The 71,290-nt window shown below is 39.8% G+C and overlaps 5 protein-coding genes and 1 long non-coding RNA gene across 8 annotated transcripts; 1 reads left to right on the top strand and 5 right to left on the bottom strand.

The window, feature by feature from the left end:
• Positions 1-23,782: 23,782 nt before the first annotated feature.
• Positions 23,783-28,189, bottom strand: LOC144082940 (transmembrane protein 182-like). Its single transcript, XM_077610446.1, has 5 exons — positions 28,019-28,189; positions 25,194-25,317; positions 24,907-25,005; positions 24,698-24,835; positions 23,783-24,370 (listed from the first exon to the last, which is right to left on the bottom strand). Exons 1-5 carry the CDS (start codon positions 28,187-28,189, stop codon positions 24,150-24,152), a joined length of 753 nt encoding a protein of 250 aa, XP_077466572.1. The 3' UTR covers positions 23,783-24,149.
• Positions 28,190-29,284: 1,095 nt separating this feature from the next.
• Positions 29,285-30,264, bottom strand: LOC144082653 (uncharacterized). The gene is made up of 2 exons (XM_077609937.1): positions 30,010-30,264; positions 29,285-29,934 (listed from the first exon to the last, which is right to left on the bottom strand). Exons 1-2 carry the CDS (start codon positions 30,131-30,133, stop codon positions 29,285-29,287), a joined length of 774 nt encoding a protein of 257 aa, XP_077466063.1. The 5' UTR covers positions 30,134-30,264.
• A 449-nt stretch (positions 30,265-30,713) lies between these two features.
• On the bottom strand, positions 30,714-38,609 carry LOC144082314 (adapter SH3BGRL-like). Its single transcript, XM_077609374.1, has 4 exons — positions 38,202-38,609; positions 32,982-33,167; positions 32,181-32,261; positions 30,714-31,867 (listed from the first exon to the last, which is right to left on the bottom strand). Exons 1-4 carry the CDS (start codon positions 38,244-38,246, stop codon positions 31,832-31,834), a joined length of 348 nt encoding a protein of 115 aa, XP_077465500.1. The 5' UTR covers positions 38,247-38,609; the 3' UTR covers positions 30,714-31,831.
• A 632-nt stretch (positions 38,610-39,241) lies between these two features.
• On the top strand, positions 39,242-42,603 carry LOC144082939 (uncharacterized). Of its 2 annotated transcripts, none has more exons than XR_013303403.1 (6): positions 39,242-39,391; positions 40,341-40,367; positions 40,497-40,526; positions 41,421-41,465; positions 41,544-41,663; positions 41,742-42,603. It is a non-coding gene; the product is annotated as an uncharacterized LOC144082939 (long non-coding RNA). The 2 variants fall into 2 exon arrangements; XR_013303402.1 differs by having other exon boundaries at positions 41,418-41,465.
• Positions 42,604-49,351: 6,748 nt separating this feature from the next.
• On the bottom strand, positions 49,352-56,213 carry LOC144082382 (uncharacterized). Of its 2 annotated transcripts, none has more exons than XM_077609512.1 (3): positions 55,983-56,213; positions 53,834-54,147; positions 49,352-53,544 (listed from the first exon to the last, which is right to left on the bottom strand). In XM_077609512.1, the coding sequence occupies exons 2-3, from the start codon at positions 54,137-54,139 to the stop codon at positions 50,479-50,481; spliced, it is 3,372 nt and encodes a 1,123-aa protein (XP_077465638.1). In that variant the 5' UTR covers positions 54,140-54,147; positions 55,983-56,213; the 3' UTR covers positions 49,352-50,478. The 2 variants fall into 2 exon arrangements, with proteins under 2 accessions (XP_077465638.1, XP_077465639.1); XM_077609513.1 differs by having other exon boundaries at positions 53,834-54,143; positions 55,983-56,176.
• Positions 56,214-63,573: 7,360 nt separating this feature from the next.
• LOC144082704 (T-box transcription factor TBX22-like) lies at positions 63,574-66,939 on the bottom strand. Its single transcript, XM_077609999.1, has 6 exons — positions 66,842-66,939; positions 66,209-66,383; positions 65,083-65,247; positions 64,607-64,671; positions 64,324-64,409; positions 63,574-64,254 (listed from the first exon to the last, which is right to left on the bottom strand). Exons 1-6 carry the CDS (start codon positions 66,937-66,939, stop codon positions 63,725-63,727), a joined length of 1,119 nt encoding a protein of 372 aa, XP_077466125.1. The 3' UTR covers positions 63,574-63,724.
• Between the last annotated feature and the right edge of the window lie 4,351 nt (positions 66,940-71,290).

Genomic DNA, 71,290 nt, shown 5'->3' with positions numbered 1-71,290 from the left:
AATGGACCATCATCCACTTCTCCTTCGGGCCTCCGAAGGCAGAGTGTACCGTTTCTCTTCCGTCTGTGGTCAAACCGCATACGAAAAAAAACACTACATGTCCTGCTTGCATCAGTACCTCTTGAACCAATCGGATGTGATTCGATGCCAGCAGTGGACCTCCGCTGAGCACACACACTTCCTGATGTTGCAGGGGATGCCGGGTAGCTGTGGGATTTTTTGTAATTGAGGAAGAAACCACTCGTCACCAGCACAGCACTTTCTTTGTTAGATGAAGAGACTGGCCGAAGAATCTGCAGAAATGTTTTTACAACTTTCGAAAGGGAATTCTCGTTCCCTTTTCAGAGCGTTTCCTCCATCCACTCTCCCGTTCAAAGAAATACATACACCATTTTTGGTTTCAAAGCAATTCCACCTGGAGTCTCGAAGGGGAAGAACAACAAATATCGGAAACATTTAATCCAGAAGAATATGTTTATTTTGAGATGTTGATTTAGAATGAATGGACCCCCTCTGATGTCTTCTGCTGGCAATGTGTGTATTTTTGGTGGTCATGAACGGTGTGATGTGTGGGTGGTGATGTGTTTTAGTTGGATGTGTAAGACGGGTGAAGAGACCCTATACCCCCTGTGGACAGGAACTGTAGTTGGGGAAGGAAATAGGTGCAACATTCTCACATTACCTTATTACAAATGGCATTTGTGCTCATCTAAGTCTCCCCAGTGCAGGAAATTGAGGAGGACAATTAAATATTGTGCTGGTTTCATAAACTGAATTTAACATTCTTAACCTCCTTTTTCTATACCTGCAACCGAGTTAAATAGCATGGCTTCCGGGTGTGCAATAACAATGTGCAATATCTTAGAAATCTGTGCAATATTTCAGAATCTGTGCAATATTTTAGAATTCTGTGCAATATTTTAGAATTCTGTGCAATATTTTAGAATTCTGTGCAATATTTTAGAATTCTGTGCAATATTTTAGAATTCTGTGCAATATTTTAGAATTCTGTGCAATATTTTAGAATTGACCTAGCCGGGATGTGACTTTTTATACTTTTATACTACTATTTATGGTTTTTTTTACTGGGTAAACACACTTTGAAAAGTTTGGAGTAGTACCACCAATTTCGTTATACGCAGCTGTGTATGATGACAATACTAAAGGCTTTTGATTTTGATTGATTGATTGATTGATGGCCTGCACTTAGGGGAAATGTGTTTTTTTTTTGCATGGAATTAATGAGGTAAACTTTCATTATAATTTCTTGATTATGGGCCTAATCCTGAACAAGTTATGTTTTGGAATGAATCTGACCGGACATGGGAATAACAACTATGTAGATTTTTATGAAGCTTTAATATGTAAAATTAAAATTAAAGAATAAAATAAAGAGGGTAAGATTATTTACTTCATCCCGATTGCGTCTCAATCTTTTACAGCACACACAACAATCTCAAGCATTACTATTAGTTCAGTATCCCAAATCCTGCTTTCTTCCTCTCGCTCATTCCCCCTGAAAGAAGGTCTTATTTTGGTGATGTCAGCTGTCTCAAGGGCATCTAGAACAAATGTGCTTTTCATTCTTTTGCATCCTCTCCCATCCTTCACTCTCTTCATCCTAACTCGTGTCTCATGCAAACGCTTGTTTGTGCCTAACGTAACTGACTCTTCAGCTTTGACATTCTTTCAGGTTAGAAGTCTCTCCTTTCGGTGTATATAAAGCTTTCTAAAACACTAACATAGACAATAAATAAGAAAGTGTATGGATAAGTCGCTGTATTCATATCAGTACCTGAAATAAGGGCATGAGAGGGATGCACGGAGGCATCAGCGCTTGCTGAAGACAGGGCATCAAGAGAGCAGAGAGGCAGAGAGAGAGAGAGAGAGAGAGAGACAACAGAGGATGCCTCCTTGGCCCACAGTGTGGAAGGGGGACATTGGAGCATAACAAACAGGATCCACCTTTCTGCTTGGCTAATTTTCCCTATTAAAAGAACCCAGCAGGAGCCTCAGCAGTCCACCAGCTGGAACAGAGGTTATTTTAGTGCCTGTCTGTCAGCATGGTGTGTGTGTGTGTGTGGGGTGTGTATGTGTGCGTGCGTGTGCATGTGTGCATCTATTTGGGCGCATTAGCCTGAGGTTTGGGTGAGCATGAAGATCTTCCATAGGAGCGGATTCAATCCACTGATATTAATTTCCTTCTCTCAGTCATGCATTAAACAAAGAAAATCTAGCATGGGTTTTTATTGTATGTATTTTCTTCTGCTGGGTACACCTATAATGTATTTGGTGCTGATATTGATGTATATGCTACCACATTTGCTCCGTCATCTCTTCGTGTGGCAAAAGTCATCAGCCATGCTCTCCTCTGTCTCAGTCAGATCCTAAACTAATCCCCACCTCTGCCACTCTGACAAGAAAATCCTCCATTTTAATGCATACACACACGCTCTGTCTTATAATGGAACACCCCCGCCTCTGGTTTTACCCATATTTCCCTTTCCTACATATTTATCGAGTACCTGTGCAAGGAATCTTCCTTCCCTTTGAAAATCTGTGTAGTGAAAGTTGCATGAACCTACACCAAATACAATGTTTTTATTGTAAATCATTAACTTTATACCCACACCCCCATATTAGATTCACCAATAGCTCCATTTAGCAGGGTAATGTGCCGACTAAATAGTGTCAAGTTCAAACCTTTTTGTAAAGGCTAATTAAAATGTGCACTGCAAACCACTGTGTTTCAGCTCTGGTAGCTCTGTTATACATTTGCTGCAGGGTGTTTATGGGTAATATTTACTGTATACCTACTCTGACATACTCACCAATCAAACCATCAGGTATACCCCACAAAATCGAATGAACATTAATGAGAAACAATACAAAAATAAAGATGATTTATGATTTAAAAATGTATATGAAGTAAAAAAAATACTGTTAACTGACTCTGCACAAGCGTGATTAATCTAACAATAAAATTCTAATTGCGGTAGCATGTTGAACTAGTTGTTACAAGCACGACTCATAGTTGATAAAACCATTTTTATCATGGCTTAAGTTGTCCTATCTGATTTTTTTTGTCCCTTTGTTACTTCAATTCCTTTTATATACCAAAAACATGCACATTTGGTTCTTTGAACCCTTTAGTTGTCGATTGTTGTAGATGTGAATGGTTTGTTTATATGCCCTGTGATTGGCTGGTGACCAGTCCAAGGTCTTTTTTTTTAAATCAGATGGATGGATTATGATTATATATAGTACTGTAGTTCCAGTCTTGAGAGGGTGGCTGAAATCTCCCAAGATGCATTCACAAAGCTGTACCTACTGTTTTGGTCTCAGTCTCACATCAACTTGATTGATATCAGCAGTTATGAGGTTGACCATAGTGTTATCTGACAAGTGTTGTTGTGTTTTTCACACTTTTCCGGAAACCCCCAAAATTGATGATATAAAGTGATGGTAATCTTGAAAAGATTAGACTACTTTTCATCCACAAACTTTGACTGGCCAGATTACGTCTTTTTCCTTTGGCTTGGACTTTCAGAAAACTCTGTGTGCCAAGTTATCATTCGGCTGCTAATAATAAACACGTAATTTACAAGACAGTATCAACTGCTCAAATGACTCTTTTGGAGGGGGAGTTTGCTTGATTATTTTTCTTCATTTGTTCACCAGGACTGAATGAAAAGGATCCATTTCCGATACAAAGATGGACAGCCTCTGCCTACCAGCTAGGAGAGAGAATGGCGCGGGTGACCTTGACATGTGTGTGCAAACACAAGCACACAATCTCAACACACTCTCCCTGCGGGGGGAAACTGACAAATGGCAGTGCAGCAGTTCTGTTAGGTGGCAAATGTGTGTTTAAACAATGCATGGTGACGCTTACACACAGAAAACAGTTAGGCTGCTGATATGAGATTGATTTGGGCCAATCCCTACTCACTCTTTCAAACCAGTGTACGTCCAACCGCACACAACAGACACACGCGCATGCACCCCCACGCACACGCGAACACACACTTAGCGGAATATGAGCGATGTGATTCAGGACACCTCTCGGCAGCCACTCTGCTTTCCATCCGAACGCCTGAGCAGAATACTAATCACTAGATAACATTACAGCCAGGGAGGGAGAGACAAGAGGGCGATGGTCACTGCTCTGCAAAAAGAAGACACATCACAGAATAGCTTATATTCTATTAAATAACAGAACAATTACAGTGGGGTTTTAGGGCACTGTTTCTTTCACCTTTGTGCAAGCAGCACATGGTGAATTCTGCGTGAAGAGTAGCTAAGATGATTAAAATGAAGTCATGACACAGTCAGTCATGAGAAATTAGCAGGATTTGGTCTAGAAAGTACTAATGTAAAGGGATGTATAAGATATTTGGAAGACATTTGACTTAATTAACTTATTAGACCAATTTCGATGGAGAAATATGATTTTATTCTTTGTTGGGATGTTTATTCTAGTTTTGTTCATGCCCAAAGCGAGAGAAGGACACAATTATAGTCCACTTCAAATGTTAGTAATGTAATATAAACTGAGTATAATGCGTGTTTAAAACAAACCTGCAATAATTAACTTCATGTGGTAAATGGAATTATCCTGCGCCAGCAAGCAAAAACAGCAAAATAAAATAAAAAATAAACTAAACTAAACTAACTAAACCAAAACAATGTGGGCACGTCATCTGTTGCTTCATCGGTGTTAATCAATTGAACATGTCATCAGCAACTACTCATGTGAAAAAGAAAATAAATAAAAAACAAAACAACAGGCTCTGCAATTGACATATTTATTCTTACATGAAGATATTTTGGGGCAAAACCACATAAAAAATCCAAACAACTGATGCAATACAATATTTTGTCAACTGTAAACTCTAATGGCTCTTTTTCGATCAGTGATAGATACCCTGCAGACTAGATTTTCTAATTGAAGTGCTTCAAATTTTATGAATCTGTACTCCACTTTTGTGGAGTAGCACCACCAATTTCATTATACGCAGCTGTGTATAATGACAATAAAGGCTTTTTGATTTTTGATTCTACCTTTCCAAACTAACACCCAAGAAATACCTTATTGTATATTTCAGGGTCTTCATTAGAATAATGCATTGGTAACACTCCTGTGGGTGTTTTATGAAAGAATGACAACTGTTTCATAACATCGTGCATTAAATTCACATTGTATTAACTGTAGAGGATGGAGAGGGGTACATATTGAATTTAAGCTATGTTTAACAATTTAAGTATACTGTAGTTTTGAGACTATAAAACATTTCTTTACACCCCTTCTGCTTTTAACTGTGCAGTTTAAAGTCTATTACAAGTTAATTATGGATTTTAAAGACTAATGAGTTACATGTGTTTTAGTGTAGATATCCCATAACTCAATGTCAACAACACCTGTCGTTTAGCCGTAGTTTGGCTTATACATGTGAATAAATACAGTTTTCTTGTAAAATTGTGGTTGTGGTTTAGTTAGGTGCGGTTGAGATTCCAAAAAATACAAGATTTGAAAGTAAAAGTCAATTTTTGTACTTTGTACTAAACATTTGTCTTAAGAGAAAACTACAAAAAAAATATAGCCCAGGAATGAGACTGTGTTGTCCATCCAGGTAAGAAGAATGGCTTTAAAAAGTTGACTGCAATGTAATAAAAATGTCCGCTGAAAATGTGAAATAGGAAAAGAATTGCATCATTTATTTCTATTCTTGCTTAGTTTCTTGATCCCCCAGTTCATCGCATCATCAAAACAAGGAAATCCAAACTCAATCTCACAAACTCCCCCCCTCACTAGCCCCACCATCACCACTACCACCACCCCGTGCCTTCTCCAGGCCCATGCTGAAGCAATTATGTCCAGTGAGTCTTCTACAGGCAGGGTGAGGGTGATTGATGATGCTGTCAGCGCAGGGAACATGTTTTAACGTCAGAATAATCTTCCTGCTAATATATTACATCCACTGGATAAGGTTCAATCATTACTAATAGCGCTGCTAAGTTGGTGAGAGGGTAGATGGTGTTCAGAGCACGTGCCTGGTGTCTGTGTGAGTGTGTTTGTGTGTGTTTATGCACATTAATCAGAGCAGCGGTAGAGGCATCAGCAATCTAATAAGGCCAACCAATAAACGCCTATGCCGGCACAAGGTGCAGTTGCAGCAGCCAGTGAATTGTGAGTGTTTACTTCTTGGATAATTACTTGAGGATATCCCATAGCTAGTGAATCAAGTGAGACGCTCTTATTGTGAAAGTGAGAGTCTTACCACCACTCCATATAATAATGTTTTTATGGAATCAAAGAAGTGGAAAGAATGGTACACAAAGACAAGCGACGCTTCAGAGAGGCGAGCTCGCGACGCCTAAGCCGCACTGTCTAATCTCTCAAATTAGTGTGACGCCGATGAAGAGGATTGAGCTGGTGTGGGGAGAAAAACAGGCCCCAGCAGGCCTAGTGTTTGCATTTTGCTTTTGCCTTGCCTATTTGTACATTGCTGTTGCATCCGTGGCCTTCGCCTCCCCACAAATCTTCTTTAAATTTGAGCTCTGTTGTTTACACCACTTTTCAGTCCTACCTCTGCCTACGTTCCCGCTGTCTTATTTGACACTTGCCTTCTCTCTTATCTGCTTAGTGTGCTGCTGATCACGTACACCATCCCCCACTTTGTGTCTTCAATATGCAATCTAGATGCACATGCGCAAATATACGCCAGTTCATCAGCTATGTATATAAATCTTTCAGGGAAGAAAGAAGGAAAAAAAACGACAGTCAGCCAGTTTAGTTGGATTATACAGGAAAAGTAATGACTATCAAACGTAATATCTAATGAATTTCAATGAAACTTGATTAAAATATCCCATAAGATGTAGTATTTTCAAATATATAACATCAGTTACTCTAATGTATGTGTAGTTGGTCTATCTGATGGATCTGAATTTTTTTATTAACTACAAATGGTGAACTTTTGTCAGATGCAAGTTGGTGTATAATGTATGGTGTAACTTAAATGGTATTCCACTAAATGTTTGAAGGTCATAATTAATGTGTATGAACTTTTTAATAAGTCACGCCTAATTTAAAGTCATGCTATACTAAAAATAGCTGCCATCCCTGTAATGAAATAAAACATTGTACATATAACAAAATGCACTTATTTTTTTGACAAGAAAATAGAAAAAAAATAGACTTTCAACCTTTAATAGACTCTTTTGCATACAAAAAAACAATGAGGAAACCCCTCTTCCCACAATTGTCATGAAATATGAGATAAAAAATATTAACTTGTCCATTAAATCAGGCTGAGATCAGTAATATTTTTTAATTGATTAAAAAATAAGTGACTGTTCTTAGCAAAAGCTTGTTTGTCTTGTTTTGTCGTTAAACTCAAACTAAAAACAATCAAATTTCAAGTTGTAATATTGAGCTTTAAGTGTTTAAAAACCTTCCACTTTTTCCCTCTCCTAATATTGCATTTTAAGTCTAGCTTGAAACTTGGACAAGTACCTTAATGATGAAAGCAATTGCGTTTGAAACAACGTAATGCTTAACTTTTTATTTTCCTTGTGTTTGCATCGTGTATGTTGCAATTTAACACATTTCTATAGAGAACATCACAAGAAATGAAGTCAAAAAAAGAAAGAAATTCAGCTGAAGTGAGCTCTCAGAGATGTTTCCAGTATTCTGCTGGCGTCAGCTGGCTCCGGGCGCAAGCGTGCACGCTCGTGTGTGCGCACACATATGTACATGGTGCAAACAAAAGCGCCCTCACAAACACCCATAAACAGATTAGCTCGTCAGCTGAAAAACAAAGGGTTAAGAGTGAATGCAGATTTCACAGAGAAGGGGAAGAAGCTAAGGTTGTGTTTCCATTTCAAGTGTATGTGTGTGTATATGTATGTGTGTGTTTGTGAGTATGTGAGTGTGTTTGTGTTTGTGTGTGAGGGGGCGAGCAGAGGCCAACCTGACGGTTGAGCAGGGTGATTCCTCTCTCTAATATTGTGTGGAGAATCTCCTTGCTGGGCTCAGCTGCCAATTCTCTCCACTGTAACACTTCCATTCTCCTCCTTGGCTGGTGAAACAATGGCACCATCCTTCCTGTGCTCCTTCACACAAAGACGGCGGCTCTGAGATAGACGCTAAGAGTGAACTGACACACAGCAGCAGGACAATAGACGGAGACTGGTTTTATGTGGCATTGTGTCGGGTGTTTGTAGTGACAAAGAATAAAGAAATTTCTGAAGGATGAGTGACTTACTCCTCTTTGTTGTCTCTTTAAGAAGATTGTCCATGTGCACAAAAAGGAGTTGGCCAGAAGTTGCTTCTAAATGTTCAATGTTCTCACAACTGCGTATCACTTTCTCGTGTGGGGGGGGGGAAAACTTTGAAACATTTGGCCAGATGAAGAATGCAAGGTTTGCAGTAACCTCCCGTTCATTCTGTGGGATGAAAAATAATCAGATGTAGGTCCAATAATATTATCATCCAAGTTACATATACATACATCTACCTTTTCTAATGTTTCCATCTTTTTGTGGTAACTAATGAAGAGCTTCACAGCCCCAGAGGAGCCAACCAATCACCACAGCCGAAACAAGCTCTTTATCTACGGGGGCTTATTAAGATAATTGAATTAGCATGTTGTGGTTTCTGAACCCAAATACGATTAGCCTGTTATTACTGTGTTATCGGGGTCCCTAGTTACAGTAACAGCAGGTTACTTTTGGCTGCCTCATTGGCTCATTTCCCCTCATTAACACTTGCCTGCGTGGCGTGCAAGGACTTCTGAAGACCTGCAGTGATTGTGTCGAAAAGCAATTCGTAGAGTCCATCTGAAACTTTTCTACGCATTCCATTCATTACTTCAGGAATGAATGAATGGAGACATGAGGTTCACTTAGCAACCACATCATTTGCTACATCAGCGAAAATGAAGGTTAAACTGTATCAAAAATGTTATAAAGATTAAAACATTAAGTTTTATGCAACACTGTTAGATAGGGGTACTACATTTGAGTACACCAAGGCATTTTGGAGTCAGATATTCTCCCCTGCTGAAACGAGGCAGAGATGGCCGCCGTGTGCGGTCGATTGGTCGCCGGTCTTTTGGTCGCCGATCTCTTGGTCGCGTTTTTTTGGTCGCCCCGACCGCGACAACGGGCGACCAAAAGACCGGTGACCAAAAGACCGACGACCAAAAGACCGGCGACAAAACAAGGTAAAAAAACACGGTCTACGCATCAATAAAAGCCAACAATGGCCATGCTGACTATGATAAGAAGCAAAGAGCCACATTCATTTAATCATTCATCTGGGAGCCGCGTGCGGCTCGAGAGCCACATGTTCGGCACCCCTGTCCCGTAGTATAATGTGATTTTTGTTTTGATTTTTTATGTGAAGTTTTCTTTCTGATCAGGTATGGCTTATAGTCCAAAAATCAATATGGAGCAATATAGTATATATTATTATTAATTATTATTATTGATATATTTAAAAAATGGTTTCTGTTGTCTGCCGCGTTTTCGGTTTTGCCAGGAGTCACTACTTTTGATCTAAATGTAGCAGAGAAAGTAGCAGAAACACGCATTCTGGAAAATATTAAAGGTGGGAGAAGTAATGACCCAAAACCTGTGAACAGGCACTAAAGTCTCAAGGATACATTCATGCTTAGTTTTAATTGATTCATATAAAATTTACTGCAAGTTTTGTCAGTTTAAAGACATTTTAATCACGTTATTTATTTATTTATTTATTTCAACAAAAGGGTACCAATGAATTTGGCTGACGTGTGTGAGCACATGACTGATATTTGTTTTTATTTTGGAGCGTAAGACAACATTTAGAAAAAGGAAACCTCAATGTTTAGTTTCAATAACCCACGAGAAGTGTCGAACACAGCTCGCATTGTGCGTCGAGTCTCTCCTCAGCAGCTGAGCCTGCGGTGACAGAGGAAGGCTTCAGTGGGAGGGGACGAGACGGCCAGCTTGGGTGGAGGGAGTGTCAGGGGTGACTTGTGAAGGGAGATGGGGGTGGAGGGAGGCGTGAGCGAGCTAAAAGACCAAGTTGGGGGAGTCAGCTGGTTTCCCCCTCCTCCCAAAGCCCGTGAATAACACTCTGTGCCACCTCCACACCACACTGTCCTCACCTCCAATTAGCATGCTAATGAATCTTTGCATGGGAGGTGGGGGTGCGTATGTGTGTGAGACACCTGAGGGCTCCATCCCACTTTCGAAGAAAACACAAACAGGCTGCAAATCTGGAAAATGCTGCTGCTCTGATAATTGAGCATGTGTGTCCATCTTTGTATGTGTCTCATGGACTGTGACCCTGCACTTACTTGTTGGTGTTATGGTAACCGGCTCAATAGGAATGTTTTCCTTGTCTCATTAGATGTGTCGTGGTGACCTTTGTGCCCTGTGATTGCTGAGCAATGAATGTGTGCAAGGTTCGCGCGCTGGTATCATTAACAAATCTACCAGGATTCATCAAATACTATAAACAAATAATGGGTACAGAAAACTAGGATTGTAGATTGGCACTTCAGCACTCCCCTTTCGACAGCCGTATTTGGAAACATTGTGTATTATGGAAACAAAACAATGCAGATGAAATGTGTCACGGTCTGACAGAGGAAGGACTCAAGTGGACAATGACAGAGATGTGGATGTAAGACAGAACAATGATTCTATTTTGCTCTTTTCAAGGCGCTCTCTCCCCCACTAGACTGCTGAGGCTACTGGCCATGCATACTGGCCAGGTTTGGAGTGTCACTCCACCATAAGTGTGAGCATGTCAGCTGCCTTGAAAACAAAAAAAAAATGGTTCACAGAATTTGTCGCAGCTTCTCGGACTGGATCAAAGAGGGGTTGACAGTGAAATTGTGTATTCACCAAAGTAACAATAGGACATGAATACCATGACATCTCATTGACTTTTACATGAAAATATATAAACCAAAGCAGTACGCAAGCATGAGGAGAAATTACCATTTGTAGGACAGAGACGATTTGAAAGTCACTTTATCTTCAATACCCTCAATGTGTGAGACAAAATATGAACAATCTTATTTTCTAATTCAAAATTTACCCATGTAGGCGCTTTTCGTAATCCTTAACATTGTAAGGACAAATTTTAATTTAATATTCGCTTTTCACCAGAGCTCACCGATGCTTCTGGTGCATTCTTCTCATTAATGCGCAAGATTCCTCTCACAGCTCTCACCTGACACTCAGCGATAGCATTTCTGAACTTATTATTTCTCCACGGGCAACGGCATAATCTTGTCTCTGTTTCGTTCCTCTGAGTGCACGTGTACAAGAATTTCTACGTGTAACTGCACGAGGATGCGTCTGTGTGTGTGCATGTGCGTGTACTCACAGACACAGGCTGCAAAACAGTAACCTTTACAATAATCAGCTCTGTCTGATGGGCCTCTTTAATTAACCTTGTAGGAAATTAATCCCAGTGTTAAATGGACAAGAAAAAGATGTTTGATTACCACCAGGAGCCAAATGGGACTTCTGCCTCTGTCTAATTGACCAGGAAGAGAGAAGAAGAGGAAAAGTATAGCCAGATTGTGAGACATAGGGCAGCAGAGAGGAGAGAGCAAAGTATCTCAAATGCTGTGGTGTTATTAATGTCTGTGTGAATGTCAGTTAGTTCCTGGAGCGCTGATAAGGCCTTACCAAGACGAGTGATGAGGGAGAAAGGAAGCTGAAGGGCATGCCCATTTAATGTTGGACTATGTGCTTTTGCTATCTCTAGGGTATTATTTGACATATTTTTATTAATAGCTTATCAGTGGATCATTAGATCCATTTGTTGTGTTTTTCTAGTTTAAGTGCAAGTTTCACATTTACCCCAAAGTATGTAGAGGTACAGCAGAAGAGTTGAAATTGAATTGAAATGGTCCTTGAAGTTGACATATTTAAATTTGGGACTGAAAAAATAACTTGCTAATGAATTTGTTTGTTGTCTAGGATTTTTTTGTGCAAATTAAGCCTTGTGAGACCAGTACAGGTTTAAAAAAAGGACATGATATACACCTGGCTCTGTTATTATACGCCATTAAAAGCTGGACCAGAACAAGGGTGAACTGAGCCAAGGTAGGTTTTAAACCAAGTTTAGGTAATTTCATGCATCACTTGTTAGTATGAACACTTTCAACTCATTCATAACAATAGGAAGGCTTCCTCTCCTATATATATATATATATATATATATATATATATATATATATAATATATATATATATATATATATATATATATATATATATATATATATATATATATTTTTTTTTTATTTATTTTTTTTTTTTTTTTTGCAATTTCACAATGATATCATGGAAATGTCCCATTTCCAATTGCACTAGTACTTCTGCCCTTGTGTCCTAATGGAGCAGGTGCTTCCCATCTCTCCTTACTAATATCTTGAGATCCCTGCAGTGACCTCAGCTCTCCATGACTCACCCCCACTGCATACTGGCTCTGTATTTAGTGAGACTGTGTTTATTGGCTATGCTCATCGGTGTGTGTCGACTTCCCGGATCGCTGCTGGTGACTGTTTAAATAAACCAGGAGACATATCGAAGACAACCAGTGAACCTTTGGTCTTTTACTGTCAGAATTTGCTATTTTGTGAGCCCCTTGAAGCTTTTTTTCTGTCTTACTGTGGTGGTGTTAAATTTTGGATTAGTACAAGTGATGATTTTGATTCATCACAATCACAACAATCGGTATTACATACTGCATTATGTATATATATGTAGACAGCAATCTTTCTTAGACTTTTGGAAAAAAAATTGTGTTAAGTAAAACACCTTTCTGAGCACAGGTTCAAATGCCTAAAGGCAAAGCATAGATGCAACAAATTGAGTTATGCATGACTGGGATGGCTGTTAGATTTGTTATTTGATATAGTTACAAATAAAAGACAGATTTTTAAAGACAGAAAAGTAATCCTTAAGGAGTATTAAAGCACCGTTTTGAATAGTTGTCCGAATTGTTATTAATTAGACTTTTCAACTGAAAAAGTTCAGCAAAACCTTGGTGAACGTTCTAACTTTTTGTTCGCTTCCACATTTTTGTTTTTATGTTTTAGGTCATTCAAAGCAATAAGTTCACTGTCGGCTACTCCAATCGGCTTCTCCTCGTTACAAGCCTGTTAGTGTTAACTCATCAGTGGGGTCAAACACTATGAAAACACACATTATGACACAGCCAAAAGATCACTTTACACAATTTGAATAAATACAAGGCAATTTGTCACTGTCATGTCAGAACTGCCCCTTTCTCTTGCCTGCCCTCATCCTATCCCTCTCTCATCCTCCTCCCCAACTAGAACCCCCATTCCACACCCTGCTTCCTCAGGCACCCCAGCAGGAAGCAGTAATGATGATTGTATTAACCCCTTGAGGAGAGTGCTGACCTTTGCTTCTGTTCAACTGGGGGTATTAGAACAGGAAGACCCATTTTAAAGTCCATATGCACATTTTGGGTGGCAATTGAGGAAAAAAAGGACTTAGGGCTTGTGTACCCACATATGTGGAGACATATAATAGCCAAGTGGGACTCATGTAAATGGCACACTTTATTGGTATCTGTAGGTCTAGCGGTACACAAATTCAGAATATGTGTAGCCCAAGGGTGTCAGACTCGGGTTGGTTCGCGGGCCGCATTAACGTCAACTCTATTTCATGTGGGCCGGACCATTTTAGATATAATATTTAGATTTTTTTTTATAAATGGATTAAAAGAACTGGATTAAAAGCCCTGAATATTCAGTTTTTTGGATGCACTATATACTCAATAATTTAGCTAATCAAATCCTATATCATTATTGATAATAACATTTCATCTATAGCGTATGTGCACTGCCAAATTTTAGACCTGCAACCATTTTATTGGAGTGACTAATTGGCTTGTGAAGGGACCACTGACCACTGTGTGCTACTTTTAACCAGAATTTTGGAGAATCACTGCTCCTGTTTGGATTTCTGGGCAAGAAACCAAATCTGAATTACATACTAAAAAAGGACACTTTTGAGTTCAATGAAAATGCTGTATTTTTTTTAAAGAATACTTTTTGGACATTTAACCCTTAGATTGACAAGCAACACATTCATGGTGTCCCCCTGCCTACTGGCCAAAGGATAGGCTTTGTCACCCTCACGATCCCTATAAGGATAAGCGATATGGAAAATGAATGGGTGAATTTGACATTTAGGGATGAGGTTTAGGACATCCAGTACAGTAGACCCTCAGGCTATTAATGCGGTCAGCGAGACATTTGGGAGAGAAAGCGAAAAAGAGATTGCATTCAATTTAGACACATAAAGCGAGAAAGATGCTTTTCTGGATTTCGCTCGTTGCTCAAACATTTGCTTGCATAATGAGACTCATTTCCTCTTGTGATGATTTTGTATCATGAAAAAACCTGTAAGTTGAGGTCCTCGTATCACGAGGGCTCACTCTATTTTCTTACGAGACAAAGGAAAACATTAAGAAGCAAATATATACTGGACTTCCAATTTCAGTAGATCCACATTCTTGTTTTAAATGTGCTTGACTTCCTTTTGAAATTCTGACAAATGCATGCCAACCATTGCAGTTATAATATTCCAACAATTCCTCCTGTACTGTTTTGACCTGCCTCCATCTCTCCATAGCTTTCCCTTCATTTTCTTTAATACCTCTGAACCTGACTTTATGGATAGGCCCTGTCCAATGTAGGATTCCTTTCTGAATGCATATACATGGAAAACCATGACTCTCCCGAATTTGACCTGTGGGGCTAAACTGCTCCTGGTGGACCCAGATGTCCTCTTTGGCATTTTAGAACCATAAAACCACAACTTTAATTTATTTTCTCCTCTTTCTCTTGCCATGTCCTTTGCGCTCAGGCCCTCAGGAGACACAGTGATAACCAGGACTGACGGGAGGAGGGAAGCAGTGGAGGAAAGAGGAATGGGTGTGGGTACAGGAGCGGTGGGAAGGGGGGTGTTGTGATGTCCCGACTCAGGGATATTTAATCCTCGCAGTGAGGGGCGAGCGTCTCTTTCGCTCTGTTTGGATTTTGACAGATCAAAGTAGCAGTTCAGATCCTGGACAGATCACTCACTGGCTCCTCCTGAGTGGATGTGTGCACACACACGCGCACACCCCCACACAAAATACACACACACACACGCTTCAATACTTGGATGGACTGATGAGGATGTTGTTGTTAACGAGGCAGTGATTGATGGACTTTAAACTGGTTCACAGGCAATATAAAGCAAAGTGACACATTTTACGGGCCTAAATAGCGATGAATACCATGTTTTATATGTATCAAATGTTTTTGTAGCTGCCTCGTGGTGTAGAGGTTCACTCACCAGATATCGGTGTGGGAAGGTGTGAGCTCAATTCCTCCTGGTGGTGGGATGATTGGGGTGTGGATGGTCATTTGTCTCTCCCTGTGCCCTATGGTTGATTGGTTATGTAGTCTGCCTTTTGCCCGAAGACAGCTGGATTAGGCTCCAGCAACCCCCCGCAAACCTTCCGAGGATGGGCGGTATGGAAGATGAATGAATGATATTAAAAAAAGTTTTTGTCTTTACTATTTATGAAAAAAAGAACTTTATATGCTAAAAAAATCCGTTATCAGTTTTAAGAAACTGCATAACTTCTGAGCTAACTTCTTTTACATCTGTGATGTATAGGCCAATTGTGAGTAAATTGTCCAAATGCTTCTGAGACCCTGAACATTGTGATTTGCCAATCATTCTTAAACGTTTTTTTTTTAACATCTTGAATTGAAGCTCAAAGTATAACTTTTTAACCACATCTTAATTGTTTGATGGTTATGAATAGTTAGTGCAAGGGTGTCAAGGGTTGGTTTGCGGGCCGCGTTAATGTCAACTCGATTTCATGTGGGCCGGACCATTTTAGATACAATATTTAGATTTTTTTTATATATGGATTAAAAGAACTGGATTAAAAGCCCTGAATATTCAGTTTTTTTATAGATCTAAAACAATGTTTATTTTAGCTTTTTTTAATATATTTTTTGATTTTACAAAATGATTTTTGAACTAAAAACACAGAAAAAATTGATTAAAAAATTACAATTATTGATTTAAAAGGGGGCAAATCAGGAAATTTAATATACATCTATACTCCGTTACTCATATTTGGCCCCCGGGCCGCCACTTTGACACATGCGAGTTAGTGTATGGAAGAAAAAGCTCATTCAATCTGTCCTAAACACAAATTGCGGTCCAGTTCTCATGGATTATGTGTGAAAGTGTTTGATGGTTTTGGATATTCTATTTAATAATATGAAGATTGAACTTTCTTTAAGACTACAGATCTTCACAAACACTTAAAGTATTAGAACATACTGTTGTGATCAGTTAGAAGCATAGTTGTGCTTCTCTTTGTATAGAGGAGAGTATTGTTTTGAAAAATACCCATTATGGTAAAGATGAAGGAAAAAGTAGTGCAATATCTCTAAACCGGTGGTAAATGTTTGTGTGAGAAGGCAGTGGTTAGTATATTATGTCACATGATGTGGAATATAGGATTGGTCATTCAGCCATGTTAAATTTAGAAATTTATTAGGTGGCTTTGTGTCAGGAATATTTCGGAACACATTTATAGTGACAACTGTGATTTGTACTTAATAGGTGTAAAAACCAAGTGTTGCTAAAAGATATTGTGCGAGTCAGGATGTGAGAATATTTCAGTTCTTTTCTGTTTCATCACTCGAGAGGAATTTGGTAAGCTGGGAGCTGTAAACTGTAGAGCTGGTGATAACAAAAGTGATGAATCCAATGTTTTTTTTCTATTTCTATTTTAATTTCATACCAATCTCCTGAAACATGCACACACACAAACACACACACACACACACACACAGCCTATAGCTCCCCAGCTATTCGCCTTCTGAGGCTTGCAGGTCTCTGATAGGAGGCCTCGGGAATGGAAAACAGATAAGAGCAAATAAGCAAATAAATAGAATAAAATGTAATTTCTGCTGATTCAGAGCACGCAGAGGAGAAGAGGGAGAACGTTGCTCACTGCCTGATGACAACAAATAAAGGGAAGCAAGGTAAACACGTCAGTGAAATCATGCAATTCCCATTTCTTCAGCTGCAGTGGATTGCTGATACTGACGAACATATCATATGCTGTCACTGTTTTCTTTCTTATGATGTGTGACCATTTCAAGTGGTCGAATTTCTTTAATTACGCTATTTCTTTTCCATGTCGGATGTTATGTAGTAAATTCTCATCATCCTAAAACCTTTCCTCGAACATTCTGTTCCCACTGTAGAGGGGATCTGCGGGGATCCCACAGCTAGTCCCCTTTCTTAAAGAGCCACTGGCTTTGATGAACAGTGACAGCAATACACCACTCCAGCACCCTTTCCTTCTCAGATGTTTCTTAATTACACTATCATAGTCCTTTAATTACCTTATCAGTGTGGAATAATCCCATGGTCAGTGTTTGAAAAAAAAACAAAGCAGAGTGGCTCTTGTTTCATGTCCTGTATGGCTTTTTGTGGTTAGCGTAAGGGAATTAATTGGTTATTTTTATAGAGACAAAGAAGGAAAGACAGCAAAAATGGACCACCAAGGCCAAACAATTCCAATTTGGATCAGTACCAATTAACATCCTGTAGCTTGATTGAGTACAAATGTGCTCAAAATTGTTAGCAAACCTTTGAAAATTAAAGAAAACCCCACCTAGACCACCAATTTTATCCAAAAATAAAAAGATTGTATTCAAAAGATTTATTTAATAAGTTAATGTGTTATTGAGCCCTTTACCCTTTAATAGAGCTTCAGGCACCTACTTTGAAAGTAAAACACCATAAAAATTAACATGGATAAAAGTAAAAAGATAAATAAAATAAAAAAACACCAAAAATATAGGATATTCATTCAGTCATTCATTATAGTAGTGCTTATCCTCACAAGGGTTGTGGGGTGCTGGGGCCACCCAGAGAAAACCCACGCAAAGTCTATACAGAAAGGCCAAAAAGAAGGAGGCAACTTTGATATCAGCACAGTGAGCCGGATATGCTTAAGGAAGGTCTCAACCTGGGAATAAACCATGATCACACAACTATGAGGCCGACACGCTAACCACTTGGTCACCGTGCTTAAATGTGGTTTATGTGTTGAGTAATATTCTAGCCCTTCTTTTAAGACAGCCCCACTTAAGCATTACCTAATTTATTGGAATTAAACAAAAAATCTGTTTTAAAAACCATCAAAGCACACATCTCCTAAAAGATGTGGATTTACCTTAAATGAATCTGACGTCTTGCCCATGTGTTGTTGTCAGCGCAAAAGTGTCTTAATGTGAAGATGGTAATTAAGAAATAATTGGAAGGGTTTGAGACATGTTGCTGAAGCGTGGAAGATTCATGCCGAAGTCTTAATTCTGTGTGCACAGATGTTAATGTACACTGCACATTGGCTTCTTGTGTGCTTATCCCATGTGCATGTGTTCAACTCTACTAACCACCCACAGGATCTGTCGGCTTGGTGAAGATTTCAATTTTGTAACCAACTCTGCTGCCTTTTGATGGATGCTTCTTGCTGCCTTTTATCTCTCACTGTGTGTGCAAACTAATTATTTTCCCCCCTTATTCTCTTTCCCACTCTCTCCTTCAGGCAAATATTTGTTTCCTCAGAGGTGAGTGTGTGCAAACCTGTCTCACAGTTCCATATGCTGCCAGCTGCCAATCAAACGTGCTGGAATCCGGAAACTAATCGCAATGCCCTCTTTCCCTTCTACCTCCCGAAGAAACAATGAAAGACTTTGAAGAAACAAATGCTGTGCGAGCCGCATGCGCCTGTGTGTTAAGGAGATATTAAAAGGGAAATAGAGACATACAACCAGAAAAAAAAGGGATTGTTGGCAAACAAACAAGCAACTCCTGTCCATGCAGACCTCTTCCTGTCTGTTTGGCGCGTGGGTTTATTTTGCTCTGTTTGGTTTGAAGTATGTAAGGGGATTCCACAACATCAGACGCAAATTTCTTTTGTTTGACAAAGAGAACTCTGGGGCCGTGCAGAGGTATGGGTGCAGATTGATTTGTGTGTTGTGGTTGCAGAAATACAAACAGTGTCTGCTTGTTGGAGGGAAGTGAATGAAGACAGCTTGAAACTAAAATCTGTAAGGCGATGTGGTAGTTTATTGACACTATTGAAGTAACAGTCATTACCTATGGAGGTCATCCGTGTCGAGTTTATGTAAGTTTACGCTTTCATTGAATGCCAGGTCTATCAAATAGTTCATTAAACAACACAGGAAATATGATTGTGCAACAGTGAACTTATAACAGGGGATATGGCCGTTTTAAGATTTAATCAATCAGATTCACACTCATGTTAAATATTAGTTAGCACGTTTAACCCATCTAAAGTGTGTGTATAACCGCTTATGAAATTTAGATAATTCATGATTTTCTTAGCTAAAACATTTATTAGATTTGAATTATACGGTGGTTATTAGTGGAAAACCATGTTGTTTTATTGTTTAGTAATTCCAAACTGACTGAATCAGATTGCCCATATATATATATATATATATATATATATATATATATATATATATATATATATATATATATATATATATATATATATATATATATATATATAGCTGGCATAAAACTTAACATACATATACCAACATAGTACATAGTACATAGTATGCATTATATGAAGGAACTTTCACCGTGGGCAGCATTTAAATCCAATTATTTTCTTTCTTTGGAAAGCAGAATTATACTACTTTTACGGTTAAATTGCTTGCCATCATTAATGCAAAGTACAAAGGAAAATATACTACTGTATTTATTTAAAAAAAAACTGTCTATCCATCAACAATGAATCTGAAACACACAAAAAAGAAAGTAAGAGAATCCGAGCTGGAATTATGGTCTACATAAAATTTGTCTCTTTCTGTGGTATCTGGCACAAATATTAGTAGAACAAGAACTAAGAAAACTGAGAAAATGAGCTGTGGTATTCTATTTGGCTCAAAAGGTTTATGGATAAAGAAACAGTGTCGGTAACAAAATACTGTGAATGACAAGTAGACTGTTTGGATTTTGGAGAGGTAGAAAAAGTCAACCTTCATGGAAATGAAAAAGAAAGAAAGAAAATGTAAACCAGATTTTTATACTGGATCTTTGCGAGTGGAGGCTTATGGTTTCATTGGTCCAGGAAAAACAATGTCCAGTTCAAACTCCTTCAGTAACATTTCAATGTTTACTACTATAATGCAATTATACATGGAAAACAAAAACACTCAGTCTTTCATCAGCGAATAATCATTTCACTTTCTTGTACTAATTTTTTTGGCTTGTTTAATAAAACCTGTGATGTTATTTTAATTACAGAGGCATATTTCTCCCCATTGGGTGAAACTTGAATTGGATGAAAATATGGCCAAAAATAGAATGAGCGGCTGCATAATGTTCCGTAAAGTATAATGTTTTCAGTGTATCTGCCATTTTTTTTCCAGTGCATCTTTTCTTGTGTGTTTTAGCGACAAATCTCATGACAATATGTTTAGGAGAAATAAAGCAAGAATTTTGTTTACTGCTGACAAGTAAACACATTCTTTCTCATCATCTCCCTTTACCATATTTTGCTAATAAAAAAGAAAAAAATGATTGAGTTTACACACATGCACAATTCACATCATGTTCGAACTAAAGAAAAGCACAATTCATTCATTTTCCATTCTTCTTATCCTCACAAGAGTCCCAGGGTGGCTAGACTTTGAGCAGTAAGCAGGGTACACCCTGAATTGGTTGCCTAACTAACAATCATGCATGCACACACATTCATTCCTAAGGACAATTTTGAGTGTTCAAACAGCCTGTTATCCATGATATGGGATGTGGGACAAAACCACAGAACACAGTAAAGTTGGAACCCGTCAAGGGAGTAAAGTCAGTAAACCCTCGATCTCAGAATTGTGCTAACCACTCAGTCACCGTGCCACCGGATAACACCAATAACAATTGCCTTCTCGTTTAGTTCTTACATTTTTTTCTTCCTGCTATCATCATCTGTGCGTAAGTGATCCTTTCTTTGTGAGGTTAATTGAAGGCAGGAGCTGTGACTGTCTCAGTTATAATCTGCTTGCATTTACACTTCTGTGTCTGTCGGGGTGCGTGTGTGTGTCAAGGGGAGGGCTCTCTCAGAGTGATTCCACTCTTGTTATTCATACAAAACTAGAATAAAAAATGTGCACAACTACTCTTCTGTATTCCTCCACCTGCTGCCTCTCTACCTTTATCCCCTAAAAACAGATTAGCAGTGTGTATGTGTTTGTGTGTACGTGTGTATTTGGCAGAGGTGGGCCCGTTCTCGGGGATTTGGAATGTACAAAAGAATCACAAAAAGACGAGGAGAGGCCACAGGGCTCACTTTTTCTCTCATATCAGCGCTTATCTGGTCAGTCAATTTTGACAGTCGAAAAGCACCTTTATCTTTAGAGAATTGTGTGCATCTTCAAGCTCACAAATACACATGTACCGCACACACATACACTTAAAACTCTTCGCATCAGTGAGAAGATCTTTTCCCTCCAACACGAACCTTGAGATAAGTGACAGTTACAAACTCTAGTAGAGAAGGGAGCACCCTAACATATAACTGTCAATACATGTATCATCACAACATAAGAGCTAACCAACACACACACACACACTCACACTCACACATACCCAGAAAGCCACACACTCAAAGGTCTCACACACACAGAGCAGGTAATCGGCTCACCATGGTTAGAGTGTTAGAGCATGGAAGAAAAGTGTTCCCACCAAGTGTATCCTGTCTTTGAATGGATTAGGACTCACTTGTGTTTTGCTCCTGGTGCTCCAGAGGAATCAGGAGTGTCTGGGGTTAATGTTTTCATCCCTACCTGCTTTTCTGAGGAGCTAAGTGATGTGCTATACACCCACCAGGATCAGCAATAAACATATCTGAACTATCTTTAGAAATGCAATACTAGAGAGCTTTAATGCTTAGTTCATATTGTTGCTGTCTGTGATAAGCCTTATTTTTACTACTGTATCACGCAGAGGTGTTTCTAAAGTTTTTGTGAAAATGGGCAACCTAGTCTTAAAAACAGCTTGGAGTGCATATGACACACAACATTCATTCATTTATTCCCAGCCAACTACAGGCACCAGGCAGGAACACCCTGAATCAGCCGCCAGCCAATCATAAGGCACAAGGAGACGGCCAACCAATTTCACTCACACTCATTCCTAGGGGCAATTTAGAGTGTTCAACCAGCCTGCCATGCACATTTTTGGGATGTGGGAGGAAAACGTAGTGCCAGGAGAAAACCCATGGAAGCCCGGGGGAGAACATGGCATGGAATCTCCACACCATGAGGACCAACCTGGGATCGAACCCTCGAGTCCAGAGCTGTGAGGCCGACGATCTAACCACTCGTCTGCTGGGTCCACCTGACTTTCATACACTTTTGAATAAAACTCTCTTTTCCACCCATGCGTACAAATCTGAATGATAGAAAAATGTATCATTGGTGCAAAAGTAATTGAGCCCATGTCCAACTTTGTTTAATGTTTTGTGAAGATTTGAATGAAGTTTTAAGACCACTACAATGTTTACCCAGTGTTATTAATACAGGTGGCAAAGGATGACAAAATGTCATAAACCTATGTAGCCTAGTACTTTAAATGTTTTAATTGCTTCCTGTCTTATATTCCCCTTACCTTTCTGCATCATTTTCGCCTGAATTCTTCCTTTGGTTCAACCATGCATTATAAAACATTCCTTCTAAAGAGGAGAGCTGCAGAGACCTCAACTGGCCACGTGTGAAATTGAAGCCTGCCTCTTAACATGGCAAATTTTCATCTACTATACACACTGGTGTAAAAGATTAATTAACATTATCCATGTAATTCCATCGACAATAATCTAAATGAAGTATAACAATGAAATCTGGCCTCCAAAGACACATTTTTACAATGGCCCCTCTTTTAAATGTAAAACCCTGGAACAGTGTGTCTGCATTGTATGTCACATGATTAATATTCAACATTGGATAACACATCAAAACAATGTTTTGATCACCAAAATGCATCCATTCTTCTCCCAGGCAACATCATTGCCATCCCACTACTACTTTCCCATCCTCCCAGTCTATCCAGCAACACACCACACTCTTGTTCCCCTCCACTTTTTTATCCTTTGCCCAAAGACAGTAAACACATCTTCATGTTTTGATGCTTGCAGCATTGATATATACCGTTTTTTAATTTAATCCATTCAACGCTGACTGTCTATAGTAGCATCAGCTGGTTTTACTTGAATATCAAAATAACTTTCTCCATGTATGCAACAAAGTCTAGTCTTAACCATCCAAATAGAGTATGTCAGTTGATAAGAAATTGATCCATATTTTACACTTATTTACATACATTTATCCATGTCCTTATGCCTCACGTGTGACTTCCTTTCTTACCTTTGACTTTTCCTGTTTAATTAAATCAGAAGAGGATAAAGTTAGACAACAATGGGAATTTAAAAAAAAAACAATTGTAGTCAGATAGAGCTATAAGTCGTGTTCCATGTGACAAATTGTAAAAGAGAAGCTCAAAAAAACAACACTGTGTTGGATTTTCCTAATAATTAGTTTGTTAGTGACTTCCTCTTTAATAAATCAAGTTATTTTTATTCTTTAAAAGGAAAAAATATTTGTGATGTCTTAAAAAAAAATTAAATAAAGAAAGAAAATGAAAAATAAAACAAATCCAAAACAATTTAATAGTATAAAATAAATGTTTGATTAATAAACACTGTTAAATTTCAAAATGCTTTTGAAAAAAAGTTTCAGCTTGTAATTAGTTTTCCTTACAATCTAATAACAAATGAGCAAGGCCATTCAGGTTGGGGTTGTGATATCTTTAGGGACAGACCCTTTATGTATTCTGCTCTCCTGCCGTCCCCCACACCAAAAAAAAAAAAGTGTCTGCGGATATGCCTTCAAAGGTCGATAATGTGATTTTGTGTGAATCTTTGCTCAGTCCCCATGCAGGCCTCTAAAAGGTCAGTTGTCTCGTCTCTCCTGTGCCAGATGGTCTTTCTCACTGGTTGGCAAGCAGCACCCGTCCCACAAGCATGAAGATCAACCCCGAGAGGAGCTCCAGGGGCACGCCAGCTGCAGCCACCATGAAAGACAGGCCGTAGAGCACCGAGACCTGAATATCTGTACATGACTCCCCTCTCTCCTGAACAATGTAGCGCTTCACGTCCATCAGCTCCATCCACAGTACGAAGAGCAGCAAGACAAAGAGGAACAAGCAGGCTGTACAGAAAACAGAAATTGCATTGTATGTTTAGAAAAGACACTTCCTGTTACAAGGGTTGTGCTGTTTACATTAATTGTAACAACAGCGAGTTACGTATGTGGGTTTGTGTGTGCAGAGCGTGGCTGTCATGAAACAGGCGTGAACAGCTGCCACGAGTAATGATAGCAACATGTGTTCTCTCTTCACTCTTTAGAATCAACACTTCCTCAGCCTTTTCAATAATGTAGTCAGATTGCTTAGAATAATAAGAATTGTTGTATAGCTCCAAAATGTGGAATTTTAAAAACAATACATGACGGGAGTGCATTTCTTTGCATTTTTACCTGCAATGATAAGAAAGGCTCCGCCTATCTTATACAGTTTATGGCTGATGAAAGGTAGCCCACAGACCAGGAGGAAACTTCCAGTCAGAGCTGAGACCAGTGCAAGGATTATAAATACTGTCCAGAAACCTCGAAACACTGAAAGAATTACAAATCCATCACCATTAACTTTAGTTACTCAACAGAGTCTTGATTTAAAGTTTCCCCACCTGCTGCAGCATCATAACTGGGATGAGGTACTGGCCCAAGTGCAACAGGTAATGGGAAAAGGTAGCCATGGACACACACTTTTGACTCGGGTTGGTTTGCTGCATGGATCAGAAATACACACGTATATAAAAACACGGAAAAAAGCAAAGAAAGAAAGAATTGAACAAAAGAGGGAAAGAAAAAATATTTTTGACATGATACAGAAAGTTAAACATGGTTCCATGTCAAAAAGAGCACTGTACTGATAAATAAAAAGGCCTGATTGGAAAAAAAAACTTTCACCTACTAAAAAATGTTGACAGTACTGCATCTGCGGTGGGTTCGACCTGGAACGCACAGCGCCAAAAAAAGCCTTCATGGTGGAGGGTGAGCGACGCAGGAGAAACGGTGACTGCTTTCATAAACTGCAGCTGAGGAATCAAATGAGGCAGACTTACATCGGTTGTCAAATAAAGACAGCACACGCAAAATATCTGTCAGTCAGTTAACACATGTTTGTGCTGCTGCTCTGAGGACCCACTTTTCTAACTGAAAGGATCCAACACATCCAATATGGTTCCGATTGCAAGGTTCGTGCAGCTTTCAAGAGAAACCTATGAATAATGCATGCTCATACCTTCCACTGGCATGTCAAAAATATGATTGATGACAGAAAAAATTAATCTACTTCTTTTGGGAAGCCAAAGACATAGATTGTTTTTTTAAAAATCTATATAAAAATATTTTTTTAGCTCTACTACTCACGATTGTGTGTCTTTTTTTTACTTAGGGCCAAGTTTTCCTGTATACCCAAAAGGGAAAAGGTGTGCACTTGCATGGACCCGAGAAGGCACATTTTTCCACCGACAGCCTGCTTTTTATTGACCGATATTAAAATTTTATATGAAAATGTGCGATCTCCCAGGCAGAAATCGGCATACCAGGTTACATATATTCAGACTGTATCACTTTTGATGTTTGGATGTAGTTACAATGTATGGCACATGTTCTAATAATATTGTAAAGGAGACTTCTTTAAAGCTGCAACATGTAGTTTCTCTACCATGCTGTTTTTTCTTCATTATCCACGGCATGCAATTGGTACATCTACAATAAATTGGAATGTGATTATTGTATAAAGAATAGGAGCAAAATAGAGCAGTACATAATCCCAAAATAATTGAAGCTTCATAAATGAGCTGAGTGTCGATGTTATGGAGTTCACGGATGTGGGACATATCCTACAAGTTTTTCTATACCAGATAGCAAAAATTGTACTAAAATTGGGTAAAATCCACTTCCTAGCAGCATTTAGTGATTAAATACAAACACTGGAGCTTTTCAGATATCAGAACCGGGCCCACAATTGAAATATTATTTAGGAATATAGTCATATTTTACTCACCAAAAATCCTTTTTAACTGTACACAATATCCATCCTCCTTTCTTTCTTCCTTCTTTTCTATCGCCACCGAAGCTAATGCTGAAAGTTGAGCCTGTCCTCTCGTATTTCTGGCATAGTCCGTCTTGAAAATGGCTTTAAATCAACACAACAATATATTTGCTTGTGCAGCTCGCTCCAAGTACAGTTTGGTAGCTCTGGCTATTCACTAGCCAATCATAGTTGGCGAAAGCGATGACGTATCCCTACGCCTGCGACAATGCATTGTGGTGTTGCCAACTCGAAATCTGATTGGTTAAAGCAACAGTCTTATCGACGCTTGTTTAATGCAGCAGAGCCCGCAGAACTGATTGTGAAGGCCTTGAGGCAGATTTCTGACTCTGGCAACAAATAATGGCTGAAATGTGATTGGTTAAATGCTTCAATATGAAAACACATCTGGAAGCAGTGCAAGCTGGGGGGGGAAGCAATGAAAGGAAGCTAACAGACAATTTGGAATTATTTAATAAGTATTGATGGACAAAATATGATTCAGATATTTCTTAGGCCAGCAGAGAAGGCAACAGATAGTCAACAAAACCAATTTACCCCCACCAGGACATATACTTCAGTCACTGCCATTATACAAACACACAACCACAAGTAGGTGGCAGCAATGCACAGTTTTTAAAGATGAGACCAGACGATTTTGTGGGTAAACTCAGAGGTTTCTGGGAGACATAGTGACATCTTGCTTAAATATATCTTGCCTTTGTTTCTTGCAATTTTGATGAATATAGCCTAAAAGTAAGGACAAGCGCAAAATAAGTGCATCAAGAAATTAAGGTATCACCTTTTCTGGATTAAAAAGGGATATTTTAGGCACATACATTAGGCGTCTGAAAAGTTTGCACGCAACGTGTTGTTTGACCTATTTCTGATTGAAGGCTTGTATTTAGAGTATGTTCTGTGGTATGTAGTTGATCTACTTGTGGCGCTACGTAGGCTTAGTGGAAGCCTATGTTTCTTTGACTGCTGTCTTTATATAAATATACTACGGTTGTGTCTGGGATTTTCTTTGGGGTTCAGGTCAGGGGAGTTTTAAAAGGTATCAAACTAAGTAACACTATGCTGTCATTAAACCATCTTTGGTACCTTTGGCAATTTGGATTCTGTGCCTCGCCGTTCATGTTTTACCTTGACTTGAAATGTCAAATCGACTTTAACCCAGAAAGAGGACTTTTCATTCAACTTAACATTCTCATGAAAACAAATTACCATGCCATAGAACACTGCTGTAATATTGAGAACAACTCAATTTTAATGCAGTGCTGCATTTATGAATCCAGAGTTTTAGATTGTTAGGGTATTTATTTCAAATAATATTAAAAAATACTATATTTTTCAAATAACCATCTCACATTTAATTTAAATACAACTTTTTTTTATTACTATGACAATATTTCTTTCCTTTAGTAACAGCTTGACTTTGAAAGTTCAATTTTATTCCTTCAACAAATGTATTATTTAATAGAATTGTCATTACAATATCGAGACCCACTTGATGCAATTTGCTCAGCTTCAATAAGAATAACAAGGTTGAGATAAAACTACTGGTCATTTGTTAAAAATGGTTAAAAAAACAACAACGACAAAGCCTGTCTTAACCAATTTTGCTGTACTGGTACCGTAAAAGTCCTAGTATCAATACACTTCATTAATTTAAACAAAGGTGATCATAAATGTCTTACCTCAGTCTGATTGGCATCTTTTTCTCCAGTTTTTTCTGCAGTGGGCCAAATGTAAGGTCCGCAGTTGTCACTGGCCACCAACCAGTAGTCTGTACCAAAGGCCAGAAAGAAACAAATGATCCCCATTGCTCCAAAGATCCCCCCAGCTAAGGCCGCAGCTCCCACCCTCATCTTGGCAACTTCAGTGTATCTTCTCTTTAAACTTGGAGACGTTGTTTTGGTCTGCAGCCCTCTGCCAAAGTGTTTCTGGACCACTCCCTGGCACGGGGGGAGATGTGAGGGGCAAAGAAACTTCAGTGACTGAGGACAGCAGGGGTGTACAAGAGTTATTTTTAGGAAGCACGTCTGTCCTTGTCAAATTACCTTTGGTGTGCCAAGCATTTTTAAAGGCTACGAAGACTGGTTCTGCGTTTAGAATGGAGATGACAGTTGTGTGAGCTTCCCAGAACGCAAAGAATGTATTATCTCGGTGTTCCTCCCGGTGGAGCACTTTGAAAATAAATTAGACTTTGGCTGCAAATGACTCTCAACTCTTTACGGGATCTCGGGCAGGGACATTTTAAAGTAGATTTTACTGTACACATTTATCGCCGCGGGTAAGTATTTGATGCCCTGTGACTTGCTTATCCTCGATCCAAGATAAAGCTGATATGTTTCTATCATGCGCACGGGTCATCGAAGACCAACTCATGGGAGGATTTTCTACTGTATAGTAGACTCTATAGTCTCCAGCACCTCCCGCGACCCTTGTGAGGGTAAGCGGTTCAGAAAATGACTAAATGAATGAATGGTAAGAAAATTATTTTTTAAAATAATAATGATGTGGGAGAACATGTGTAGAAAAAGCAAATGCCACCAAAAAAAATCCAAAAGTCAAAATTATAGCCACCAATTGATGAATTTCTTAAACAATGAATGAACAACCAACATGGCATTCCTATAAATTGCCTAATTGCAAAACTTCAAATGATGGTATTTGTTGCCATCTACTGGAGGCAAAAGTCTTCCTGATCAAGTTTAAACTATAATGAACGTAAAGAGCAAATGTTTTTTTGTGAGGAAGTAAAGCACACACAATATTGGAAATACAGGAAATATTTCGATTTTGAAACCTCTAAAATTCAAAGCACCAGAGGTCAATGACCTACACAAACTGGCTGGGTAAAAACAACATGAACACCACACAAGGGTATTTGTTTTGAGAAAATTTAATTTGTAGAGATGGCGATGTTGTACAAAAAAAAATTACCAGTAGGTGTCATTTTTTTATTTATTATGTGGATGAACATCCTCAGAAATAAGGAGAACCGGAGTGCTAAAGTTGGAGGAACATGGAGTCTTGCTTGGGGTGGTCACATGACTTATCCTCTTGCCACATTCTCCTCCAGGTCCCCTTACCAGACTGGAGTCCAGGGAGTCTGGGCCCTGCTGTGCGTTGTTGGGTTGCAAGGGGGGCACCAGGCCATGCAATATGCTGTTGCCCATATTGGAATTGCATCGAGCTAGGTTATCAGTAAAGTGCTGCAGGTATACCTCATCTATCTTTTTCTCCAGAAGTCCATTCAGCAAGGAGTTAGACATGGGCTCTAACTGTGTGGTGGGCAAACCTAAGCTGGCATTCACCCTGTCACCCATAACGAAATAGCCCTGGTCTGGAAGTGACGCTGATGACCCACAAGATTGCATATAAATATCCACCTGATCGGAAACGGTCCTGAGGGGGTCATAAGATATGAGGCCAGAATCAGCTCCATAAAGATCAGGGTAATCTTCCAGGAGGGAACAAAGGCCTGATGAAATTGTCGGATTTGTTTCAGGGATTTGAACGGGTGAACACACAGGGATAGAAAGGACTTGGGTAGATGGAGGAATGACTCGCAGTCCATGTCCAGCTTCCTCCTGCTCTTGACCTGAACCTGCAATACACATACGTACAATGAATTGTGACAAGTCCTGTTTCACATTAGTTTAGTGAAAATAACTTGGCTCACCTTTGTTTTGAAGATTTTTCTGAGGGGTAATTGGCCTTGGCTGCAAATTGTGTCCTGTGGAGGTAGAGGGATTCTTTTTGTCCTCCTCGTAATGGAAAATGACCAGAAAACCTTCTCCTAGCATGACGCAAAAATATTTGGAATCTTTTAATGCCTTTTGTGCTCCTTTAATTTGCTTGGTGTTCTTCGCTACAGATGCAAAATATGAATGTGGATTGTTGAGAACTACTGGTCTGTCACTTCTCCAACAGAGAAGTGGCCCCTCCACCCACTCTCCCAACTTCCTTTATTAAGTATGTAAAAGAAACAAATAAAAGAGAAGAAGGCAACTGCTAAATCATGTTTGTGTGAACTAAACATCCCCCAAAACAAGCATTCTAGACAGTTCGTCTTAGTGTGTGATTGTCCACACTGTATACATCTATATTAGTTTTTTGTTCATATAAAGGGCTCATCTGAGGAATTAATCAAATTAAGCAGATTAAGAGTTCATGTTGTGTTTTTCAGGTCACACTAAGAAATGAGGTAAAAACTAAAGCATAGAATGCAGTCTTCATATTTATTGAAGTGACCACACAGTGTGTAGTTTTCTAACTCTATTTTAGAAAATCAAACACACAATGAATAGTCAGAATTTGTTCCATCTAAATTTTTGAAAATTAAAAGCAAGGCTTTACTTAAAAATCCTAGAGACGACATAGACATTGGTTCTTTATCATGTTTTATTTTACCTTAGGGAAGATAACATAAATCATTGTTGTTAAAGACTGTCAATACCAACACAATATAAAATAGGAGGCTGCTCCATTCGTCTAAAAAAAGATGTTTAAAAAAATTTAAACAGCAAATAGAAATGTCTGGAGTCTTATTGTTTAAATAGGTAAAGAAAAATGCTGTTAAAACAGCTTTAAGACAGTTTGAAGAAAGAAGAATATAAAATATACATCAAAATATGGGAATGCAATGCTCCTGCAGAACATGCCGCCATTTCGGTAAAATAAGATAAACAGGAGCACAAAATACAAAAAAATGATCAATGATTCAAAAAGATTGAATGTTTTAATAAACAACAACCTAATGATGATTCTAACATACACATTACCATATTTTTTGGACTATTTATCGCACCTTTTTTCATAGTTTGGCTGATTCTTATGCTCAGGTGTGACTTGAATATAATAGAATGAATAATGTCACCTTCTTGAGTGTTATTTCACAACACTGACTGCCATGAGCGAGGAGTAAACATTATCTACAGTAAAATGATGTTCTGTGTTGTTTAAACTATGTGTACAGTCGCTGAAAAACTATTAATTGTTTTATATTAACATGCAGTACACTTATTCGGCTTGTTGCTATTGATTCTGTTATTTTCATCACATGTATTTTGAGATGAAATGCCTGTGTTTGCTCTCATTTTTTCCCCCAAAATTTAAATGTACTTATCTTATTTTCTTCATGATGCATTTTTGACTCGTGTGTCCTATCCTCTGGAGTGATTTATAATCCAAAACATACAGTATATTGTACACAAGGAAGATTTGACTTGGCTACATTGGACATATATATGTTTTTATCATGCTTAATTGATGATTAAATTCACATTGGACCAATAGGCAACAGGCTGCGGTTAAGGTAGGTGAAGCTTTGCAAAGCCTTGAGAAGTAGAATATTGTGTTTAGTTTTGTTGTACCTCACATCACCAAGGCACAGTTCTCGTACTGACAGCATCATAAAAACATGGAAAATTAAGACGGCCATTTATAAAATAAAAAAAAATCAGGTCAGGCTGGGTCTGGTTTTTAAACAGAAAGGGCAGATGCTACTGTTGTGCTTTCTTCAGCAGAGCCTCAGCCTCCTATAAAGAAACACAAATGGAAAGAAAGCCAACAGTGTGAGATTGAGTAAGTATTAAAAAGGATTGGATGAAAAAGTATCCCGTTCTTACATAAAAGGGGAACCCCTCAAATATTTCCAAGACAACGACCACTTTTGGCATTTCCAATTGAGAAAGAAAGGAGACGTTAGTGTGCGTGTGAATATCCCCCAAAAAATGGGATTTAATATTGTTTAGCATGTTAGAAATTGTTTAGTTTGAGAATATTTGCAATAATCAAGTAAAACAAATGGGATAAGAAACCGAATTTGTGTTTGGATTACTAAAATCTGACCTTTGAGCCTGGGGGTGCAGTCAGACCTAGAAATGCATACACAGCATTGTCCTCTCTGGCATCGAAGAAGGCCTCATAGTTCTGAGAAACACGTACGGAGAGATAGAAAGAAAACCTTAGAAACATGTTTGTCCTTAGCAACAACTGAAATCAAACATTTTCCAAAATTGGAAAATAACTTTTTAACATTTGTGGTGAAACTTTTTTAGCACTCATTTCTTTCTGAATTGTTTTAATAAGGAACAACTGGAGGATTTTGAGCATAAATGGTCTTCTGTGTTCATGCTAATTGGATCAAGTCCTGAAGAAATGGCTTGGAAACCTTTTCAAGTGTTCATGTTTTTTTTGTTGACTTATTCTTGAATTTTTGGGGGATCATGTGCATGCTCATAATTATTTTCAGATCTTTTCGATGATGTATTTTGGTCAGAAAGGTTGCATTTAAGTTTTGTTGTTGAACATTCATGTGAGTATTAGTGAGGTTAAATCAAGTGAACTTTCCAAAAATGTGAATTAGAAACAGTTACTCCAAGATTTATAACAAGGGGACCAACTGCCATTTCTTTCAAGGCCAGGTATCTTTCAAAAAGTGTTTTTCCTTAATAAAAACAGCCTTTATAGGTGTTATTTCTGTCATTTGCAACTTTTACATTTTTTTGTGATGATGTTGAAGTCTGGAAATTATCCAAAACAAAATGGAATGAGGTAAATACTTTTTCACAATGTTGTGTATGGCTACATAAAGGCAGCAATGTAATACTGATTTTGTTAAAAATGCAAAACTTTTTTTTCCAGTCTCACCCCACAATATTTGCTTTCATTGAATATCTGTGGCGGAAGAGGGTTCCCTGTAGCCGGCCGGGACTCCTCCGGAACGTTCTCTCGCATCCACTTCCGGTTGGCTTCGTTGGCAGCGATGTCACACTCCTCAAACCTGATCTTATTGGCTGCCAGGAACCCCATCACATCCTGCTGTTGCTTTTTAATCTGAGTTTGGAAGGTGGAAGAGATGGAAAGAGAGGAAGTTGTCAGTTAGTCATGCGTTTAACGGCATGGGGTGATTTGCGGAAACAGAATTGCTTTTTTTCCCCCTAACTGCCCCCACCACAAGAAAAAAAACTTCCTCTTTGCTGCATTTTCAAATGGAGGTTGGACATAACAGTACTGTTATCGTGACTGTGTTTTTGGCCCTGCCTCTTCCATGGGTGTGTATTTGAGTGCATTGTCCAATAGGGCCCTAATGGGTGCATGAGGGAGGATAGCCCTACAAGGCTAGACGGAAACAAATGCTCCTCTGGGTCTTGAGAGGAGGTAACTGGTCAAACACGAGCCAAATAAGGCCTTTTGGAAGTCGACACACTCACATGCACATAAGCAGACACACACACACACACACACAGACCAAGCAGAATACATTGGCACACCTGGTGAAGTGTTACCCGACATTAAGACAAATGAATACGGGTACAGGATTTTATGAGTTGTCATCGTGAGATAGTAACATGCTGCTCCCAGGTTGGAGACCAGAGATGTCTGAACTGCAGTTTGCAAAAAAACATATGAAGATATAGACAATTCAGACAGATTAGTCATTTTGGAATTCCTAATATGGGAGTCTTCTCTGTGAAGGCGTGATCTACACACCAATTCTTTATCTTTAATCAGGGAGTGTAGAGGTAAATAATTCATTACCAGCAGTTTTCACAAGAAAATATTCTAGTAGGGAAAGCTGGCCAAAATTTGGCAACTGGCAGACTTCGAGTAAGGTGATAAAATAACTCACTCTTCTCTTCTTGCCATGTAAACATTAATGATCGGCCTTGCATACTTACACTCAGCTTCGAAAATATAATAACAGAGGCCTTATTCATTTATTTTTAGTTATGAACATGAAAATGGATTAAATTAACATTTCAGCTTTTGTTTCCAGGAACTTTCCTTACAATTTTGGAAACAGAACCATTAATGCAATCCACCCACTTTTTACTATCAAATATAGATTCATTAATTTACTGAACCTCTTATCCTCACAAGGGGTTGCAGGGGGTGCTGGAGCATATCCCAGCTAACTATGGGCACCAGGCAGGGGACACCCTGAATCAGTGGCCAGCCAATCGCAGGGCAATATAGTGTTCAACCAGCCTACCCTGGATGTTTTTGGGATGTGGGAGGAAACCGGAACACCTGGAGAAAACCCCTGCAAGCCTGGGGAGGGCATCTAACATGCAAAGTCCACACCGTGAGGACCGACCTGGGATCAGACCCCCCTGCCCCCCTCACAATCTAGCTAGATAGCAATGCAAATAAAAGCAAAACAGGGCTTGTGGAAAAATAGCACACTCATTGTATTGTTTGTTTAGAAATGGATCATGTGTTTCTAATACCTAGAGAATGAAAAGTGCTGATGCAGGTCATTCCGCTCCCGCCCATGCCCCGGCATTTTTGTGTAGCGCATTCAAGATTTTTCAAATGTGTCTAGATTGACAAAATATGACTTAAAAAATACATATATGAATACATGTTTACAAAATAAGAAAATGATTTCAAGAAATTCACCAAGATGTTAATGTCAGTTATTGTCGTAACTATTAGTTAGACTGCGAACCCCTAAGCACTCTTTCCCTTTAACCTTGACATGCCATAAATATCTCATTTAGTACTCACTAATGGACTGAGCTTCAGAACTGGTATGCTGTATAAAGCATATATATTTGTCCACAAATGAAACAATGAACACTACCAGTAAATACAATATTTTAGAATATGGATTGAGTAAAACTGAAAAAAAAAATCATCTTAATTCACAAAAATATACCAAATTCGTTATACGGGTAGTTTGTCAGGTCATACTTTGGTATCCAGCCATATATTTTCTCATAAAATCATGAACACCATGTGGGTGCTGTGTTCCCAAGGAAGTGAAATTAGATTCAGCCCTGATCAATCCTTTTTAAAGGTCAGTCATTAACTGTAGCCAGAAAAAAAACTGGGGATTGATTAGATTAACTGTATCCAGCAAAGGTTTAGATCAATACCCCACATTGCAGATTGAGGCTGAGGGTCGTCTTACATCAAGATCAAGCACAACATGCAATTGTACAAATGCTTTTAAACATTTTTCTACCTGTGGAAACAAAAAAGTCAAAGCCATTTGGTTCCTGAAGGGATCAAATGTTATGAAGTGAATTTATGTGTGTCCATATGACTGTCACACTAAGATATGCTATAAAGGAAGTCTGAGTCTTGCTGAACACAGACACTTGCTGAAGGTGTTATAGCAGCAGAAAAAAACAATCTTTCATTATTGTAAAGTACAATGGAAGGGAGAGGAAGTGGCCATCCTTAGACATTTTATCAATGTTGAATTGATTTTAACCAATCAAATGTGAATATCTTCAAGTTGCATGACCTCCTTCTTGATGTTAGTTATACCAATTTCATTGTCCCATGGATCTGTTTAAATCCATTAAAGTTTATGTCTGTGGGTATAACTGACGTCACAGCAATGTCAATGTGAATAAGCAGTGCCTGTTTTTGTTTAAAAAAATATTTTATCTAATATCGGATGGCTAAAAATTCACGATTTGCACTTCACTCACATGAAGGCAATTTGTCTAGTCTATCCCATTTAACTTTTATAGAAGTTTCATTAATATAGGAATAATTAGAAGATTGGTCTCCTGTATACTATTTTGTTAATGGATTTTGTGCACAGTGATCTATTAATATAATTAACCACAAAAAGATCATGATACTAATTACAAATGAACATTGTTTTAATCTTTGCACAGCGCTTCTATTAACATTCGCATTCACAAATATAACCTGAGTGTGTTTTGAAGTGATAATTTGATTATACTTGACCAGAAAAATGAACAGACTGCAGACTGCAACTTGCCCGTCTCATACTGACCTTTACAGTCTGTAGTGTCAAAATAAATTCCACTGCACTTTTATTTTGCTTTCAGTGATTTAATCACAATGTGTGGGCAATAAAATAGGCAAGAACATGCGGATTGTATATTTAATGTCTTGTCTGATCCTTTTATCAATAACAGCAACATAAAACAATCCAGTCAGCTGCACTGTAAGGTAATTGGGAGAATTGGACTGATGTTCCTCAGATCAGAGAGCATTTGGGGAGTAGTATTACATTTATTTTATTTTCTTATTGCCAGGTTTGCATATCCAAATTCCACCACCTTAATGTAAAAAAAGAAAAAAACACTTGCACCGTAACTTTTGTTATCTACAGTAGGTTGTTAAATACTTGCAGGTACACACAGCCATCAAAGTTAATACTATGTTAATAAGTACACCAATCCTTTGGTCACTACTTTAGGTAAGTTCTAGTCTTAATAAACCTGAGGACCGAGATAGTCCCTGGGTACAGTTATTCATCTTCAATCGTGTTGTTTAGTACAAGACAGATTATACCGTGAATGAACTGGTCGCCGTTACTTGCACATCACTTACACGTAATGTAAACACAGACAACCATTCACCTATTGTTACACCATCACTGAGTGGAAACTGAACCTATATTGCTTTCCCTAAATCAGGCAAATTTAACACATCACTATCAGTGACAGTCAAATTTATCTATGTAAATACACAGTACATACACTCTTGTTTGCCTCTTATATTGTGCAAGTGTGTGTAATGAATACGAGACGCTCTGAAAACATATTTTCTGAAAGGACAGAATATAACATTGGTGTCTTGAAGAATGTTTTTAAGAAATCTGATTTATGCACACAAAAAAATTGAAGAATTTCTCTAGGTCAAAATACACACTATAAAAGTGGACCTTGTGTAATGATTGTGTTGGCTACTAAAAAAAACAGATTAGATAGTAGATAAATTACTAGAGAGTATTAAACTGTAATTTGATCAGATTGGCTAGAACAGGCTTTTAAGGGTACATTTATATGGCGGTGTTGTTGCTGATTGCTAAAACAGTTGAGAACCCCAGTTGACAGTAAGTGTGTCTCTGAGTTGGTGTGTAAAATGGGTCTTCCCTTTTAAAGCCACCGGTCTTTACAAATCATTTACTGTAGGACAATAAAGCCATTTAGTGCTTCTAACTGAAAAGAGGCTCTGAGTTTGGAGTGAAAGTAATGTACATTATCCAAAAGGTGGTTTTGAAGTGCAGTTGTATAAACTGACTTACAATCTTTAATAATATACGACAGGCAATTGAAAACAGACAAAACATGCAGTTTGAACCTAAACAGACCTAAACAATCTAATGTTGATACACGTTAAGCATACAATGATGCTTCAATTATAATTACATTGGTATTAAAGTTATTGTTCTCATAGTTATACTGATACTTAGCTAAATTGGGTAACCTAAACATTAACATCACTTCTCAGTATGATGCAAAGGTTTTCTATTGAGGCAATTCAAACAATATTTTAGTTAATATCTCTGCCAGTGTTTATCATACATAAGCATTACCATCATGGAAAAGAGGGGGATTGATATAAGCCCTTTTGATCAGAGAATTTACCTAAGATTCATTAAATGCACAAAAAATGTGTTAAGCCTAAATCGGCCATTGAAAATATCCTTAACTCAGGGTTCTGCAGCTGCACTTCTACAAAGGCCCTGGAGAATTGCATCACCATCATTCCTTTCCACTCTAGATGAAATTGGCATGCCTGAAACTAAACACCCCTGGTTCTTACTGCAAATCTAAACCATTCCGAACAGAGAATGTGCAGCAAATGTTTAGCGACCGCATGCATTTCCTGTTTTGCAGGAGGCTATCTTTGTTGCACAAAGCAACACTTGTCCCAAATACACAAAAACCAACACTACAACAGTTGACAGCAGCAAGATGCAAGTTGTACTTTTACTACATTTACCTTGCTAAAAAACATGTATTTCTATGCTGATACATAAACCGAGTTCAATCAAAGTTCAGTTCCCCTGCTATTGACTTTTCAGAGCTGGGATGCTGCAAATAGTCACACATCACAACAAAAGATGAGACATTCTCTCTCATCCCTTACCGAAGTAGACCCAGAAGAAGACGCTATGTACACTTTGATCACCATGGTTGGAGTAGTGGGTGGCTGAAGACGGCTGATTATCTGGATCCTGGTGTGCAGAAATGGTTGTGGGGAGGAAAAGAGGAGCAAATTCCCAGGTTCGATCGTCTATTTCAGGCAGACTGTGAACGCAAACAGTCCTACTCTGCTCTGGATGGAGCTTCGCATTCCTCCTCCGCCTCTCCTCGGCCTCCCCGCCTCCTTCCAACCCCCCTACGGAGAGACTGGGCAATGAGAAGTGCGCGAGATCGAGTCGCAGGGAGACACGTACACGCAAGAGGAAGATTTATTTATTAAAATGGAGAGAAAAAACTGGCGGCGAGACTATATTCTCGCTGTCTGGCTGGGCAATCGAGATGGAGCCCATTGTTCCCGTCGTACTCGCCTCGCGTATTAATCCGGGCAAGGGGAAAAAATGCATTGCAATGTATGCCAAAACACACTACAATCTGTGTTTTTTGTTTTTTTGTGAGGGATGAGGGCGGCCATGTTCAAAATCCGGGCTCAGTGGGCCCCCTGCAGGCGTCTGGAGTAGACGCCTCTCCACTCGGACGAATTTAGAAAAGCTGGAAAAAAAAGTGTCAGCGAGGAGCAGAGAGGGCGCCATATTGGACTCTAACACGAATGCAGTTCACGCCAGAATCCCTCTTTGTCGTTGCATTTAGATTCATTTAATTATTTTATTTTTTTTAAGGATTAGACACATTAAACTCGTGTGGCTTTCACGCCCCCTGTATCCGCCACCGAGGGCTCGAAAACGGCGGGCGGACCATGTGTGTCGCTGCCTTTACTTAAACAATCCCCACACATGTACGCAACCATCATGTCCTCGAATCCTTTCATTCTCCCAGGCGTCCTCCCACATCTCCCTGTAAGAAGAAGCCATTCGTGCAGACCCTCAAAACATCACCGGCTCCAAAATTCCGAGTGTTCCGCAGCCCGAATGGCGGCATGCGATTGGCCGGCGCAGCTGTCAATCTAGCACTTTAGCCGCACCCCTCCCCCCATTCAACCACTCGCCTCTCTGTTTCTGTGTGTTTACTACACTAGCGAGCGTTGGGTAGACACTCGTCTTCACATGCACTGAGAACAACTGTTTTTAGTTGTGTTTTCGTGAAAACCTCCAACAAGTCAACATGCCCAGGAGAAAGGTGAGTATTGTCGAACAAATTCGCACACTTTCGGGGCTTCCGAGAGCGCCAGTGTAATTGCAAACGCTTGCGAGACATTCCTTCGAGACATGACTTAATTATAACGACATGCATAGTGTTTGCAGGTCGTCGGCAATTTTTCCCCGTTTTCCAGAAATAATAAGGATTTTTTTCGTGTGGGAATGGATATTTTCCCGCGTGAATGCGAGCCGTTTGAGGCGTTTTCAGCCACGGTCCGTTATAGCGCCTCAGATCCGCGGCTCCATGCAGTTAAAGCACAAGCAAGCAGCAGCCATGCTTTGCAGCTCTTGTCCACCTTCGTCGGCGATCCAGCCGAGAACAAACGGCTGGCTTATCACCGTGTGCCCGCCGAACCGCTCGAAAGTAGCGTGGAAAAATAGCACGGTGACTTTACTTTGCGTTTCGAGCGCAAAATCCGACATTTCGCCTTGCGTTGGGATAAAACCAGACATTTTCTCTCTTTGTTCGTAGTCCCAAATGGCTGCGGTGGCGCGGCTCTGCCTGCGGGTGGCGCCCGTGAGACCGAGTGAGGTCCCTCCCCCCTTGTGTGAGACTCCCGCGCCAGCTTTCAAATCTGAGCTGCGTGCATTGAATGGGAGGCAACACGGGAAGAATGAAAGGGGAAAAGCGATATAGGGCCCCCCAAATGTGTCCCCCGAGGGCCGCATGCTCTGCTTCTCGGAGCCCCTCTCGCCAGGCACGCTTTTCCGCCATGTTGAGTCGCCCTAAAACGTTAAAAGCAGCTTTTTGTGCCATTCTTGCGTGTTTCGGGACGATCTGAAAAAGATTTTTCAACACCACCGTCATCAATCATATTCAGTGCACAAGTTGTTTGCTGGTACTTTTTTGGACTTGCAAATACAATTTAAGCTTTAAATCGTGTTATTTTCATGTTTCTGTGTTTCACTATTTTATCTTTACTTTGCAGAGACAAGAAGCAGAGGACAAGGAGGAGGTGAGAGCACTGAACATTTAATAATGCATCATATGTCATTATATCCATATTAATAGATTTTTTAAAATACATTTCACATATTTCTGCCAAATATCACAAAACAGAACCAATAAATATGCTCTCTTTCAGCCCCAGAGGAGATCGGCCCGGTTATCAGTGGTAAGAGAATAATGAAAATTTAAAACATATATTTGCATTTTAAGGTATGGGTAATTAACACATTATAAACTGTACTGAAACAAATACAGGCATACAATATATTATGTCAAAGTAATTTCCCATCTAGCATGTTTTGACACCAATTTAAAACTTAATTAGTAGTCATGTACAAACCTAATTGCACAGAAAACAGTAATATTTTACTCCGTTACGCTTAAAAAAGGTAAAAATTGTTGAAAGTGATCAGCGTTAGGGTTTTAATCAGACAAATATGTCGACACATGCTCATAAGCTTGTAGTAAAAGCTGTCACAATAATGATCAACTTATTATATAGTTTTCCATTCGGAGAAAAGTTCTAATAACAATTAAAAGGTTGTGCCCATGTTTTGGTGCTTGCTAGCTTTTAGATGAACAAAAACTTATTTATAAAACCCTTTTATCGTGTGTGCATTATCGGCTCGTGACAGGAGCACAAGGAGGACAGGACTTGTTTTTGATTATTTTATATCGCGGAACCAAATGTGTTAAAAAGCCTTGTAATTTCAGTTTCACAATCGAATGAAAAGCTCACAGTTATTTGAGAAAGCAAAACCAATAATAGTTGTGTAAATGTAAAACTTGATGAGTGATAATCAATTGGTGGAAAAATCACACATTTTGTTAACCGCAGTTCATAAGTGACTACAAGTTCATGTAAAGTAACTCAGTATTCTGAGTATTTGGCTTCGTGTGTCGCTAAAGGTTCTGAAATTCCATTTATTTTAAACGAGAAAAAAAACTATTAAAATCGAATGAGCAACTTTGTTAAAGTCATGGGTGTCCCCGCAATCTTTTAGTTTATGAAAAAAAAACACGTTCGTGCTGTTTTTAATCCCGCCCATGTCCACAGAAGCCGGCCACATCTAAGGTGGAACCAAAGGTTAAGAAACCAGCAAAGGTAAGAAAACACAGCAACCTCAAATTGAAATCCAACTGTTATCCAGCTGAATATTCATCATGTTGTTGTTTTTTTCAGAAAGAGAAGGCTGTGAATGACAAGAAGGAGGACAAAAAGACCAAGAAGACAAAGGAGAACGCCGAGACAGAGGCCAACGAGGAAAACCACTCTGAGAATGGAGAGGCCAAGACCAACGAGGCGAGCGAACGTTTTTGCGGCTGACTTTGTAAATCAAAACGATGGCCATAACCTCACTTGATGTGTTCTGTCCTGCAGGTGGAGGATGCCCCCGAAGAAGCTAAAGAGGAGGCCAAGTCAGAGTAGCACCACTGCCCCAAGCATTTCTCCTCTTTAGCCCCTCCCGTGGAATCTCCCCTCTCAAATCTCTCACATGGTTTCCCTCCAAGGCGTATTGTTAACAGAGGAATATTTTTATCAATGGTTTTATAAGTAGCCGTACAGATTTTTAGCACAAAAAGTAAAGCGGATTATGGAGCACCTTGCAGATTTGCAGTGGTCATATCAAATGTCTGCAAGCACGGCAAACACACTAAAATCTTTTTTAAATGGCATTTCGTGATTGTTAAAGCCTTGTTTGGTGTAGAAAGTGTCCACTGCTGGATTGGCTCTGTCGTGGCTTGTGTAGCTGTGTTTTTTTTGGGTTTTTTCTTCTCCCCTACCACCTCCTCTGCAGATTAGACTCTCCTCTCCCACGGTTCAACCTCCTATCCATGTTTTATTAACGGTTCTGCCATGTTTTCTTGGCTTTTTCTTTAGTTCTCTTAATGTGCAGTGAGTGCCCTTTTGCCTGTGTCTCATGGTCTTTTATCCCTAAATGAAAATGTGTTTTTAAAAATAATTAAACGCGTTGCCCATAAGAAAGAGGAAGAGGAACATGTGAAACATTCCTAGAACTGACGCCGCCGACCTGTGTCCGAGACGACCCTGCGTTACGAGAAAGATGGGGGGGAAAACCCAAACAGCTCCTGCTTCATCTGTGCTGTCATGTCAACTTTTTTTTAAACTTGTTTTTTAAAAATAATTCAAATTTGGAAAACTTACAAACGCAGGTGTCTGGTCCCTCTATTATGTTCTGAAATTCTCTTAATAAAAACAAGTCCTGGGAATTTTCCTCAAAGCATTGTGTCTGGAAACCGTTATTTATTGATTTTATCTGACTAAGAATATTGCTACTTTAAGAATGATACTGGCATACACATGGACTTGTCTGACCTTGATGAGGTCAGGCTCATTGTTGGGAAGCAGTATTTGTGTAGTTTGAAAGCTCATTTTACTGCAAATGTGACGGATCGGTGTATTTTTTACTAGTACCCTTACATTAGCCTTGTGTAGCCCTGGTTTGAGTCGATGACTCAAATAAATTCAATATATAAGTATATGCCAGCTATTGCAGGGCACAGGGAGACGGGCAAACATTTACACACCTAAGGGCAATTTCGAGTGTTCAGCTCACCCTGCATGTTTTTGGGATGTGGGAAGAAACTGGAATGCCCAGAGAAAACCCACACAAGCCCAGGGAGAACATGCAAACTCCATGCAGGAAGGTCCAGACCGGGCGGCCCTATATCACATTATATATAATACATTTATCTAGAAATTCATGTACAGCCCCAGTCAAGGTTTCATGACCCCTACACAGTAATCTGAATATACTACCATCATGTCATTTTAAAGCAATATGGCTCACATTAAGCCCAGTCACTAAGACCCACGTGCAAGAACAAAATCATAAAAGATGCATGGTTTTTGTCAAGCTGACCTTGTGTTTTGCACCTGTTTATGGTCCTTCATAATATCGATCTACAAGTCCCCCCTAATGCATGTTTGTTGGAAGTCAACATCTCAACATTATTTTGATTATACGGTGCACCTTTGCTATTCGTTTTATTAAACGTGGATCAGAGATTTTTTTCATCCTTCTTTGCAGGCCATACATCCAAACGGATTACAAAGGTCTGCATCCCCCCCAGAGGAAATACGTCATAATCATATAGCTTTCTATTGGACCATCTCGTCTGTTTGTTTCATTTTGTTCGTGATGCAAAGGTACAGTTTCTCTGAACCAGGAATAATTTGTCACGGCCGAATGTAGGGCTCCATTTTGTCGCCATCGCTGTCTCCTTAGACGGATTTAAGTTATGTGAAGTATCTGACACTAGATGGCAACATTGTCTTCTTTCGTATTGGGATGAAACATGTTTAAGAAAAGGGGTTAAAAAACCCTGTTTATAATTTGATTACTATGGTATTTTAATTGTCAAATTATAAATTTGGCGATTTTTCCCACAACTCTTTTTTGTCCTTAAAGGATATTATGTCACTTTAAAAATACAATGAACAAGTGAGAGAGAATTACTATTATTCATTCATTTTCTGAACTGCTTTATCCTCGCTAGGGTCGCAGGGAGTGCTGGAACCTATCCCAGCTGACTTCGGGCCAGAGGCGGGGGACACCTTGAATCGGTGGCCAGCCGATCGCAGGGTACAAGGAGACGGACAACTATGCACACTCACACCCATAACTAGGGGCAATTTAGGGTGTCCGATCAGCCTACTGTGCATGTTTTTGGAATGTGGGCGGAAACTGGAGTACCCGGAGGAAACCCATGCAGGCCCAGGGAGAACATGCAAACTCCACCAAGGTGGACCGACCTGGATTTGAACCCACGACCCCAGAGCTGTGAGGCCGACACGCTAAGCACTTGCACCACCGGGCCTCCCAGGTCGGGGAGCTCAGAAGGAATTTTGGGCACACACACAGGTAAGCAAGGCAATGTAGTCTGAGAGCAATTGGCTGGAGTCCTTAGATACCAGGTGCTACTATTGCACAACAGGTGTGTCGCTGAGCCCGCCAATTCAGCTAACCCAGAGAGGGGGAAAAAAACTGAGAGCAAAGCAGACATGACACACTGAATTTTGTTCAGTTGTGGGAGGAAGCCAGAATACCTGGAGAAAATCCACAAAGCGAGGGATTGAACCCTTGACCTTAGAATAGTGGGGCAATTTGGTCTGAAATAAAGAGTGTAACTCAAAGGAATGATATATTACCTATATTACTAATAACATATCTGGGTCAGTTCTTAAATATGCTATTTGCAGTGTTCTGAAATATACATAATGAATTCAATACTGTAAATATAATTCAGGTAGGATATTAAAGTGGCCAACCTATATGGAAAAATATTCGAGAAGTGCAGTGTATATGAAAATCAGCTGTGCTTATAAAATGCTGGTGATTTCTTGGTACTACATTTCTGTTAACCTTTCATGTAATGTATTTCCCATTGCATCTCCATCATAAACTGTATTGATTGGTGGGACAACACTAATCTCCTATTCTTTAGTACCTGAATGCTTTCCTTCTTCTGCATTCTCCTTGAAATATTTCATAGTTCAGCGCATGAATCGATCAATCCATTCCCATTCTCTCTTTTGAAAAGCCCTCTGATCTGTTAATGACTTTGCTAGAAAACACACACACACACACACACACACACACACTTTGCCCTGTGCCGTTTGCGTCAGGTTCATCCGTGGGAGTTCTTTTTTTTCTAAATTCAATGCATTCACAGGGGATATTTGCTTAATAAGGCAAGCATATATACACACCCCAATTTCCTATCTAACTCTTTGTATGCTGACTAAAATAGCCTTAGTATTCTCTTTTTAAACGTGTGCGTGATGACTCTGTCATCCCACGCATTTCCAGCCTCTTTGTCCACCCCGCACCCACTGTGCACTTAATTATGGTCATTGCTTTGCACACAAGAGGAGGGGAGGGTGAAGGTGGATGAGTGAGTTTGAACACACCTTCTTTTGCGTAAAGCATGAGGATGACCTTTCATGGGGAAGTGATTTAAATTATGTCCTGTCGTCACTAGGGATACTGAAAAGTGAGTGTGAATCAACATCCACCGTGGAAATAACGTCACAATTTGGCTGGGACAGACTCACACAGAAAAGAAGACCGCATGCATAAACCGGCAGCCATCAGGTGAAGGAGTCGAATCCCCCCCAAAAATGCAAAAAGCTTGTGATGCTTTAAACGAAACAGATGTTTCTTGTCAAGGATCTCTAATGTACATTTCTAAGAGGACGTCTGGCAGTCCTAAAATGTTTATGCTTAACTGTCTTGTTTGTATGCCAAACTGGCTTTGCTCCACTGGATGCAAAAGACTCAGTGAATATATAGGATGGTACAAAGAGGAAGATAGAATGAAACAAGAGGTGAGCATTAAGGGTGGGGGAAAAATGCAAAAAAAATATTCATGGAGAATGCTGGATGGCGATGGGAATCTATTCTCTGTTCATGCAGGCAAGATGGAAATGAGTGGGCGACTGTGACGTCAATCAGTGTAGGCATAAACACACATTCACGCCCCCCCCCCCCCTTCCACACAGACACACACGCAAATACACACATACATGCATACACGCACATACACACATACACACACATACACACACACACACACACACACACACACACACACACACACAAAAACACATACTGAAACTCCCCTTGTTATCTAGTCTCATGCTAAATGACTCTTCAATCCAAACAGCAGCCGGGCTCCACGTCATACACTATTGGAACATCATCCCAAAGAGACCCAACATCAATGCAACATAAACAGTGATACATACACCACTTAGATTAGGCTTCTATTCACAGTAGATATTATGTGTTGTAAAGCTAGTTTCTTCTTTGAGGCGCCATATTGTCACAGCTAATAATTTGTCCAAAAATGTTATCATCATGTCACTCACCTCTGGACTTAAAAAATTATAAAGCATATTGATGTTCATCAAGCATTACATTTTAAGATGCAACAACAAAGTATACGCGTACCCCTTTTATTACTCTACATAAAGTGCATTAACCAATGTAAAATGGTAGTAAGATTTGTCTAAAAACGTTCTGATTTGTTACAGCTACTTACTAATGTCTATAGGTTGATTTTTATATGTTCCAGGAGTGTTTTGCGTCTTTATTTTTGCATGCTTACAAATGTCTAATTGGTTAACCTGACAACTTACCAATGTATAACTCATTATAAGTACTGAATATAGACATCGCCAGGGGAAAACTACGTAAAGTGCCATTGGCCAATACCTCCACCTGTTGTATTTTGTTTTTCTTTTCTTATTTATACGCTGCTGACATCACCACTCTTGTGATTTGTTTATCTCATTATTCAGACCCACAAGAGAATTTTCTAATGCTCCACTTAAGCATGCTTCTTTAATAAGGTCTGCATATACCAAAAGAGGCACAAATTCTCCTACAAACCCAAGTATTGATACATTGTATGAAACATTTTAATTGCTGTGTTCAATTCCAGTAAGTTGTCTGTGTTGTGGGTATTCTCTGGATGGATGCCACAAAAGTACATAACCGTGGCTAAGTGTTATGATTCATTCATTCATGTATTCATTATCGTAATGACTTAGTCTCACAAAGGTTGTGAGGTGTGCTGGAGCCATCTAACTACGGATTCCAGGCCCTGAATCTGTGGCCAGCCAATCGCAGGGGACAAGGAGATAGACAACCATTCACACTCATGCCTAGGAACAATTTAGAATGTTCTACCAGCCTACCAAGAGAGTTTTGGGGATGTGGGAGTAAACTGGAGTACTCGGAGAACGCCCACGCAAGCTCGAGGAGAACATTCAAACTCCACAAAGTGAGGACTGACCTGGGATCAAACCCCCAACCCCAGAACTGTGAGGCGAACGTTCTGACCACTCGTCCAATGGGCCACCCAAAGTGTTAAGATAAAATACCTTTTTTCATTAATTTATTTTCTGCACAAGGGTCGTGGGGGGTATTGGAGCCCACATTAGACAGCTATGGGGAGCAGGCCCTGAATTGGTTGCCAGCCAAATGCAGGTCTCAAGGAGACAGACAACTAATCACACATACCTAGTGGCAATTTAGAGTGTTTAACAAGCCAATCATGCATGTTTTTAATGTGGGAGGCAAGTGGGGCTCTTGGAGAACATCCACGCAGAGCCAGGGTGAACATGCCAACTCCTCACAGGAAGGTCAGAACCCATTGAGGATTGAACTCTTGATCTCAAGAGGCAGACGTGCTAACCATTAAGTCCCTGAGTCGGCTATACAATAATACAGTAATTGGTAAATGACCTGAAGACACATGCTGGTCCATTGCAAGGTGCTATGTCCTCGAAGGATAATACTTTTTTCTTTTCTATCGAAGCTGAATGAGTACTGAGTCATAGCAGTGAGGAAGGCTGATGTGTGGGAGGCACACAATGGTGTACTGGGGTGTGGAAAAAGTTAAAGGGCATAAGTGGTACGGGCTATCTTTTAGGTAAATGACGAAAAATGTGAACAATGAATACAAAACATTCTGTTTTTTTTTAAGAGTGTCGATCGGGGACCTTAACCATTACATCTCAGTGAGCTGATGGATTTGAATGTCATGAGTAAGTTCATTTTAGAATGACATTTAAAAACATTACGCTAACACGACACTATAAAGGGTAACCAAAAGAAACAAACACTCTGGCATTTCCAATCAATTAAGATAATCATTTACACTGCCAACGTTGTATATTTGCACCTAACAATGGCAAATTTAATTCCGAGATTTAAAGAGATTTGGATGTCTGAGTAGCATGCCCACCATCAAACCTGGGTGAATGATGTCGACGTGTGGATGAGGTGTCTCTGTGATCTTTGTAAATGTCTGTTGATGGTGCACGAGTGGGCTGCCTATTAGGAAAATTGATGTGCATACAGTTGTGTGTTGGTGCATATACACACCCATGTGTGTATCTGTGTGTGCGTAGTGCTTTGACATCACTGCTGCCGTCACTGCAGCCACTTCACGGTGACTCCCTTGTGACTTGAAGGCCTGACAGCCTCCCACACTTTTCCCATCAACTCCCCTCTTCCTCCCACCTCTTGCTTTATCTCTCCCTTTCCACCTCGCATTGTCTTATTGTCACCTTCTCAACTCCATTTTGTCTTTTTTTCCCACACATCCACTATCTTGAGCCTTTTATTTTACCCGTCCCCTAGTCTTTTGTTTCTCTCAACATCACCACCATTTTTCAGTGTGGGTCTTCCCTGTCCTACGTCATCCGCTTACGTTCCCGAAAGACTGTCTGTACCTGTCTCTATGGAAACCCCAAGTGGACAAGAGTGGCTCTGAGGTCTGTGAGATGCTGATACAGTGCCTCGAAGATCACACACGCCTTCCCTCTCCCAGGGAGCAATACAAGCTAGAGCAAGCCTACAATGGGAGAAGATGGATAGCATGTGAACGTAGGAAACTGGGCTCGCATACGCATTCCCCTGAAGGCATTCCCTTCACGTGCCCACGATATAATTAGAGAAGAGAGAGAATCAGGTGGGAGGGAGTTTCCTTGTAAAATGGCACCCCCTGATCAGGAAAAATGGCCTCTTCCTCACATTTACACTTTTTTTCAACCAGCTTCCTTGCAGGGATGTACAACAACACCCTCAACACCTAAGAAGGGCGGGTTATTTGTGATGACGGACTTGGCTTCACTGTTTTGCCACTTCATGACACTATTGTGATGAGATTGTTATGTTTAATTAAATCAATGCAGCTCCACATCATGGTTTTAAAAATGAACAAGCAACACAATACCTTTGTTTTGGCAAAAGACTGAAAACAAACTGAGGTGGTATTTGAGTTCTCCTTTATTTATCAAATTGCACATGAAGAAACTACAACACATAAATACATAAAAGAAGACATCAAAACAGGCAGCAGTGACAGGGGTCACAATTTAAACATGAAACCTACACCCCAAGTCCAGACCCACCCCATTACCACCCCCAGTGCAGTAAGATAAAGACTCGTATATCTTTCAGTTAGGCACTTGAATTCCCTTTCCAACCATCTTTGGTCATAGTTGCTCTGTAGATTCAAACTGGGTTCAAATGTTTGAGGAATTGTTTCATGAAAAACAGCGGTGCTGCTTTTTTTGTTTGTTAAAAGGGTTTAAAGGCAGTTCCTTTTACTGTAGCCATGCTTAGAAATGACCCAAAGATGGTTACTGTATAACCTGACCACATGTGTAGGATAAAGTAAGTTGTCCAATATGTCACATGAATACATAAAGGACTTCACCAACAAAAGGAACGCAGCACACATTTTACTGTTGTGAATGATGGATTGTGTTCACAAACAACTTACTGTTACTGTAACGAATATGTTGTACAGTCTCTTGAAAAGGCATTGTGAAAAAACAGTTGGATTTTCATTTAGTATAATCTTGGAAAGTCTTGCAAAAATATAAATATTTCTTTTATTTTATTAAGAGCCTTTGAATTGTGTCATGTGTTATGTATGTATAGTATACTGAGCCACTCATGCATTGTCTGATTTCTTGTCAATTTTGGAATACTATGTGTGTGTTCACATGTGTACATGCATGGAATTAAAATATAACACTTAACAAATTGGTAAATCCACTTTTTTAAGACCTCAAAATGTACTTTTCAGTAAATGGAAAACATAGTTGTACATTTACATTAAATTGTTGAGGGAACAATGTCACACAGTATTTGGCAGTGAGAGAACAGTCCCATGTAGTCCATGCACTATATTAATCACAGGCAAGGTCCACGCGATAAACAAACCCAGTTAGAACAACACAGTAATAACAGGAGAAAAACACACAGAAATCCAAGAGCCTGGAAGTACATTTGCATGTCCATGAAGGTCAGCTACCCATCTTTGGTCCCGGAGATGCCAAAGGTATGTGACGCATGGTTCCACGGCATTTTCAGGAACGATACATGATGTTTTTGAATCTGCAACAATTTTCTTGTTTAAAGTGAAGAGTACAAATGGAGGGAAAGTACCCCTCATTCAGCAAAAAGTATATGTAATAGGCCAAAGCCTACATATTTCCCTTTGCCATCTCTCAGCTCATTGAAAGCATGTTTCCCCCTTGCTGCTGCTACTCATACATGTTTGATTTCTAGTTAAACTAATCCTGTCTGTGTGTGTAAGTGTAAGGGGTACGGTTGGTAAAGGAGAGTTGATCCTCCCTGGGGTATAAAGTAGCTGCAGTAGCTGGGTTCTGTTAGATAGGGAGTGTTGTGCTCGGCGAGGTATGGCGCAGGCTGATAGAAGCATGTGACATGGTCCGTGTTGGGGATGATGTTCTGCTCCCCTAGAACTTTCAGGGCTAGCACTGTGATCATGTTGAGAGTCTGGCGCCTCTCATGGCCCATCAGGCACACGGTGCTGTCATCAACCACACGGCGTAGCGTCATTAGGTACTGATACTTGCTTCTCTCTTCACCGATGAAGTGATTCTTCAAGTAGGATAAGATCTTTCTTTGCTGCTCCTGCACATCAGGGAAATCAATGAAAAAGCGTGAGCACATGTATCGCTCAAGTGACTTGATTTGAGTCTCGCTGGCTGGTCGATAGTCTCTGACCAGCAGGTTGCTGTATTTCAACAAGCCGCCACCTCGGATTTCCTCGGGGTTCCTCGTCGCGATTAAGCGGTAGCGCAAGTGGTCCATGGCGGCCTCAAAGTCGCCGTACATGCTCTCAGCTAGGATCTCCACAGCTGGGATATGGTCAACAGCCTGCGGATCGGTGCTCCGCTCAGTTACCTGTGGAGTCGTTTCAAGAGCTACGTTGTTCTCAGACACCAAACTGGATGCTTCATCGGTGTTCAAAGCGCCCGGTTCACTTGTGTTCCCACACTGAGAGGAGGGCAATGCATGCGATGTTGCGCTTGCGACTGTGATTGGAAAAGAGACAGGCTCTGGTACCTGAGTTAACAAAGAAATGTAAGACTGTTCTGTGTCATCTTCAAGTTGTGTGACGGGGACACCGTGCAGGATAGAAGGCTCTTCAAACTGTTCCTCATTGACTGCATTGTCGATTACAGGCCCAGCGTCTGAGCATATCTGAGGATCGTCTGTTTTCACTTGTGGGGTGAAGCAGAGGAGGGGTGGGCTGAGGCACGGAGAAGGAGGAGGGCTTAGACTAAGCATTGGAGGGGTGAGGTATGGAGGTGAGCTGATGCAGGAGGAGGTGGGACTGAAGCTCAAGGGTGGTGAGCTGTAACTGGTGGCAGAGCTGGCAGTTTGCAGCGTTGAAGATGAAAGGCAGTGAGTGGGAGGAGTCACGCATGGTGGAGGGCTAAGGTTTGGGGGTGAAGGAGTGAAGCAGGGAGGGGAGAAACTGAGTATGGGAGGGGAACGACGTGGAAAGTTTAGGGAGGGGTGGGAAGTCGTCTTTTCATTGCTGACATTTGGCTCATCCAATGATTCACCGGATTCAGCTTCAGAGGTATGCGGAGCCTGTTGGGCATTTGAGCTGGATTTATCAATGGGTGAGTCCAAGCCATTGCGAGGTTCAGTTTGTTTCAGTGGTGAAGCAGAATTTTCACGAGATGACTGACTCTGCTCAGCCAATTGGGTTCGCTCCGCCTTGCTCTGAAGGTCAGGCCCGCAAGAGCACTCAGTGAGTAACTCAGAAGTTTCCGAGTCCAGAGGTAGAATAGTGACAGATTGAGGAGGCGGATCAGGAGTCGAGGGGAAATCCACTATTGATAGATGGTCACCGGTTGATTTGCTTTCAGGCCTTGAGGTTGTTGTCGTCTTAGGTGCGATTGTTGTGGGGTCTGAATCTGCATCCACAGCAAGCTCTAGTTTTAGATCTCCGGGAAGATCAGGTTCGGGGCTCGAGGAAGAGTTTGGATCTAAACTGGAGTCTGCAATGGCCTCACTCTCAAAGGCCGGGACAGAGAAAGGAAAAGTGGCGACCTTTCGACACATCCTCCGCGGGGGCTTAGGAGATGAATGTTTCAGCACCACCATATGAGAGAGTCTCTCTGAGACCTTCGAAGAAGAAGGAGAGGAGGTGTTTTTGTCAGAAACAAGGCCTGGTGGTGTAGGTGTTTCCTGAGTACCTGCAATACTGTCAGCTCCATCGGGCGATCTCTCAATTTGGACTGTGCTGGGTGTTTCAAGGGATTTGTTGCATGTAAGCGTTGTGATAGAAATGGAGGCGACGCAATTTTTGGCCTGAGTGTGATCTGTTATTTCTATCAATGCTTTAAATTTTTGTGATATTTCACTTTTTTTCATTTCCTCTTCATTCTCCGGATCGATCAGTAAATCAATTTGAACTTTCTTTTTATCTGCCAAAGCGCTGTCTCCCCTTACTTGGGAAGTTTCAACATCTTGCTTAGACAAAGATTGGGTTTCATCTTTTACACTTTCACTCAAACTCTGATCGGTATTCATATCCTCCTCAGATGTTTCTTTCTTTTCCGACAGTCTCATGGACTGGGTCGGTTTTGGGATGGTTGTGCATTCCATTTTCTCTGTGAGTACTTCTTGTTTGTCGGCAGGTTTAGTCGGATTTAAATAGACTAGTTTGGAGTGTTGTGAGTATTTGGTTGAGTCTGAAGACGGCGGATCAGCATTGAGTTTACACACAGCATTGTTGGTCTCAGTGGTTTGTTTCTCTGTTGCGATCATGCTTGAAGAGGCATGCTCAGGGGGTTTGGGTTGGTTAAGGTTTTCCCTCTGCTCTTTCACTTCTACGGGTGTTTTATCTTTGTTATTTTCTTCTTTTGTGGAGAGTTTTGTCGATTTAATTGCATTTTCTGTTCCGTCCATCCCATCGCTAAGTTTTGAAAGCTTGCCTACGTTGGCTCCTTTCTCTATAGGGGATGCAGTTTCCATTTTGGATTTTTCTGTTCTTTTAGAGTTGGCCTCTGTTACATTATTACGATTTTGTTGCATCTCCTGCAGGTAGGATTCAAGAAGGCGATCCAAAATGATTTGAAAGGAATCGACACTGAACTCAAACTGCCTTCTTAGCATGCTTACAAATTTGAGCTCCAGGTTTTTGCCGCTGTTGTTTGACAATGAGATGAGGCTCCAACGGTCCTGCTCATTAAAAACTTTGACCATCTTTTGGACGTAGGCCTCTTTCATTGTTGCGCTGCTGATCCTCTCTCTGTTGACCCCTGCTGGCAGGCAGTCCAGCAAGCAAGCAAGTACTGACTCTTTGATCACCTGTGGGAAAAGGGAAACAATATGACAAAGATGATAAAGAATGACTGCAATATTGCTTGTAATATTGGACTTTGGATTCAGGTGTAATTCACTTATAAATGTTGAAAACAATTTGTCTTGTTTGTGAAATAAATTCTAATTGAATTGGTTTGGATTGAAAGCCTTTCTGAGTCAAAATGAAAAGCATAAGAATCAATATTGTTGTAAAAAAGAGAAAGTAACTAGTGCCACTGTGCTCACTCCAAAAAATAACAAATATTTCACTGACAGTTTCCTTTTTGTAATATACCTGAAACTCCTCTTGACTGGGCAGCTCCACTCCGAAAATGATATCCAGGTCTTTGTAGCTCAATCTGTTGTCTTGGACCAGAACATGGCTAGCCGTGGAGCCATTTAGACGTACATCTCGTACTACGATGCCCTGCTTCTGAAGACTAGCCCGTACAGCAATGATGATATCTCGAGGGCGGAGCTCCAGTGTTGGGAAGTTCCCACGGCCGTGAATGGGAACAATATCTGACAGAACTTGATGGAGAACTGCCACTTGCTCAGGCTTCAGGCTGTGGAACCGCTGACTGGATTTGATTTCAGACATGCTGCTGCCTTAAATGAGAGGAAAATTTAAAAAAGGAGAGTTCATTAATCTATAAACCACCAAATGTTTAACTCACTCTACCACACAGACACACAGAGAGTGAGAGAGTGTTCCTGCCATTCAGATGCCTGCTAGTCACAGTTTGCCTGAGAGCTTATGTTACTCCTGTGTTGACAACCTGGCGCATGTAGTCATTCATGAAGCATTGCCTGATGTAAATGTCATTTCTTTTTCTGCAACCTGACCACAGCAAATTAAGAAAAAGTGTTTCATAGGATAATTGAATCTGAAATGAATCTGTGGTGGTATCCAATATATCTAGGACTTTGTTGGCACTCGATTTGGGCCTGAAACATTATATTAGTAAAGCTCTAAACCACAGTTATTTGATATCCACACATAGTATGTGTTGTAATGAGCAAAAACCAAATAATGTGCATTGGTTCGAACTGCTGAGATATTTATCATTTGATTGTTTCCGCGAGCAATGCAAGAGTTAAGCTGAATGAGTCATCGCCAGCAGATTTCATTAATCACACCAACATCACGAATTAAGGACGCACATCTGGTTTGTTTTGGTGTGTACACAGCACAAGTGCATAATTTGCTAAAAATAAATCTTTCATCCGAGTGAGCCAATGAGATCATTTTCGATACACCTTTGGGGAAAAGGAGAATCTAATTAATCCTTTTGACTGCTTTTATAGGCAGTTGTATAATAGGCACCCTCAGTCACTCTTGGAAAATTGCCCATATTTTTTCATTAACAGAAGAAACACTTTCTAAGTCAATGCCTGCGTCTTGAGTTGCAGCTTGTGCTCACGCACGTGTCAAGTCTTCCAGGGAGTTTGACTAGGAAAATGTGATTCATTGAAGCCTATAATGATCTACTCTTGGTTTTAACTAGCTCATGTCAGTCACTGCTAAAGCTGAATACAACTGATTGCTGTGATTTGCCAATACTTGAAGACAAACAGTGGGGTACTAATGAACAATAAGAGGTAGTGCTCAGTCAGTTATTAGTCAGTAACAACAACAAACCATCTTCAATAGAGTCTTTGTGAATCTTACGGCCCACACTGTAGTTTCAGTGACTCAACAATTGTCATTAATATTTGATTCTATTACAACTGGAAAGTGACAAAAACAAAATGCAATTGAGGCTTGGATTAGGCAGGGATGAGTACAGGATGTTTACCAAAAAGATGTTCAATGTGAAAAACCACACAGGCTTGATGAATGCACATCTTGATGTTAGCATAAGCCATACAAAATAATAAAACCATGACTTCATAATGCAATGGTCCATTGCAGGAGTGCTTTCCAGCTACCCTTTTTGTCTCCCTTTCCCCTTTTACACTCTTGTGCAAACTTGCAGCCTGAGTGACTCATATAGGCGTATCAGCTCAGCTCACACATAATGCTTGGCTTTGGTACTCACGGAATTCAATTGAAAAATCAAAGACCCAGAAAGACTGTCCTCTCCACTTAGCCTTCAATGATAAGCATAACCAAAACAACTGTAATATATAGTGGGACAATTACAGTATTCTGTAGTGAATTGTGGATGTGACTAATTTCTTTTAATATATAGTTTATTTTTCTTTTTTGTCTAAAACAAACTTCATCTTCACTGTGTGATTCCTGAAAGAAGCTGATGGTAACTTCAGGTAATTTTCCTTTGTCACTAGTCTTGTTGGTTCAATTTGACCATGTGAAATTAAAACTGACATGCCAAGGAACTGTATTTGTTTTCCTCTTGGTTTGAGGGTAACTTCATGCAAATCATTATTGATGGTAGCAGAAGTGAAGGAATTACCTGCATCATGCTGACCGATCTTACCTGTTGCTGAGGCAGAGCAACTTGCTCCTGTTCTCGCAGCTGTGATCAAACCTCACGGACCACCGTGATTCACGTTTAGATGGTCTAAGAGTGTCTTTCCGTTGGAAGTCTTGATTATCACCGGTGACACACGCCTCTGATGCTACTTGTTCGTCTGCATGGGATTCTATTCCACAGCAGATATATGAGGAGGTTCCACTTCACCCGGGCGCTGTCCACAAGGTGCTTGGTGCTGAAATGAAGACTCCACTCAGTCCTCTCTTGTTTTCTTCCTCGGGTGCCCGGAGCGTAACGCAGTTTCCATGGCGACCTGCCGTCATTCATTTATGGCTGGGGAGCGTTGCGCGTGCGTGCGTGTGCGTGCGTGTGCGTGCGTGCGTGTGCGCGTGTGTGTGTGTGTTGTTTCACGCGCGCCTGCATGCGCTTGCTGAAGTCACACACAGTAAACACAGTGCAGGTTACAACCACAGCAAAAGGTTTAAATTAAATCTTATTTCGATTGAACTGGATGTTAGGTTAAAAAAAACCGCAAGTGTGAAAGCACCACAATTAGGACAAATATGATTTGACTTCGTGGCTTCAGGTGGCTGAAAATTTCACCACTTAAAGAGCAGCTGCCTGGAATAGAATTAATGATTTAGGAAACACTTGAAAATATTTTCCCTGTCACCCACGTACACATTGATATCCGGTGTCCACACTGGGCATACAGCTATGAGTCATCCGAGCTGCTCCCTTCCTTGACCCAGCTCTTAATCCCACCCATGCGGTCGCACGTACGCACACAAACCATTTTCAATACAAATTCTTTCTACAGCATCATTTTACTTTATTTTGACCAAAGGTGCCCAATGCACTCTCTGTTTGTGTGTGTAAATCAAATAACAATTACAAAGTGGCAGTGAACAGTGGGGAAAATGTTTCATACTGGATGCGTCACAAACAAGTGACAAAACACACAAGGGAAAACATCTAGATAAATGGCGTAGACCTTTGTGGAAAATGTCAAATTACTCCTTCACAGGAGAAGAGAGCATAAATTACGTCACTAGACCTGGCCCACAACCTTGCAATACCGCGAACAAACTATTTTTAGAATGGACTGAACTTGTTTGCCTCGGACACGCGCGCTCGTCTACTTGGAGAACAGTCGTGACGTAGGAGGCGCGGTCACGCGATGCAAAATCGTGACCGATTTGATGACGACGAAAGGAACCCAGAGGCATTGAACAATTGAACAACAATGTGTATGATGTTTGTGTGTGCATGGATATCTATATCTATATCTATCTATATATATATATATATATATATATATATATATATATATATATATATATATATATATATATATATATATATGACTCACACAAGGTTGGATTACCCCTGAAACACTAGTAATTGGTATAGTGCTAAACTATGTAACTATGTATTACACTGTAAATGTAACATGTTGACTTTGCTTAATTAGCCAACATCAACAAAAATATGATTGAAACATTTTTGCACCCAAAACCAATGTTTTTCTTCCTGAAAAAAAAGTTTTGGGAGTTTAAGCACGGTTAAAATTGCAAACAGAGCAACACTAGGTAAAAAGTGACACCAAGTGGACGAATATCAATATGACAATGGCATTTCCAACATCTTCAACCAATGACTTTCAACACATTGTCCAGCTATTCATTCGTTCTTGTCCTGCCATTTCTTGAGGGAAATTGGCCATTGAGACGGTCTCTTAGGATGGCATGTATTTATTTGTTTGTTTAAGTAGATATAATTGCTATCAGGCCCCCCAAAAACCCATGGTTTCCATTTTCACAATTCTTTAATTTTACTATTCATCCAACCATTATTAAAAGCCTTTACAAAACAATGTTTTTTTTCCACTTGTCATTCCATGGCTGTTTTGTTAAAGAATGCAGATGGACATGCATCTTCTTTCTTCTATCCTACGCCCCCCTTTCCTCCTCCTCCACTCTGCCAACAGGGAACAGATGAGAGGTCAAAGGTGTCACCTGTAGAGGAAGCGGCCTTCTGCCGCTCGCATGCCATTGCCTTATTACACACATACGTAGTTGGCTCCATCTTGGGGGGAGGTGAGACTCAGATGGGAGCCATTACAGGTGCTATCAAAGCGGGAACAAATATCTATACATGAACATAGCCGCAACCCTGTGGCTGATGGGAGTCCTCTAGAGTGACACTCAGCCACCTCTGACCCTTTTTGTGTCCTTCCTAATTATCATCAGCTCGCACTTAACTGCATCCACAATCATCATCAGTGGCCCCAAACTGAAACAAATCCATTTTGCAGGTTAGGCACTTTGATGCGTGACATGACTGGGGGGAATTTGATTCACACATGAATCTTTTACTCCTCAAGAGTTACTCCTATTTTCTACAGACCCATGTGATCCAGCGGCTGTCAATCATTTGTTTTCCATGGAGTTAGATTACCTCAAGTTCAAATTTTGTTTGCATCCCCAGTTAAAGAATATTAAAATAAATTAATGTTTTCCATTTTAAAATGACTTTTAGCAATCATATGCAATCCAATTCCTTTAACACCATAGAGTTTAATAGACGTCTTCGCTGCAGCCGATTTATTGGCGTACATACTTTCTGTTTCTCTACGGTGCAGAATTTGCAAATCAGTGGAATCGATAATTTTGTGGACGAGAAGCGCACTTTTATTATACGACCTCCAAAGAGTAGTCGATGTCTCAGAGCACGGTAGAACACTGATCTTTTTCGTGTTATGATAGATTACAGATGCATCAGTGTTAACGTGCATAACACTCTATAGGACTTCATTTCACAATATAAAAAAACAAAGATTTAAGTAAATCCCAAAAAATGTAAATTAAATTAATTCTGCTTTAAAATGCTTTGATACTTTTTTCAATTAAACTACACAATTCTGTAACAAAAACATTGAAAAACAAGGTAATAAAATGAACTCATAAAACATCAAAACATACATTGTTCCTGAACAAACATGGACATCTTTCAAGAGAGGTAACACCCAACTCGAAATCATAATTTCATAGAGAAATGTGTCAACTTTCTACAATCCACGACACACTCTTCATGCACCAGGGCAGGGGTGGCCAACTCCGGTCCTCGAGAGCCGCTATCCGGTCTGTTTTCCATGTCTCCCTCCACCAACACACCTGAATCAAATAATCAGGATCGGTATCAATCTTCTGGATGGCTTGCTGACGAGTTGGTCATTTGATTCAGGTGTGCTAGAAGAGGGAGATATGGAAAACACACAGGATAGCGGCTCTCGAGGACCGGAGTTGGCCACCCCTGCACCAGGGTAAGACACGCTTTTATTTCCTCCTCTCCTTGTCACCTTGTGTCCGTCCAGCCTCCAATTTGAAATACCCAACTATATGTGAAAGGTCAGGTCAAACACAGGAAACTGAACTGATTGGTTCGATTTAGGTATCGACGGGCATATGTGACAAATAGGTTGCTATCGCCACTCCTTATAAGTGTGTGTCTAATCGTTTCAGCTCAAGGCTTCCCCTGTTTCTATTCACCCCTTAACCACAGTTTCCTGTCAGATGTGTCGAGCCTGCTTTTAATTCGTTTTACTGTCTTGTACTAAAATACATGTGCCAATAGAACTAGCCACCTCCATCATCGTTTTGTAGCTAATGCTTCATTCAAGACTCAATACATGGTCTGCTCCCAATCTCAGACACTGTCACACACACACTGACACTAACACATACCTGATCCTGCCACCCGTTCCCTTTCTTAACCCTTTTTACCCCCCATTTAACCGTCACCTAACCCCTTCACCTGCTCGGATATCTCTTGCCAAGAAACAGCCCACTTGAACTTTTTACTTTTCGTTTTAGATCTGGTTACGTTGCTGCACATTTTCTTAATTTTCATTGTATTATTACAAGCAGGGAACAGTGGCCTGAAGCTAAATTAAACAAGTGACTCATTTCGGTGTAGCAAATTCATTTTTTAGGGACTTACGTCAGGTTTAGCCAAGATCAGTATGCTTGAAAGAATCCTCCAAGATGAGAAGTTTTTTTTCATAAAATGATTTATATGGTGGCTTTCCCTACTTTGATAACTCAAGTGTCACTGAATTGACATGTCGACTATCTCATACCAGTCAACGAGTGTACTGGTGGGTCTGCGTGTTTCTGTGTGTGTGTGTGTGTGTGTGTGTGTGTGTGTGAGTGTGTGTGTGTGTGTGTGTGTGTGTGTGTGTGTGTGTGTGTGTGATGCATATGGTAAAACACTCAGCAGGTCTGCTGTTAGTCACACTCCTGCGTCTCAAATTGAATTAGCATTGACAGCGCGCAGCGTCGGCGGTGTGTTAGTTGGTGTGTGTGGTTGTGTGAGGTGAGGGTGCTCGCTGTTGGCAGGTTGTCCATCTTAGTGTGGAACAGAAGCGAGCTAGAGTGAGAAAGAAAGAGAGAGAGTGTAACACAGAGACAGAAGGCCATCCCCCTGAAATCAATTAGCGGGTCTATAGATATGGGAATATGATGGGCACATCCTGTAGACTGGGCAACCAGACAGACAGCACCATCTGGGGTAGCAGGCAGGTCAATCTTGGGCTGACATGAAAGAGCGAGGGCAGGAAAAAAAAGAGGTATCCCACCTAGCATTAAATCACACTTTTCTGGCCACAACCGACACTTCACCCCGTGCTCAAACCCGCCATCCGATATGTCACCTGGAAAGATCCATTCTCTTCGATCGTTCTCAGCTCTTTTCAGTATATTTGTTCCTGGGGTGATAACCTGTCATAGAAAGGAAGCAAAAAATAGAGAGCAATGATTTACACATGATAGGCTAAAGGAATATGTTTCGATTTATGGCTGTGGGATTGAATGAAACTCATGCTGGAGAATAGGACTCTCTCGCTATTTCTGTACTCTGTGTTGGAAAAATATTCTTGTAATTGGTATGGACGATATCAATAGAGTTGTAATTAAAATCAGTAATTGTAGGTGAATGTTTGTTACATGTAAGTTAACATTTTGAATTCCATTGACATTTCTTAAATGAACTCATTAGGTACCATTTACTGTCATAGGCATCCAACCCATTTTGTCTGGCAGTGATCATTCAATTGATCCTTTGAAGACTTTGATAACAATCCTAAGAGTTTGTATGTACATGTGTTGTCCCTTTAAGAAGCTACGTCAGTCAGGGTCTTAACAAGTTCTCCAACAAAAAACAATAAAAGTCCGGGAAATTTGGAGCTTTTCCTTAGCCTAATAATTACTAGGGCATTAAGTGTGACTAAATAGTAATTCACAGTTTGTATTTAGGGAATTTGAGCAACGATTTAAATGATAATTATCACTTACCTTCCGGGCGACCAAAAGACCGGCGACCAATCGACCGTGTACCCACATATGTAGACCAGGTGCATGGACCACGTGTTTAAACTGTTTGTCCTAAAATCATTTAACCTCTGCTCCTGTAACACAGCGCCCGTCAGGGAGCGCATGCCAATGCCCAAACACACACGCAAACTTGCTGACATTCTGTTAGAAGCATTTGGACACACTGCATGCCGAGAGCGACCTCTGCTATTGCTATGTTGAGCATATGCTAAGCGCATTCACTGATAAAGATGTCTGAATCCATCATGAATGGGATCCAGTTACACTATCTAACAGCACTACTAAAGATAGTGCTATGTCATGAATTTCAGGATCCTGGAGGCATTTTTTGCTGTTTGATTGGTCTAAAGAAGAGCACTTAATAACTGTTAAACTGCCCTTGCTTTTCACATTACTCACTTAGTGTAATTCAATTTCATCCACAGCTGTTTTCACTCTCAACTTTACAGCTGAGGTCAGTCACATTCAATAATCTGACCCAATAAAAAAACCTGTTTTATTAGGTTTGTAGAGAAAATAGCATCCAGTGTAAATAAGATTGAGAGAGCCAAACACAAAGCAGGCTGAAGTTGCCTGTGTAAACCTACGTGATGGTGAGAAACTACCCAGCAGCTATTATTAGGAGATAACTTGCATGTATGTGGCGTGTGTGTGTGTGAGCAAAGTGTATGTTAATCTAATGAAGGCAGAGTATATTTACACTTCCAGCCTAGCCTCTCTCATTTCAGGATGCCATTTCACATGATTGGAAGCAAATGACTTCAGGGTCAAATTTCTTTCCCCTCACTCCTTGTCAATCAGACTAGACTAGTCCAGTTACTTCCTACCTTGTGTTATTATAAAATTAAATCAGCATAGTTTCCTTATTGTTTTAAGGCACCGCCTTCTAAAATATCCCACGGACATGATTGCAAGCAAATTTGTCAAACAGGTTGATTTTTTTTACATACGCTCTTTTGAAATCAAATGCAATTCATTTGAAAGAACATATTTATTGCAAGATAATGATTGCCAGAAGACACAATCGAAGAAGTAATCGAGAAAACATCCTAAATTATTGAACCAATGTATTTCCACTAAATCCCTTTATTTTCAAACTGAATGCATTGAGGGGAAGGCCTTTATTTATGTTACTGAATGTATTTTCTTAATAACCAAGCACCATTTATCATTACAATAAAGATGTATCTGTCCTTTCACTTACTTGTTGCAGAATATGAGCATAGCACATCCCCAAATATGCTAAATGGGGGCTTAAACACTGACCATTAAGCAGGTGCTCCCAAGTTACGGATGTATATGCATGTGCAATTTGTGTCTTTATTATTACTGTGTCATATTGGACGCAGATGCAGAATTCAGTTCTCCCAGTATGAAAGCAATTTATCTAATTGAAAAATCAGGAATTAGTTGGGAGTTAAAACTGATTGTCCTGCATAGGCAAACATGGAAATGACAGACAGTATCAAATAGCCACCCGGATTACATGAGTCTGTGGACAAAGGGCCGGCTGTTTGATAGCAACACACCTGACCGCTCAGTCAAACACAGGCAATCCCCTGCCTGAGTTCTTCAATTAACTTCTTCCTGTTATTTCCACGTCTTGTGCGCATTAGCTCACTGTCATGCTTGGCCATGACATGGTAATTGCTGTTTGGCTACGAGCATTTGTCGGGAAACAGGTCATTTCCCCTGCTTTGCCCCAATCGAGATTCAGAGAAGGAGGGGTGTGAGTCTTGAGTCCAATCAGGGAATTGTCACGTCAGCGACCGATCTGGCCAGCTCAGACTATTCTTTATACCTTGTTTCGGAAGCGATTGACAGCGTCAGACGTGTGAATTTACCACCCATTCACAAACTGCTTTTGCAATAATACAATAATAACAACTTGGCTATTTCATAAAAGCCTTTACCATTTGCATAAATAGTCTTTAACATGACAATATTGCTTAGAAATGTCTTGAATACACAGCAAAACATCTTGCTTCCTTGAAAAACTATGTTTTTCCACCGTTATATGTGAATTCTGGTGCATTTAATTTCATTAAAAATATATAGTACATATATTTAAAAAAACAGTGAACAGAAAAATGTTCAATAATTACTTTGAATTAACTCAGTGGCTGTGATTGCCGTTAATGGTTGTTTTTAATTGAATATTTTTCTTATTTGACTAACTACCACAACACATGCTCTCTGAATATTATAATCATACTTGTGCTGGCAGCGATTGACTTAAAAAATAAATCCCTATAAATCTGTGACATCTCACCCTTGACGTCCTTTGTTTTCTTCCCAGAGAACGATAGCAAACTCTGCTTTGGCTTCTTACTGTCATTGGCCTGTAAACTGTCAAAGACGATGGTTGGTAGCCAGACCCCATGAAGCTTGTCGCAGTAGGGCCTCCATGTTGTCTTCAGCTAGTTTGCTGTGTTGACTAACAGGTGAGAGCTGAGGGTTTAAGGGGAAACTACAGCGGTAAAAACAATATGGGGCAGCGCTTTCCGAAAAATGAGGCAATAAAGTAGATCCTTGCGGGCTGAGAGGGCTGGGGAGGGGAATCAAGCATGGAGGGCTCGTTCGAGAAAGACCCGGGTCATGACAATTGGGAGGTTTCTTTCCGTGGACAATAGAGAAGAGTGTGGGATCCGTTAGTGGAGACATCGGCGGGAGCCCTCTGAGTCTATCCGATCCTAAGGAGGAGAAAGTTCTGCCTGGCAATGAAAGGCTCCCCGCGGCTTTTCCGTAAAAAGGAAGCGCAAGAGTTTGAAGAGCGGTGTCCTGGCAAGAGAGCGTTGAAAATGAAAGAAGTGATGATGAAGATGTCAGAGGTAGGAGACTCTTCAGCTGGGAAGATGGACTGCTTGGGGACCCCATGCTCCCTGTTGACAAATGGCAGAAAAATTGAATGAAACTGGAACAAACAGAATGATGACAAGCTGCATTTATACCTTGAAGCTGCATGGCTAAAGGCTTGAAATCCAAGCTGAGAGGAGATCTCCAAGGATATGACTCCAGTAAACCATCCAACACTCCCCTGTGCACACAAAAACAAAAGCATAAATGTAACAGAAACGGCAGAAATGAAAAATGATGTGAGGTGTGACATGTCAAAGAGCGTATCCCAATTTTATAAGCGTTTTAAGTTGTATTAAATTTCTGTGGTTCAACTTAACATCTCTCTTGAGTCCAGTAACTATTTAAAACATTGATGATAAATAAGGTTTGCCATACCGATTCCGTCCTGGATCCCTGAAGCCCTTGGCAAATGGATTCCTGTCGATCTTCAGTTTCGTGATCTTGCCCAGACATGAGAAGTTTTATCAATACAGACATATAGTATGCTTGCCTATCAAAAAGCACAGTTTTAAAACAGCATTTTTAACTGGTAGTCACTCCTGGTGGTGGCCGTCTATTACCAGAGTACAAACACACACACAGGCTGACTTCAAATATTGCGACATGAAAACAGGCCTGATCACATCCAAGATTTTGAGATTAAAATTTGCTGAGGTCAGGCAGGACCGAGCTTCTTACTGGATCAGCTAAATATTCACTACACATCTGTTTTTGGAATATATTTGGCAAAAGAAAAAGCTGAGATTTTTTTTCGTTTAATTTTCAAATAGTTAGCCAACTTTTTGGATGTAGTAATTGCTGTGAAAAAAAAAATTAACATGCTATGGAGCCATGGGGTTTCAGCCAGTTACCTGTTGATTCTGATAGGCTGTGACGGTGGTGAACTCGGTTTCTGGGAAGGAGAAGCTGAACACTCCCTCAGCAGGCAGCGACTGGATCTGGGACAAGTCCACTCTAGGGTCTTGCCGGATGATGTGCACACGCGGCTTGTATTTATGCATGGACTGTAGAATTATCTGGATCAAGAAAGGGTACTATCATACAGTAGTTTTTTTTTAATACTAATTAAAACATTAGCAAATTAACATTCAAAATGTAGCACAAAAAAATTAAAGTGTAAAACATACATCATACTTTCCTAAAACTGAAAGTTTAGTCATCAACAAGCTAAAGCAAAAGTGCAAACATAACAGTTTAGAAAAGTGAAAGCAGAAAAATAGATAAATGATGTAAAGTTGGCAATTTTCTGTGCTTTTTAATGTTGGACGAAACAAGCTGTACAAATAGCTATTATAGAAGCACACTCAATATTAAATAAAGTAAAGAGTACAGAAATCAAGCCAATTACATTTGAGAGTACAGTATTGCTTATTGCCAACACTTAGGTAGTAAATTGACAAATGCTGGAGTAAAAACGCTGCACCTCGGCCTTTTTGTAAATCCGTAATCTTTAGCTATTGAGTTGTATTTTTTATCTACTCCTGTTGATACCCCCAAATAATAATAATGAATAATAATAATTAAAATAATGGCATGAATCTTCTGTAATTTTCCAAATTTGAATTTGTCTGATCATTGTGAATTATTGGGACATTCTAGTATATAATTGTGTTTTTAAATGGAAATCCTAATGAACCCACATTATCTTTTAATATATAACAATTTGTAAGGATCAATACATTGAAAGGAAATTTAAGTCCAAAGATCAATAAAAATAGAAAAATATTTTCAGGCTGGTCAGAACTAAAAATTAAACACGATGTGCAGTCTTTTTTTATCCAATTCTGCAATTGATTAGAATCCAAAATTCCAAAGGTTATCCTTTACTAAAAAAAAATTAATAACTCACAAAAAACTAACTGCAGTCGACAATAGTATTTGTGCCTCTTCTTCCAGAAAATAAATAAATAAGGCATGTGTCAAAAAAAATGTTTTCACAGCTCTCCTTTTGCTTTGAGTCGTTGTTTGTCCACTTACATGTCCCTTGTCGTCCAACTCGTTGTTGGTGAGTTTCACTCGGTCAAAGCTGATCACCTGACGCATCCACGTCTCTCCTGCGCACGGCGAGTCTGCGTGCACGTAGAGCCTGGGTGAGATGCACGAATGGTCTGTGTTTCCTGCCACCATCCACTGGGAGCTGTGGTAAACATACCTACAGGAGTGTATTATATCAGGGAAATGAGAATTAAAAGCAAATTTGCAGGACAACCTAATATCCAGTATATATCCAATATATGAATGCTTTTATTGTCATTATACAAGTATAATTGAATTTAAATATTCACCATGAAGTGCACAAATAACAACAACAAACAAACAGACAAATAAATAATCAATACATTATAACCAAATAAATAAATACATAATCAATAGATAAGTGTAGTCAACATAATAAGTAGTCAACAGCATAAATACTAAGAAGGGAAGTGCACAAATAACAATAGCTTCAGAGAAAGCCAATATGATGAAAAATACATTCTTGTTTGGGGTGAGCGTCCAGTATTTTTCATGCATTGCCTTTTCCACGCACATGACACGCGCGCGCACAGTTTAGGCTCATTTTTTTTTAAAAATAGAACAACTAAATTGATAGTACATTAATAGGTGCACCTGTAACGTTTGGAGTCAACGGGCATGACGTCCATTGCGATGTAATACTGCTGGCAGGGGTCCAGATTCCGCACTTTGACGCGAACGGACGGAAACATTCTCCTGTTAGGAAATGCATTTTAAATGCGCGTATATATTGAAGAAAATGTGGTTAGAACAAAATGGTTAAGTTCAGATCCGAGCCTCCGTGTGGAACATCAGCTCTATGAAGATTTACACGTGTTTGTGTAAACATGTGTAAATCTTCCAAATCCAGATTTCATCTTTAGGGAAAACTAAGTAGCTCTTTCTAGTGGGGACATACATGATACGATTATATTTATCATTCAAATTTGGTGAAAAATAAATAATGCTTAATATAATGCTAAGTTATGGAAGTACTCAAATGATATTGTTTAAGCCTTAAGGTAACCGGAAAATGTGCTCTCTTCAAAAAAATGTTTAATAGTTACTTAAATATATTGCAGACAATTCTAAAGCGTGAAGAAGGACAAGCAAAAATGGTTGGATTGTATGCCAAATTCTAAATCCACAGGTCTTCTTCAGATCACTAGTGAAAAGCAAATTACCTCCCAGCTTTGGTGATGATCATCTCGGTTCCAATCTCGAAAAATCTCTTCCAAAGTTCTGAGCCTTGCAGTTCGACCCGAACCTCTCTTTCCGGACTGCACTCTCCACCATTCGTATTTTTCGATAACCCAGTTTGGACCCCTGTCATCTGTAAATCCACTTTCTTCATTTGAGGCAAAAATGGATCCGCTGAACCTGAAAGTGTCAGGAAAAAAATCAGAAATTGTAGCAGATACATTTCCCTGCCAAATAATTATTTTGATATGACTTCTTTTGGTGACAAGGTTGAAATTCTTCAATGTGCGTGTGCGTGTGTATTTTTCCCCCTTGAAAATGGTGTCAATTAATCTTTAACAGAAACTTTTTAAAATTTTTATTCTTAACGTTTCTCACCAACTAAGAGTTTGGCGTCGTTGTCAGCGTGTCCACGTGAACATGAATTATGTTCCTCTGCCACTTTCATCCTCTTGCATGGTTTCCCCACGAGCGCTTCGACGGAAAAAGCGTGCGCCTTGGAGCTGAGACCTTGCATTTTGGCGGACGACATCCCGGTTGGAGGCTCCGATCTTTGACTTTTGGGATCCCGGCTCACTCGGGAGCTGCAGAAGAACCTCCGAAATTAATCCGGTTCCATTCCAAGTGCTCTCCAAGATGTTCCCCGACATCCAAAGTCATTGATTGTTGATGCGCCTCCCCCCTCGCGCATTACATGATCGTCTCTCTCTCTCTCTCTCGCTCCTAGATTTGTTCGAGAGTTCTACTTTTTCTCTTGTCTTCTTGATCCTCTGTGCGTCACAGAGAGAGGGGGAAAGAAAGAAAGTGAGAGCGAGAGAGAGAGAGAGAGAGAGAGAGAGAGAGAGAGAGAGAGAGAGAAGGAGAGAGAGAGAGAGAAATAGCGTGAGAGAGAGAAAGAAAGAGAAAGAGAGAGAGAGAGAGAAATAGCGTGAGAGAGTAGGGGAAGGCGAGGGGAGAGAGTGAGGGAGAGGGAGAGAGAGAGAGAGAGAGAGAGAGAGAGAGAGAGAGAGAGAGAGAGAGAGAGAGAGAGAGAGAGAGAGAGAGAAAGGGAGAGAGATAGAGAAAGGGAGAGAGAGAGATAGAGAAAGGGAGAGAGAGAGACAGAGAGAGAGAGAGAGAAAGGGAGAGAGAGAGACAGAGAGAGGGAGAGAGAGAGAGAGAGAGAGAGAGAGAGAGAGAGAAAGGGGAGAGAGAGAGGTCCACAGCTGCGCGCATTCCTCACAAACGTCAGCATTAATTTCTGAAAGTTGAATATAGCCAAGATCAATGGAAAATATCACATTATGATCATCATGTGAATTTATCATTTAAAATATAGTGTGGAAAATCACCTAACTGTGCGCAGCCAATTACTGTGGGCTTGATATTGATATATAATATATCATATAATAATAAAAAATATAATTAATTTGCTTGCTTTTTCTTTTCTTTTTTTGTTTTATGTATTCACAAATTGCATCTTTTAGTTTTTATCATTTTTAAGCTTTTCCTGTACTGCTAACTGTTCCACACGATACAAAAAATGCAAATGTTATACCTGCGCGGTGGATGTAATCCTTTTAAATTGGTTTGATTCAATTTGATGTTCCGAAAAGCTTTGTTTCCCCTTCAATCATTGTTCATTGCTTTTAAGACGTGACCGTAAATAGAGCGAACATTTAGGAGCACTAATCGTTAATTAGCAGTACAAATATTTTAGTCTGTTTATTCGGACCATCTGGAAGGTGAAGTATCTCCACATTGCTTTTGAAGCAAACATTTCCCATATTAATTTTCAGACTTTCCTCTAAGTTGCCTCTTGTGACCTGTTTCATTCGTGTAAAAGTCAGGTTTATGTTTTTGTTTTTTCCCCCTTTTCCTTTTTCTTTGGTGGTGATTTTGTGCGTCAGTCTGGTTCTCATAAATGCGAAGATCAGATGGAGCTGGGCGCACTGGGGGAACTGGGCCGTAATGACAGCTCGGGATTATTACATTACTGCTCGACATGAAATAGATCCGCTTTACACAAATACAAGTCGGCGCGGGCTCTATTTAAAATGTTTTAAATCACATGATATAATTGCTCTGAGGAGAAAACAAATGAGCGCTGTGTTTATGGCACGGTTGGTTTGCTTGCTGATGGAAATCTCTGACAACAGCCGGGAAATGGAGAACTATGACCAACAGAACTCACATGTTCTCTGTCATCATAGCCCTCTTTTGGGACCGCATCTTGGATTTATGTTTATTTTCTCCCATAGTTTGTCATTTGCTTTCAAAGTGCATCCTAATAAAACTGCGGTCTATAGGGGGAAATATACCACTAAAACACACGCAGAGTCCTTTTGGAGCAATAGGGGGGGAAATGGGGGGGAAATGACATGAAAATGATGCTGTCTTGCTCTGAAACGGGCCATAAATCGCCATCATGAGATTGATTATGCGGTGTCGGTTGAGTGATGGACAGCATTTTATGTGATGTCTGTCACTCCTTAAACAAACAGGAACTTCATTGTGGCTGTTTTTATTATTCTCACTTCAGCAAGGATGAATGGGACGTGTTTCATCTTTATTTATTTATTTTTAAAGCACAATAAGCAACTATGCAGGAACATGAAGCTCAAGTCCATTTTGGCAATACACGAGTTGTGTATGAATTACTATCATTTATAAATCAACATGTGGTTGTCATTTGAGATGCGCTTGTTAGGCGCCAGAAGGATCCTTGTGATAATTTCTCATGATTCCGTGAATAAATCAGTTATTTGGAAAAAAAAGGGAGTGGAGATTCAATAGTGTTTTGTTATGTCCTACAGCTTGTCAAGAACAAATATGGCCAAAGAAAGATTACAAGTAAAAAAAGAAAGGAACAGTGGAGTTCCTTTTCCACTTTCAAAAGTACAATTTGCTATAAATTTCTAGTGCATTTAAAATTTAATATATATTTGTAATTGCTTGCAGGTAAATTTCATTTTCAAATGATCACTTAACAGTAAATAACTATATATTATATTATTGGAGTAACACCCTTTTAAAGTAAATGAATATGAAATGCATGTATGGTTAACCTTTGGCTGCATGACCCACCATATAAATGGAATTGAAAATGAATGCATATGTGATTAACGAGTTAGTTTATTACTTATTAATAATTCTTCAGATAGGTTTCAGCACCGTGACTTACGCTGACAAAGATAAATGATGTAGAAAATGTATAAATAAAGTAAAACATTGGGGATGCAAGCCATTTTTTAACAGCAACAATTCAAGATTATTAACATATAAAATAAATACAATGAATATTTTAAAAGCATTAAAGTGTCATTTCTTGCAGCTCTAAGGCTTACTATGAAAAAGTACTTTTTCTTTCACATTATAATATAATTTATATTTTTAAATGCATTTCTTCTAAATCCAAAAATATCATACTTGAGCACTCCGTATACGAACCCTAACAAAGCAATATATAACTGTACCGTAAAATTACAACACGGAGCTGTTGTCTTACTGTTGTGTAATGCAAAACACATTAATAAAGTGCCAAAATAAATTACGATCACTCACTGTTGAATTATGGTACTGTTTCCAAACACAGCACAGTACTATTCAAATAAATAACAGCAAATGCAAACATTTGCACCAGAATACATATTCTGGTAAAGATTTTCATCGTAAAAAAAACCAAGTGAAGTTTGGCAGCATGAACAGCAGTAATTTCCTGTTATTTCGGATTACGACATGTTACAGTAATTTTATAGTGCAGTGTCGGCAATCTTCAGTTTATAAATTAAGAACAAGAACTTAGGAACTTCATTTACTTTCCTTTTTTTCATTCACATTTGATCATGCTCACTGAGCCTTTTTGAAAACACATCAAGTAATCAG

Source organism: Stigmatopora argus, chromosome 9, assembly GCF_051989625.1.
Source record: "Stigmatopora argus isolate UIUO_Sarg chromosome 9, RoL_Sarg_1.0, whole genome shotgun sequence".
NCBI lineage: Eukaryota > Metazoa > Chordata > Actinopteri > Syngnathiformes > Syngnathidae > Stigmatopora > Stigmatopora argus.
This window is presented reverse-complemented; position numbering and strand designations above follow the sequence as displayed.

Bases quoted from the DNA above. Each gene is read 5' to 3' on its own strand.
- LOC144082940 (XM_077610446.1), bottom strand. From the start codon at position 28,189: ATGAGGGTGGGAGCTGCGGCCTTAGCTGGGGGGATCTTTGGAGCAATG. The intron at 25,318-28,018 runs GTAAGACATTTA...TTGATTCCTCAG, and splicing joins AAGATGCCAATCAGACTGAG to CTGCAGTTTATGAAAGCAGT. The intron at 24,371-24,697 runs GTAAAAATGCAA...TTTTCTGTACAG, and splicing joins AGCCTTTCTTATCATTGCAG to CCTGCTTGTTCCTCTTTGTC.
- LOC144082653 (XM_077609937.1), bottom strand. From the start codon at position 30,133: ATGCTAGGAGAAGGTTTTCTGGTCATTTTCCATTACGAGGAGGACAAA. The intron at 29,935-30,009 runs GTGAGCCAAGTT...TGTGTATTGCAG, and splicing joins GAAAAATCTTCAAAACAAAG to GTTCAGGTCAAGAGCAGGAG.
- LOC144082314 (XM_077609374.1), bottom strand. From the start codon at position 38,246: ATGGTGATCAAAGTGTACATAGCGTCTTCTTCTGGGTCTACTTCG. The intron at 33,168-38,201 runs GTAAGGGATGAG...TTCCAAACTCAG, and splicing joins CTTCTTCTGGGTCTACTTCG to ATTAAAAAGCAACAGCAGGA. The intron at 32,262-32,981 runs GTGAGACTGGAA...CGTGTTTCTCAG, and splicing joins ATGAAAGCAAATATTGTGGG to AACTATGAGGCCTTCTTCGA.
- LOC144082382 (XM_077609512.1), bottom strand. From the start codon at position 54,139: ATGTCTGAAATCAAATCCAGTCAGCGGTTCCACAGCCTGAAGCCTGAG. The intron at 53,545-53,833 runs GTATATTACAAA...CTTTTCCCACAG, and splicing joins CCAGTCAAGAGGAGTTTCAG to GTGATCAAAGAGTCAGTACT.
- LOC144082704 (XM_077609999.1), bottom strand. From the start codon at position 66,939: ATGTTTCCGTCCGTTCGCGTCAAAGTGCGGAATCTGGACCCCTGCCAG. The intron at 66,384-66,841 runs GTGCACCTATTA...ACACTCCTGTAG, and splicing joins GTTGACTCCAAACGTTACAG to GTATGTTTACCACAGCTCCC. The intron at 64,255-64,323 runs GTATAAATGCAG...ATTTGTCAACAG, and splicing joins TTTAGCCATGCAGCTTCAAG to GGAGCATGGGGTCCCCAAGC.